Source organism: Neoarius graeffei, chromosome 5 (assembly GCF_027579695.1).
Source record: "Neoarius graeffei isolate fNeoGra1 chromosome 5, fNeoGra1.pri, whole genome shotgun sequence".
Lineage (NCBI taxonomy): Eukaryota > Metazoa > Chordata > Actinopteri > Siluriformes > Ariidae > Neoarius > Neoarius graeffei.
Genome location: NC_083573.1, coordinates 98,899,207 through 98,971,295, shown reverse-complemented (window position 1 = coordinate 98,971,295; position 72,089 = coordinate 98,899,207). Strand labels below are relative to the sequence as shown.

Genomic DNA, 72,089 nt, shown 5'->3' with positions numbered 1-72,089 from the left:
CTTTTCCACTACCCTTTTTCAGCTCACTTCAGCTCACTTCAGCCCGACACGGCTCGCGTTTCGACTACCTTAGAGCAGCACGACTCAGCTCACTTCAGCCCTGCTTAGCACCCAAAACTCGCACGGTTTTGGAGTGGGGCTGAAGCGAGCCAAACCGAGCCGAGTGAGGCTAGGGGCGTGAGGAGACACTCCCCTGTGCACTGATTGGTGAGGAGGAGTGTCCTCACACGCCCACACACGCCCTGCGAGCACGCTGGGATCTGTAAACACCGTAAACCCGGAAGAAGAAGAATTACGAATTACGAGAATTTCTGAAGCCTTATGCGCCTCGCCTCATCTATACACTCTTGCCAGTATCTGTTGGCGTTGTTGGTGACAACAAGCCACAGCACCAAGACCAGCAACACTAACGACTCCATGTTTATTGTTTACTATCCGGGTCGTGAGACTACCGCTTAAAAGATCACTGATGTCACCGTTTGCGCCGCCTAACGACATCACGTGACGTCCACCCACTTTCACTAACTCCACCCAATGTGTCCACCCACTTCCAGCCAGCACGGTTCAGTGCGGTTGTAGTCGAAATGCAACTCCAACAGCCCCGCTCAGCTCGACTCAGCCCAACTCAGCACCGCACGGCTCAGCCCAACTCAGCCGCGTTGGTAGTGGAAAAGCGGCAAAAGATTGCTGTCTCAGTAAAAGTAAAGCTCTATGGTACATCTGAGAATGAAGCAACACTGGATCTGAAAATATAATAGAGGGCATGACTGAATTTTAAATGACAACAAAACACAAAATATTCAGTCTCACACTGTTGTACACTTGTAGCTTCCTCTCTGTTCAACGAAACTTCGATTTGGCAGGAAAAGGCAATAAAACTGAAGCGTTTCTGCTCTCTGGAGTGATTTCTACAGCAACCATACATTAAGATCTGTGTTTGGCTTGAAGGTCAAATGCATCAAAGCATCGTAAAAACAAACAGCTGCTTTTATTTTCGGTAAGCTGTAACTGCTGCATATATTTCATCAGTGACAGCTGCTCAGGATGTTGAATGGGGGGCGGTAAAACTAATTTTACCTCCCATCAGTGACTGGCTATTACTATTCAGAAACCATTAGGCCTGAGACTAATAGCACATGGCATTACTCATATACACACACACACACACACTGGCAGACAGATTACTCAAAACTGCATATCATTTAATAAAGATTTCTCAATTAAAATTATGTCCTACAGAGATTTATCAGATGATGTCTTCATATAGCACATGTAGCTCAAGGTATCATCAGGTCACATGATCAGAAAGATCTGAGGCTCTCAGGAGCAGAAAGTGGCACGTGAATGAATGAATGAATGAATGAATGAATGTTCAGATTCAAAGCTGTCTTTAATGTGAAATATCAGTGAAAGATGAAAGGTGGAGGGTTTGATTTTCAGTACGCTGGTGTTGAAAGAACAGCAAAAAGAGCTCAGTGGGTCGATTTGAAGCTTTGAGCACATAGCTTCACGGAGTGACTACAACCATCTACAAACGTCCACCATATCAACATCCTGACCCAGAAATCCATCTATATACACAGCCTGTTCATACAGTAATTAAATTACACATTAATCCAGACGCACATGTTCTCAGTGTTAATAGTCCATCCATCCATCATCCGTAGTCACTTATCCTGTGCAGGGTCGCAGGCAAGCTGGAGCCTATCCCAGCTGACTATGGGCGAGAGGCGGGGTACACCCTGGACAAATCGACAGATCATCGCAGGGCTGACACACAGAGACACACAACCATTCACACTCACACCTACGGTCAATTTAGAGCCACTAATTATCCTAACCTGCATGTCTTTGGACTGTGGGAGAAACCAGAGCACCCGGAGGAAACCCACGCGGACACGGGGAGAACATGCAAACTCCACACAGAAAGACCCCTGTCAGCCACTGGGCTTGAACCCAGAACCTTCTTGCTGTGAGGAGACAGTCCTAACCACCATGCCGCCCAGTGTTAATAGTGTTTTTGATTTTTTTTCAGAATTATCCATATAGTCTCAGCGAAACCTTCTTTTCATTTGTCTACCAACTTTCAAGACAAACTAAAAGTACAAGACTGTAATTAATTTACTGTCTTGAGTGTCCAAGTGGGCGGCACGGTGGTGTAGTGGTTAGCGCTGTCGCCTCACAGCAAGAAGGTCCGGGTTTGAGCCCCGTGGCCGATGAAGGCCTTTCTGTGTGGAGTTTGCATGTTGTCCGCGCGGGTTTCCTCCGGGTGCTCTGGTTTCCCCTAAAGACATGCAGGTTAGGTTAACTGGTGACTCTAAATTGACTGTAGGTGTGAATGGTTGTCTATGTGTCAGCCCTGGCGACTTGTCCAGGGTGTACCCCGCCTTTCGCCCGTAGTCAGCTGGGATAGGCTCCAGCTTGCCTGCAACCCTGTAGAACAGGATAAAGCAGCTAGAGATAATGAGATGAGTGTCCAAGTCTAAAGATTGGATTTGGAAAAGAATGTTTACATACTGTTCATTTGTCTGGACTTATTTTATTATATTTATACTTTCTATACAGGCGGCACGGTGGTGTAGTGGTTAGCGCTGTCGCCTCACAGCAAGAAAGTCCGGGTTCGAGCCCCGTGGCCGGCGAGGGCCTTTCTGTGCAGAGTTTGCATGTTGTCTGCGTGGGTTTCCTCCGGGTGCTCCAGTTTCCCCCACAGTCCAAAGACGTGCAGGTTAGGTTAACTGGTGACTCTAAATTGACCGTAGGTGTGAATGTGAGTGTGAATGGTTGTCTGTGTCTATGTGTCAACCCTGTGATGACCTGGCGACTTGTCCAGGGTGTACCCCGCCTTTCGCCCGTAGTCAGCTGGGATAGGCTCCAGCTTGCCTGCGACCCTGTAGAAGGATAAAGCGGCTACAGATAATGAGGTGAGATGGGGATTGCACTGTCTCTAGACAGCACTGATGCTTTATGGATCCCAGTGTTGGAGTTAAGACCACCTTAACCATGACTAAGACCAGAGTGTATTGAGACTGAGAAAAAAACAAGACTTTGAGGGGTTGAGATCAAGTCAAGACCAAGGCAAAGTGGGACTGAGTCAAGACCAGAACCAGACCAGTGTGTGTGAAGGGGTGGGTTGGGGGAGGGGTGACGGCTGTTAACAGGAAGAAAATTTTCAAATTAGCAACAAGTCATGTTATTGGTCGCATTTAAAGCAGGAAATTTTACATCCAGTCACAGGAACAATGTTAACAAATAAATCAGACAATGCACAGGCAATTTAGTGAAATCCCAACAGTTGTGGTCTTGAACAGTCTTGAAATTAAATCCTGAGTCCTCTATGTCTGAGACCGAGAAAAGACCAGAGTAAAAATGCACTTGATGGTCTCCACGATGAGACCAAGACCTTCAAGAAGTGGTCGTCAGACCGGTCTCGAGTACTACAACACTAGTGGATCCTTATGAACTCTGACCTCTGATACTGCCCCTAACAATATCAGAGGTCAGAGGTATACTCCTAACAGAACCTGAATCACTATTGTAGATGAATAACATTTCTCTGAAATGCCAAGACACATTTTACATGTAATCCAATGGGAAATGGTTGTGAGGAAGGTTTAACTCAGTATAGCACATTTGTCTTGTTTATTTTCATCATAGTCCTGACTCTAGTCCCCACCCTGGTCCCATCATCAGTGCACTCTGAGTTAATGTTGCATTCCATTTAACGTGCGAAGTCAAAATTTCAAAGTTCCCAGTTGGAAATTTTAACTGGATTTCCAATTTGGAAAGTCAGAAGAAACTCACCAACCCCAACCCCAAAATCCAATATGGCTGCTAAATATACTATTTATTAGCACTTCTGTTTTATTTGTGTCTCATTAAATCAATCGTACACAGTACTGTCCAACTTCTACCTGTGGAAATGTTGTTACGGTGTTTGTATGCACAAAAATCACTGCATGACACATTGTTATCCAGAGCGACGTACAACAGGACCCTGACATACCCACAGCAGTGAGCAGCCTGGGGAGCAGTTGGGGATTAGGTGCCTTACTCAAGGGCACTTCAGCCATTCTTGCTGGTCCAGGGAATCAAATCAGTGACCTTTTGATCCCAAAGCTGCTTTTCTAAACTTTCCCATGGCTTAAAGGTTGACACAACACAGCTGTTTCAAATGACACAACAAAGTTTCCTGGAGGTGTCCATCTTGGTTTTCTGACTTCTTGTACTCAAACATGGTTGATTTCAGTGTGACATCATTCCCAACTCTGATTTCCAACATCTGAGGTAAATGGAACACACATTAGTTTCTAATGAATAGTTTTCCTATTTTCTTGTAGTGGGCGGCACGGTGGTGTAGTGGTTAGCGCTGTCGCCTCACAGCAAGAAGGTCCGGGTTTGAGCCCTGTGGCCAGTGAGGGCCTTTCTGTGTGGAGTTTGCATGTTCTCCCCGTGTCCGCGTGGGTTTCCTCCGGGTGCTCCGGTTTCCCCCACAGTCCAAAGACATGCAGGTTAGGTTAACTGGTGACTCTAAATTGACCGTAGGTGTGAATGTGAGTGTGAATGGTTGTCTGTGTCTATGTGTCAGCCCTGTGATGACCTGGCAACTTGTCCAGGGTGTACCCCGCCTTTCACCCGTAGTCAGCTGGGATAGGCTCCAGCTTGCCTGCGACCCTGTAGAATAGGATAAAGCGGCTACAGATAATGAGATGAGATGAGATTTTCTTGTAGCAAAGTTTTATCATCCACTCTTGTTGTCAAGTTTAAGTTGTGTTTTTAGTCATACTTTGTTTTCCAGTTCCCGTGCTCCAGGTGGTTCCTGGTTCTAACCCATGCCCTTGTTCCTGTCTGTGATTATAGATAGTCCCTGTTTAATGCTATTAAAGTTCATCATTTCAGAAAAGTGTTGAGTGATGTCAAATCTGTGTTGACCAATCAGATTGCAGTTTAGGTTGCAGAGTTACATTGGGAACAGACAAAAAAAAAAAATCCTGGATCTGCATACTTATCTGGATTTGCATTTGCATTAAAATCTAGTCAGTGGTTCCTTGGCCCATGGCTCACCTTTCCACCAAATTTAATCCAAATCCATTCAATACTTTTTGAGTTACATTGAGAAAAGTCAAACAAACAAATGGAGGTGAAAAAATAACCTCATCCAACAAAGTTGGCAGAGGTAAAAAAATATATATAATAATAATAATAATAATAATAATAATAATAATAATAATAATAATAAAGTCACACAAGCAGCTCAAATTCTTTTGGCTTTCTTCCTTCAAAGCTATGGTAAAGACAAATAACCCAACCCCCATCACTGAAGTTAATCTTTATTTCATTTGCATTACTGAGAATAAGAAATCTAATCTACTAATGCTGCTATCAATACTATCAACACACACACACACAGACAGAGAGAGAGAGAGAGAGAGAGAGAGCGCAGGATCTCGATTATTGAACCAAGAAGCTAAAAAATTAATATTATTCTGATTAGTACCCATTTATCTTACAGGTGTAGTGACCCCGAGTCTGCTTGAGCGGTCAGGATTGAACAAAATGAAGCAACATCACATACTCTATATGTCTTTTATAATCCTTCAGTTATAATCCTGATATCTGATCTCTCTAGTTCTCAGCGCACAAATCTGCTTTAATGTTTTTTTCCTGCACAAAATGTCCGATTTTGTCATTATGAATAGGATTATATGTAATTTGAGAGCTCATTATCAATCTCATAATGTTTACTCATCCCTCTGTTCCATCCTCACTGCCTTCTAAACATTTATATTGGACACAATTAAAAAATAATCTCCCAGTTTGATCAATGTAATCACTTTCTCTATCTGGGATCTCATCTCATCTCATTATCTCTAGCCGCTTTATCCTGTTCTACAGGGTTGCAGGCAGGCTGGAGCCTATCCCAGCTGACTACGGGCGAAAGGCGGGGTACACCCTGGACAAGTCGCCAGGTCATCACAGGGTTGACACATAGACACAGACAACCATTCACACTCACATTCACACCTACAGTCAATTTAGGTGACCAGTAAACCAGTTAACCTAACCTGCATGTCTTTGGACTGTGGGGGAAACCGGAGCACCCGGAGGAAACCCACGTGGACACGGGGAGAACATGCAAACTCCGCACAGAAAGGCCCTCGCCGGCCACGGGGCTCGAACCCGGACCTTCTTGCTGTGAGGCGACAGTGCTAACCGCTACACCACCGTGCCGCCCTCTATCTGGGATCATGTCCTTTAAATATTTGCAAGTCAAACAATGGCTTCATTACACTGGATCTTTTTCTTTGATATCCATCTCTAATTGGGAAAATATTAGCACAAAATTAGTTTGGTATGTTTCTAATATTTCAGCTGTAATTCACAGAACTTTAAGCAAAATGGAATATTTGTTTTATTCGTTCATCTCTAATGTTGGTCATTTGTGTGTTGCAGGCTGAACAAAGCTCTTGTTGATTAATCATAGGAGGAAAGATGCATTAGATTGAGCTGAACCAGGTTATCACACGGTGTGTGTGTGTGTGGGGGGGGGGGGGGATTTAATAAATCCTCAGCAGGCCAGGAGCGAGTGCTGTATTGTTGGGGTTAGATCATATATTATACTCAGGTATGGCTGAATGGACCAGATGATTGCTTTTTTTCCAGTTTGAAAATGAGCTCCATGTGACATTAGACATGCAACAATTCACCCAATTGACAATTCAATTTGGTTCTCGATACTGGGATCACAATTCGATTTTTCCATATGTTTGGAAAAAAATTAAATTATAAAAATGTTGTTACCAAACAAAATGCAACATTTATTTTCCTGTTCTTTATCAACATTAATATTCATTTTGTTAAATTAAAAAATAAAACTTGTTTCATTTTCTAATAACAATAATAATTATTTACCCACATTTGTAATGTTTGGAGTAAAATATAATAGCCTATTAACTAAACTCTCCCTTTCATTAAAAATGAAAAAAAGAATTACAAATAGACCTTTTCTTAATAAACTTTTTATAAACATTTATACTGCCTCCATTTTCTTCTTTTTATCTTTCAGCAGTCTGTAAAAAGAGAGGTCTGATTTCTTATTAAATCTATTTGTACAGTCAATCACACAACAGGTCTTTCCATTTTAGATCTTTTTTGTGTGTTTTCACAGCATTAGAGCTGAGTTACATCCGCCTACAGTGAAGTCATGTGCATTCCTGATATTGTACAGTACGTCATAGACATATAAACATAGACGCCGCATTGAGCTGGTGGCCCCGTTGCTGGGATATGTCGGAGTGTCCGCCATATCGGATGTGGCAAATCTTCCCCGTAAACCAATGCAAGTAAATGGACTGAACTTCATAAAGCCCCTTTCTACAATAATATTTAACTCGATGCCTTTTATTCACCCATTAAGACACACACGTATATATTTGGGAAACAAACAGGCATCAAAACAACATATATAACTTTTAATGTGATGGTTATAAATAGTGTGCGAAATACCCTGTACACTGCAAACTAGCGACAGATACGCGATAGATAGCTCAGGTAAGCTAATCAGTCAGCATACCGCAGCAAGCTACCAAAACCTGAGGCCACAATAACCAACCTACAAGACTGAATATGATAAATGATGGAAATAGTGGAAAAACTGGAAATAGTGAATGAAAATAAAAATGTACTGTTTTATTTATTGAGTCACCACACAGACCTACTCTCGTTGAATAAAGTGAGCTGAATGACCACCAAACTGAGTTCAGCCAGGTTCTAACGCCATACCAAAACAAAATACATCACTGATTCCTTCACATTCAGAAAGGTTAAAAACATTCATCATACGTTCAAAAACGTTCATCATAGTGTGGCACTGTATTATCTAATTCTCACTGCTTATAACTCTACACCTACCCAGTGGAGATGAGCTGGGAAACTGAAGACTGAAGGAACAGCTCCCTCTCTGATCCTGACTGTCTGACCTGTTCTGTCAAAATCCTCCGTTCTGAAGTGTTCACTGCAGAGCACGGATGACGGAGTAGCAGAAAACCCTTCCCATCGCACAGCTGTCTCCCACTGCTTTTTCATGGCTTTATTTTTGGGAAACCTACATAGTATGTGAAAAGTTAGCTAAGCAACTAACAACAATCAGCGTAGTTACGAAGGAAATACTTCGTTGTTTGGAGACAGGTTTCACCAAGCGGCTATTATGCGCGAGACTTCATATTAGCCACAAAGTCAGAAAAATCTGTTCGTAAAATTACGTTATAATGACCAAATACATTGAAAAGTATTTTTCCAGTCTCACCTGTGAAAGGTAATCCCATGTGATCTCGTTTGGACGGTAAACCTGTTGGTTCAGTTAAACGCAGCACATGAATGAGGCATCTTTATTCTCGGCTACTGTCTAGACGCTATACCAGAGACGGTTGAAGAATCTCCACTTTGCCACATCCAATATGGCGGCGAGGATGACGTATGATTCTACGCAGAAGGCGGCGTCTGTTTACATGTCTATGTTGTACGTTATATAGAGCTCCCTCTGCTGTCTATAGAACACAATTCCAGTGAGAAAAAAAAACAAGAGATTACGCAACCTGGTAAAAATCACAACTCATTTATTTCATCAATTCAAATCATCATAAATTTACATTGTGATGTATCATCACGTGCCTATGTGACATTTGTTCAGACATAAATTGCTCACATTTTTTTAGCACCACAAATGGACTGGAACTGGAACAAGTTTTCTTCTAAAAGCCTTATATTTGTTTCCATCCATCTTGTGTTCACACCTGACCAGTTTTCCCAGTCCTTTCTGATTAAAAAAAATAAATCTAATACATGATGCTACCTCTACCGTGCTTCAGAGTAAGCATGGTATTCTGTTATTCTGGGTTTACAGAACAACAAAGTAGCTCTTGTGTCAAATTCCATTTTGGTCTCATCAGACTAGCAGACCTTTTTCCACATGTTTGCTGAGCAGTGTCCTGGCTGCATTTGTCCTGTGAACAGTTTCTCCTAATCCCAGTTTTATCCGCTCACTGACTATTGGTGGACAGGCAGAGCCACAGTTGTGCCATATTCCTTCCTTTTGTTAATAATGGATTTAATATCACAGTTTCAATATTATGGATTATTATACATACAGGACACTTTTTCGACGGAATAAAAACGTTTGATTCCCTTCTAGCAGGTTCCATTCATTTGGTTTGACAGCATGCAATATTCTTCTCATATCGCTTATCCTATGTGTATTACATCACTCTGCCCAGTGGAGAATGAGCATCGGATATGGTTTACGATATTGCATGGTTGTCAAGACAATATGACGTCATACGTCGGAGCTGATGCAAGTACTCAATAAGAGTTTTCTGCTGTGCATGCACACAACCATTTCTTTGTTTGCCGGGAAAGAGAAAGATGCGCTGAACACCCAAAAGCCTTCCAAAACTTAATTAGATATTCTTCACACATATTTAAAAGAGAAAAACATACCAACAGACATCGAAAAACTGGAAAGAGACACATCAGAGACATAAAACTTCCATGCTAGTGAGTGACTGTGACAACTCGTAAACAAACATGGCCGCCATCTCTTCAAAACAGAAGATTTTGAGAGAATTTTGGCTGCCAGGTCGCTCCGTTGTGTGTAGTTATTGATGTTGATTTTAAAAGTAACTAAGTAAGGCTACGTTCACACTGCAGGCTGAAGTGACTCAAATCCGATCTTTTCGCCCATATGTGACCTGTATCCGATCTTTTATTGACAATATGAACGACACAGATCCGATTTTTTCAAATCCGACCCAGGCCGTTTGGATATGTGGTCCTAATTCCGATTCCTATCCGCTCTTTTCATATGCGACTTCAGTCTGAACCGCCAGGTCGCATTCATCCGACTTACACGTCATCAACAAGCCACAAACGTCACTATTCTGCGCTGAAGTAGGCGGCGGGTCTCTCAAAAAAAGTTACAACAACATGGCGCATAATCACGGGCGCAGATAGAGGGGGGGACGGGGGGGATTCGTCCCACCCAGATTTAAATTCACCTCGTTCGGTCCCCCCCACTTATAGGGAGGAAAAAACGTCTATGCTGTCTTTCTTTGCATAAGGCAAACCTCACGGAAAAATCAAAAGACTAATTACCATTCGGTTTATTGAGGTGCACAGCAGTGTATACATAGTTGCAACAATTCACATAAAACAAAGACTGATATTCGGTTGGTTGAGCTGCGCAGACTGCACAGGTTGCGAGCTCGAGCTTGGTTGCTATGGTAACCCACAACAAGTTTGACAGGCATATCGGGGTTGGGGTTGGTTTGCTGGCAGCTTTGTCCCCCCCAGTTTTTTGTCCCTCCCAGTTCAAAAAACGTATCTGCGCCCCTGCGCATGACATCAATGCGAGGGACGCTTCGGGCTGTGAAGGTTCTGAATCTTCTCAATGGAAGGAAGCAGAGGTTAGGGAGCTGATTTCCATTTGGGGGGATGCAGCTATTCAAGCTAGATTGGATGGGTCATACCGCAACCGGGCGGTTTTACTTCCATAAACACTGGCCATGCTCACTGCGTGTGACATCATCGTATCCTGCAATGCGCATGCGGAACACTTTTAGGTCGCTTTTCGTTCATACTGAGGATCACATACAAGTCGCATATATTTGTTAATGTGAACGACCTCACAAAAAAATCGGATTTCACAAAAAAATCGGAATTGAGCATTAAGCCTTGCAGTGTGAACGTAGCGTAAATTACACAGGGAAGTCCGAGTGAAAAATACTATAGTAAGCGTGCATGGAAGAAGAGCCTGGAGACAGAAATCTTAGTTTCTCGGTCGTTAGCCTGTGCTACTTGCTCTCAATAGCACTGGCTTGACTGCTTTATTAGCATTCACTAACACTACTGATGAACGCTACACCGGCTGGAAGGTGACTTCACTGCTGCGCTGATGGCACTGACTCGCGGTTAAGCTCGCGTTGGCCTTCAAGAATGCTGATATGCTGAGAGTGTGTATGTATAATAATAATAATAATAATAATAATAATAATGGCTTTTTTCATGGTCTATCAAATATATTCCATTCAGCGACTCGTCTTCGACTCATTCAGTATCATGCTAGCAGAATGGAATATATCTGATATACCACTCAATGCCAGCTAATATTATTTAAATATTTTTGTGTCAATTCATGACATATAATCCCAGTTAGGACAATTTCAGTTCTGGGTTTTAGCACTTCAAAAAAATGTAAGCATTCATAGGGGGTGAATACTTATACAAGACAATATGGTAAAGCCGAAACCGATGATATCATCAGTTCTACCGTATAAAGACCTTCAAGGTGAATTTTCTCAGGTCACCATAGTGGATCATCTTTGTGTTAGAAGACCTGCCATTATTCTGAAGCTGAGTATTTTTTTTCTTTTCAATAAAACGACCTCCAACATCTGAAAAGCTTCAAGATGGAAAAACACGATTGCAGCAATTTGTCATCATTACTCAACAACTGACTGAAATGAAATGTGTTTCTGTGGCACACTCCCATCATCCTCCAACTTTTCTTTGAAGGGGATTCATATTTTTGTGGACATAAAAGTATTTAAATCACTCTGTCCTCAAGGAGAAAGAGGAGACGCAGGAAACAAGGCTGCTGTTAATTCACTGCATTAATGAATGAATGAATAACAGATGCAGATTCATGAATAAAAAATGTGAAGGTATTTTTCACCTTGAGCCACACATACAGGGATCTGCACAGCGATCTGCTCCTCCAGGGACTCAGAGAGAGGAATTCACCTGAATGCTTCACGCAGAGATCCGAGTCAGCTTGTGTAAATCTCTCTGTTGTGTTTGTTCTCTTTATGGGAACAGAGTGTTAAGGAACGTCATGTGCTAATCAGATCCCAGGTATAAGCCGAGGGTGACATTAAACAACATGCTGTACTGAGTAATGAGTCTCTCTAGAGGAATAACATAAATCGCAGAATCACCAAGGAGACGTTAGAGGAGGACGTAATCAAGCTGAATAAGTGTGGAGGAGTAGAGACTGATTGAAGAACATGGTGGTAAAAAATAGTCATTGTACAGGGACTTGATCATACAGTGCCTTGCAAAAGTATTCATCCCCCTTGGTGTTTGTCCTGTTTTGTCGCATTACAAGCTGGAATTTAAATGGATTTTTGGAGGGTTAGCACCATTTGATTGACACACCATGCCTACAACTTTAAAGGTGAAAATTGTTGTTTTATTGTGACACAAGCAATAATTAACATAAAAAACAGAAATCTGGAGTGTGCAGAGGTATTCATCCTCCAAAATCAATACTTTGTAGAGCCTCCTTTTGCTACAATTACAGCTGCAAGTCTCTTGGGCTATGTATCTATTAGCTTAGCACATCTAGCCACTGGGATTTTTGCCCATTCCTCAAGGCAAAACTGCTCCAACTCCTTCAAGTTAGATGGGTTGCGTTGGTCTACAGCAATCTTCAAGTTATGCCACAGATTCTCAATTGGATTGAGGTCTGGGCTTTGATTAGGCCATTCCAAGACATTTAAATGTTTCCCTTTAAATCACTCCAGTGTAGCTTTAGCAGTATGTTTAGGGTCATTGTCCTGCTGGAACATGAACCTTCATCCCAGTCTGAAGCCTCTGGCTGACTCAAACAGGTTTTCCTCCAGAATTGCCCTGTATTTAGTGCCATCCATCTATCCTTCAGTCCTGACCAGCTTTCCTGTCCCTGCAGATGAAAAACATCCCCACAGCATGATGCTGCCACCACCATGCTTCACTGTAGAAATGGTGTTCTCAGGGTGTTGGGTTTGAGCCACATATGGTATTTCCTGTGATGGCAAAAAGGAGCAATTTTAGTCTCATTTGACCAGAGAATCTTCTTCCATGTGTTTGGGGAGTCTGCCACATGCTGTTGGACAATCTCTAAACGTGTTTTCTTCAGCAATGGCTTTTATTTTCTGGCCACTCTTCCATAAAGCCCCGCTCTGTGGAGCGTACGGCTTAAAGCAGTCCTATGGACAGATACTCCCATCTCCGCTGTGGATCTTTGCAGCTCCTTCAGTGTTATCTTTGGTGTCTTTGTTGCATCTCTGATTAATGCCCTCCTTGCCTGGTCTGTGAGTTTTGGTGGGCGGGGCCTTCTCTTGTCAGGTTTGTAGTGGTGCCATATTCTTTCCATTTTGCTATAATGGATTTAACGGTGCTCCATGGGATATTCAAAGTTTGGGATGTTTTTTATAACCCAACCCTGATCTATACTTCTCCACAACTTTGTCTCTGACCTGTTTGGAGGCTCCTTGGTTCTCATGTTGCTTGCTTAGTAGTGTTGCAGAGTCAGGGTTCTTCCAGAACAGGGTGATTCTGCTAAAGCTACACAGACATCATGTGACAGATCATGTGACACTTTGATTGCACACAGGTGGATTTTAATCAACTAATTATGTGACTTATGAAGTGAATTGGTTGGAGCAGCTCTATTTAGGGGTTTCATACAAAAGGGGGTGAATACTTATGCACAGTCCAGATTTCTGTTTTTTCATCTTAATTATTGTTTGTGTCACAATAAAACAACAATTTTCACCTTTAAAGTGGTGGGCATGTTGTGCTAACTCCCCAAAAATCTATTTTAATTCCAGCTTGTAATGCAACAAAACAGGACAAACACCAAGGGGGATGAATACTTTTGCAAAACACTGTATTTCAGACTATTCATCAGATCACAGTTCAGACTGCCTTTACAAATACACACTGCACTGTATCTATGCATCGATCTCTCCTGTGAAAGATTTATTATGCTGTGAAATGTAGGACTGGCTTTAATAAATATTAAATTATGAGTGACAGTGACTTCATTTCATTGTCTGTGAAGATTAAAATCAATGGCTCACTCAACATGCACCTGGGATAAGAAGATGGATGAAGGTGGCTCAAGACGCTTTCTCATTTTCACCCTTTTTCTGTGCGATGTACAGAATTAGGTCTACCATAATCCTTTCTGTATGTTAACCTCCACTGATAGTGAGCTTCAATTACACAAAAGCATGAAAGTTTAAATAATCCCCAGCTGACCCCCTCGAGCTGCCGAAGCACAAGTTCTCAGAGAGCGAGCTGTCAGAAAGCTGTCTCCTGGAGCTCCGGGAGAGAAAGTCGAGGAGTGTGAATAAAACTGACGGCCCACGGTGGTAATGAGGACGCGGGAGGAAGTGGGTTCAGAGCTTCAGCTGTGATTCAGGATGAGTTTGGAAGTTAGAGAGAAAAGTTAAAATGGGCTTTCTGTCAGGTTACGGATCACACAGAGTGAGTGTGTGTATAAGGTGCACACAGCTAATTCTGAAACACGTTAAAGCAGCTTATATAATGGAGATGATGTACAGTTGTGCTCATAAGTTTACATACCCTGGCAGAATTTTTGCTTTCTTGGCCTTTTTTCAGAGAATATGAATGATAACACAAAAACTTTTTTCCCCACTCATGGTTAGTGGTTGGGTGAAGCCATGTATTGATAAACAACTGTGTTTTCTATTTTTAAATCATAATGACAACAAAAAACATCCAAATGACCCTGATCAAAAGTTTACATACCCCAGTTCTTAATACCGTGTATTGCCCCCTCTAACATCAATGACGGCCTGAAGTCTTTTGTGGTAGTTGTGGATGAGGCTCTTTATTTTCTCAGATGGTAAAGCTGCCCATTCTTCCTGGCAAAAAGCCTCCAGTTCCTGTAAATTCCTGGGCTGTCTTGCATGAACTGCGCGCTTGAGATCTCCCCAGAGTGGCTCAATGATATTGAGGTCAGGAGACTGAGATGGCCACTCCAGAACCTTCACTTTGTTCTGCTGTAGCCAATGACAGGTCGACTTGGCCTTGTGTTTTGGATCGTTGTCATGTTGGAACGTCCAAGTACGTCCCATGCGCAGCTTCCGGGCTGATGAGTGCAAATTTGCCTCCTGTATTTGCTGATAACGTGCTGCATTCATCTTTCCTTCAACTTTGACCAAGTTTCCTGTGCCTTTGTAGCTAACACATCCCCAAAACATCAGCGATCCACCTCCATGCTTTACAGTAGGAATGGTGTTCCTTTCATCATAGGCCTTGTTGACACCTCTCCAAATGTAACGTTTATGGTTGTGGCCAAAAAGTTCAATTTTGGTCTCATCACTCCAAATTACCTTGTTCCAAAAGTTTTGAGGCTTGTCTCTGTGCTGTTTGGCGTAAATTTTTGTTGGTCTACCTGACCGTGGTTTGGTTTTAACAGAGCCCCTGATTTTCCATTTGTTAATCACAGTTTGAACACTGCTGACTGGCATCATCAATTCCTTGGATATCTTTTTGTATCCCTTTCCTGTTTTATACAGTTCAACTACCTTTTCCCATAGATCCATTGAGAATTCTTTTGCTTTCCCCATAACTCAGAATCCAGAAATGTCAGTGGTTGGATGAAAGATGCAAGAGTTTGTCTGGATCCCAGAAACTCACTCAGCTTTTATGCACACACACTGATTACAAGCAAACAGATCACAGGTGAGGATGCTACCTTTAGTAGCCATTCAAACCCATTTGTGTCAATTTCTGTGCATGTTATCAGGCCAAAATCACCAGGGTATGTGAACTTTTGATCAGGGTCATTTGGGTAGTTTCTGTTGTCATTATGATTTAAAAAGAGAAAACACAGTCGTTTGACAATAAATGGTTTCACCCAACCACTAAGCATGAGTGGAAAAGATGTTTTTGTGTTATCATTCATATTCTCTGAAAAATGGTCAAAGAATCATAGATTCTGCCAGGGTATGTAAACTTATGAGCACAACTGTACATTAAGGAGATTTTGTGATCTAATGAGGTGCAACTTCAAAGAATGATGCCTCGAGGTTACTGACATCATAATTTCTTTCCATGGAGCTCAGAAAGACTTCAGACGTAAAGATACAGAGCAGCGAGTTCGCACAAAAGCTGTTTGAATTGTTAAACACGTCTTTAGATGTTCTGTTTGGTTGAATTATTACTGTAGCCTATAAGCAGAAGAATGAAAACAAGCTCAAATCTCTCGTCTAAGACCGGACCGGACCGGACTGGACCAGACCTGGGAAACACTCTCTCTCTCTTTCACACACACACAATCACACACCACTCCCTCCTGCTAAGCTTACTGAAGGAGAAAGAACAATGATTTATGATTACTGAAATTCCAAAACCATGACCTTGTGACGAATCTGAAAAATAAATCTCCTCGTTCCCTAAGTGCAAATAAAAATACCTTTTTCATCCCAGTATTGGAGGACAGACTGTTAGCATGATATGTTGTTTTGTTTTTAAGGGCAGTAATGCTGTATCCATCCTTGAAAAGACACTTTATCCGTCAAGGCTATAGCTAATATATACACAAATCTATTGAAGAAGGCTATATCAAGCTACTCATGTTTCCTGTTTCTGCCAGTTTTATTATTTCTCGTAAATTAAGAATAAAACGTTCTCTTCATTTCAGATCCTGACTGTAGTCTCGTGATAAAATATAATCTATAAAACTGAAAGTCAGTATAATCCCTTTACATCAGCACAATGCATCAAATCACGCAGATACAAATCAAGAGCTTCAGTTAATGTTCACAATGTTCAAACATCTCATCCCATTATCTCTAGCCGCTTTATCCTGTTCTACAGGGTCGCAGGCAAGCTGGAGCCTATCCCAGCTGACTACGGGCGAAAGGCGGGGTACACCCTGGACAAGTCGCCAGGTCATCACAGGGCTGACACATAGACACAGACAACCATTCACACCTACGCTCAATTTAGAGTCACCAGTTAACCTAACCTGCATGTCTTTGGACTGTGGGGGAAACCGGAGCACCCGGAGGAAACCCATGCGGACACGGGGAGAACATGCAAACTCCACACAGAAAGGCCCTCGCCGGCCACGGGGCTCGAACCCGGACCTTCTTGCTGTGAGGTGACACCGCTAACCACTACACCACCGTGCCGCCCCTGTTCAAACATCCGAATGGAAAAAAAATTGTGATCTCACAGTGAAGTGTGACTTTCTTTCACTGTGGTATGGGTGTTGGTTTGAGCCACATGAGTATTTTTGGTTTAAGTATTTCAGAAACTGCTGATCTCCTGGGGTTTTCACACACAACAGTCTCCAGAGTTTACACAGACAGAATGGTGTGAAAAACAAAAAACATCGAGTGAGTGAGTGACAGTTCTGTGGATGGAAATAAATGCCTTGTTGATAAGAGAGATCAGAAAATGGACAGATTAGTTTGAGCGTTTTTGCCAGGAAGGATATAGTAACTCATATAATCACTCTATACAACCATGGTGAGCAGAAACACATCTCAGCATGCAACAGCAGAACAGAAGAACACACTGGGTTCCACTCCTGCAGCCAACAACAGGGATCTTAGAATCAACAAGAAGTTCCTATTAAAGTGGCCTGTGAGTGTATCTCATCTCATTATCTCTAGCCGCTTTATCCTGTTCTACAGGGTCACAGGCAAGCTGGAGCCTATCCCAGCTGACTACGGACGAAAGGCGGGGTACACCCTGGACAAGTCGCCAGGTCATCGCAGGGCTGACACAGACAACCATTCACACTCACATTCACACCTACGCTCAATTTAGAGTCACCAGTTAACCTAACCTGCATGTCTTTGGACTGTGGGGGAAACCGGAGCACCTGGAGGAAACCCACGCGGACACGGGGAGAACATGCAAACTCCGCACAGAAAGGCCCTCGCCGGCCACGGGGCTCAAACCCGGACCTTCTTGCTGTGAGGCGACAGCGCTAACCACTACACCACCGTGCCGCCCTGTCCTAGAACCTCTCAAACAAAACACCGCTGTTTGAAGTAAGTGAAATGATAGCCAGTGCATTGCTACACTATAATCCAGCTGTTTCTTCTATCACAATTTCGATGCAAGTTCTGCAATAAAGCACTCAGCCTCTCTGATAGTTCCTCCACATGGTGTGAAGATCAAAGGACTAACAGAACCATGCTCGACTTCTATCACACATTGATTGTACGGTCGCTTCTTCTCATTCTCGTTGCTTGTAAAGGTCATATCCAATTTCTGGTTTAGGTGGCTCTTTGAGAAAGGGTTCTTACTGTGGGAAGAACTTCTCCTGTCAAAGTCTAAAGATGTGGCTCAATCTGAACACTGTAACATACATCCTGAGAAGATTTGCAAACAAGTCTCGTACATTATCATGCCACCTGACTGCAATCACTCAAGTCTGTTCTGGCTAAATAATACCCTCAAAAAAGAAAAAGAAAAACAGAAAAAGCTCAGACAGTTTAGCAGAGGAAGAAAATTGGAGCCCATGAAGATCACCCATGATGATTCTGCTGACAATGTGACGAGAATATTAAAATATAACGAACCGTTCTTACCTTACCAGGAGGGAGTAAATTCTGTGAATAAGTTTAACTATGAGAGTGTCAGTAATAAAACTGTTCCTGTGAAGTCTTTCCAATCAGAAAACTAGTTATATAGTACATGGTTGATGTTTGTGTGCTGTCTGTGGAGGGTTTTGTCTGAGTTTGAATTACAGTGTTAACACATTCGCATTTCGGAATTTTAAAATACATTCATACAGTGCCTTCGGCAATGAGATGTGGATCTTAAATCATAAAATTCTCTTCTACAGTGCCTTGCAAAAGTATTCATCCCCCTTGGTGTTTGTCCTGTTTTGTTGCATTACAAGCTGGAATTAAAATGGATTTTGGGGGGGTTAGTACCATTTGATTTACACAACATGCCGACCACTTTAAAGGTGCAAATTGTTGTTTTATTGTGACACAAACAATAATTAAGATGAAAAAACAGAAATCTGGACTGTGCATAGGTATTCACCCCCTTTCGTATGAAACCCCTAAATAAGAGCTGGTCCAACCAATTCACTTCATAAGTCACATAATTAGTTGATTAAGATCCACCTGTGTGCAATCAAAGTGTCACATGATCTGTCACATGATGTCTGTATAAATCAACCTGTTCTGGAAGGACCTGGACTCTGCAACACTACTAAGCAATCAACATGAGAACCAAGGAGCCTTCAAACAGGTCAGAGACAAAGTTGTGGAGAAGTATAGATCAGGGCTGGGTTATAAAAAATATCCCAAAATTTGAATATCCCACAGAGCACCATTAAATCCATTATAGCAAAATGGAAAGAATATGGCACCACTACAAACCTGACAAGAGAAGGCCCCGCCCACCAAAACTCACAGACCGGGCAAGGAGGGCATTAATCAGAGATGCAACAAAGACACCAAAGATAACACTGAAGGAGCTGCAAAGATCCACAACGGAGATGGGAGTATCTGTCTATAGGACCACTTTAAGCTGTACACCTCACAGAGTGGGGCTTTATGGAAGAGTGGCCAGAAAAAAAGCCATTGCTTACTTTTTGGCCATCATGGGAAATGCCATGTGTGGTGCAAACCCAACACCCTGAGAACACCATTCCTACAGTGAAGCATGGTGGTGGCAGCATAATGCTGTGGGGATATTTTTCATCTGCAGGGACAGGAAAGCTGGTCAGGACTGAAGGAAAGATGGATGGCACTAAATACAGGGCAATTCTGGAGGAAATCCTGTTTGAGTCAGCCAGAGGTTTGAGACTGGGATGAAGGTTCACAGTCTAGCAGGACAATGACCCTAAAGGTACTGCTAAAGTTACACTGGAGTGGTTTAAAGGGAAACATTTAAATGTCTTGGAATGGCTTAATCAAAGCCCAGACCTCAATCCAATTGAGAATCTGTGGCATAACTTGAAGATTGCTGTACACCAACGCAACCCATCTAACTTGAAGGAGTTGGAGCAGTTTTGCCTTGAGGAATGGGCAAAAATCCCAGTGGCTAGATGTGCTAAGCTAATAGAGACATAGCCCAAGAGACTTGCAGCTGTAATTGTAGCAAAAGGAGGCTCTACAAAGTATTGACTTTTGGGGGGGTGAAGTCCGGAGTGCACACTCCAGATTTCTGTTTTTTCATCTTAATTATTGTTTGTGTCACAATAAAAAAAACAAAAACAATATGCACCTTTAAAGTTGTAGGCATGGTGTGTAAATCAAATGGTGCTAACCCTCCAAAAATCCATTTTAATTCCAGCTTGTAATTCAATAAAACAGGACAAACACCCAAGGGGGATGAATACTTTTGCAAGGCATTGTATACAGTTGCCAATGTAGAATTTTGGCATGCAGTCAATAGCTGAGTTTCCACTGAAGTTTTGCGCAAAACAGATGCGATATTTTAAAAATTTCAACAAAACACAACTGGTTTGTTTTCCATTAAATGATGCAATGCAATTAAAGCTGTGTTTTCTCCTCTCGTGCTCTTTTTTCAGAATGGTATCATGCTGGTGGCAGCTACAGTGAAGCATGGTGGTGGCAGCTGACTATGGGCGAGAGGCGGGGTACACCCTGGACAAGTCACCAGGTCATCGCAGGGCTTTCATTATAATTATTCTTTTCTAATTCTAATTTGGCCTCATTTTATATCAAATGTGCTTCAGAAATGAAAGGGTTACTGTCCTGAAAACATTAAAATCGAGTTATCCAATAAGATTGTTCTGTTTGTTGTCTCTACGTAGGCGGAGAAGAGTTTAGAGCTGCTCACTCACTGATTAGAACTTCATTGCCGAGACAGAAGGCCATGGCAGTGTATGTTTATGTAGGAAATGACAGATGAATTAACCAATCAGATTTAGATTTATAGTGGGAGGGACCAAAAATGTATCGCCCTCAGCCTTCTCGAAGGCCAATGCAAGCTTAACCGTGAGTCGGCGCCATCAGCGCAGCAGTGAAGTCACCTTCCAGCTGGTGTAGTGTTAGCGAATGCTTATAAAGCGGTCAAGCCAGTGCTATCGAGAGCAAGTAGCAAAGGCTAACAACCGAGAAACTAAGATTTCTGTCTCCAGACTCTTCTTCCACGCTACACACTCGCTACAGTATTTTTCACTCAGACTTAAGTATTATTTTCCCTGTGTAATTTACTCAGTTATTTTTAAAATCAACATCGACAGTTACACACAACGGAGCGACCTGGCAGCCTGACACTAATCCCTTACAAAATCGTTTGCCCTGTTACTTTTTTGGTGTTTGGCTAAGTTTTGGCTGAGCTCAAGTCCCAGCTCTAATAGTAACGGTTCACCACTGCTGTACAATGGCCACTTTCTGAAATGTTCCAATTTTTATTTAACAAATCCATTACAACAGATCTAATCAAATATATCACATCATGCTTGACTATGGTTTTGGCCATGACAAAAACAATTAATTAGGGAATAAATATACAGATTGTGAGTTTAAAGCAGAATTCACATGGATACTTTCATCTGACATGGTAATATGTTTCCATTATTACCGTACCTCTGCCAACTTTGTTGGGCGAGGTTATGTTTTCGCCTCTGTTTGTTTGTCTGTTCCCAAGGTAACTCAAAAAGTAGTGAACAGATTTGGATGAAATTTGGAGGAAAGGTGAGCCATGGGCCAAGGAACAACTGATTAGATTTTGATACAAATCTGGATAAGTATGTGCAGCCAGGATTTTTTGTTTGTTTGTTCCCAATGTAATTCAAAAAGTAGTGAACAGATTTGGACGAAATTTGGTGGACAGCTTTAGTATTATCCTAGGTTCAAGTGATTTAACTTTGATGTTGATAATATGTGGCTTGATGGATGTATGCACTCTACCATGTGCCCTTCTAGATAGATAGATAGTTTATTTATAATTTTAAAAAATCACAATATTGTATCGTATGCAAAAATAAAGTATGCCAGTTTATCCAGCCTTGGGGATTTGGTTCATTTGAATGACTTTATTCCTGTTTCCTTTCCAATAAGCCCCCAGTCTAGACAATATATATTTACTGACACGATGCTGTTGGTAATAGTGGGTTACTGTCCATTGTATAAGAAGGTTACGCCTCATCTTCTGAGATCATAATGACAGCAGTGCATGAGAATATCAATATCCTAAAATAACGTAGATATGTGTGTTTGAGGCTCTTCTGCTCTGGCGCCAAAGCCTTAACCACATGATCCACCATAACCACTGATGGTCAGGGTTCTGTACAGAAAATCATTACAGGAGAAGGTATCTGATGGGTGTGTGTGAGAGAGAGAGAGAGAGAGAGAGAGAGAGAAGCAATATTCAGAGACAGATCAATTTTGTAGTTTTAAAGATTGTCATTCTGGTTTGAATAGCAGAGTTCTCCTTCAGATCCATATTACTTCTATATAGGACACTGTTCAACTAAAAAAAAATTAAAAACAGGCTTAATTATATTGCTTATACATTTCTAAATGTACAGAAATAGTTAAATAAGCTCTGTTTAAATACCCTTTTTCCATCCAGACCCTCTTTTCTCCCCTTAAGAATATATTATTTCAAACCTATGCAATATTTAATGTGAATATTTATCCTGTCCCTGCCTCATAAACTATTATCTCTATTACAAATATAAACTCATTTTCAAATAGTCACATAATACAGAAGTGTCTATACGTGTGTATGTGCACTGTGTTCACAACAACCTTCAAGCCATGTGCAAAGTGTTTGCATAAAATCATCCTGAAAATTTCCGATCACACAAAAGTAACATTTATGTAAATAAAATAGTCAACCGTGTACAGCCTCTCTTGGATGGAGATGTGTGTTTCTGATGCTGATGCTGTTTTTGTGCTGTATAAGTACAAGACTCTGAAGAAGCCGTAGCTTCTTATCTTGAGCTTCAGTCATTAACATGAAATCTCTGTTTGTTCCATATTCCCTTTTTGAGCTCATGCTAAATAATTTTTGCTTTTGTAGTGGTAGAGTGATGATCATAACACTGAATCCAGGACTGCATCTATAGTAACCGTCCAACGTTAGGACATGATCCCGAACACTGGATTATGGCGACAGATACTGGGACCGTGCTCTTCGTAGTCTTTCTTTGTGTGACATACATGGAAGAACTCAGGCTGTAATGAAACAGAAATATGTGCAAGATATAATCAAAACTATACTTAAGACAACAATTTGGCATTAAGGTAGAGTGTACTGAAAAGTAATGATCAAATAACTGTTAGGGCAAGTCAAACTTACAGTCAAAAGGCACAATTTGAAATAAGATGCTTGTGTGTGTGGAGTATTACCGTTGAGGCCAACATGGACCCTCCAAACCAGACAGCGTATCTCTGCATATGATGTGTGATCACCTGTACCTCGATTGGTTTAGGCTGCAAGAAAGAAAAATAGTAAGGTAACAATAACAAGAAAAACTCCCTACAGTACCAGCACCACTGATACATGATAGAAACCAATCTCAAGGCTAGACATTCTGAAAACACAGTGAAGTGGTCAGGTATGACGCATATATGTTGCAGGTCAAAGTCCTTACAAGCAAGTCTTGCCACTTGGCAGCCATCTTGGTAACACCCCCAGGCAGTTATTCCCCTCTCTAAATGAACAGGGACTGCGAGCTGGCCTAGTGGTTAGCGTGTCCGCCTCTCGATCGCGAGTTCTACTCGCAATCGGGTCATACCAGAGACCATCATAAAAATGGTACCTACTACTGTCTGGCAAGGCACACTGCAATACAGATGCAAGTGGGGAGTCAAACTCTCATGGTTGCCCGAGGACTAGCCCCCTGCTGTAACCCTAGCTGTATAGGCGAAAGGCCAAGGGCTATACAAACACAGATCAGCGCCACCCAATGCACCTTAAGGGCCTGCTTAGTACTGGGACAGGAGATTGCCTGCAAAGACCAGGTCCTGGCATAGGAAGGACTTTGGCTTTTTTTTTTTTTTAAATGAATGGGGAGAGAACCATAACAGCATGTTCAATGGCCAACAGGTCATAAAAACTGCATGTGTAGAATCACCAGGCAAATCTGATTTTGAAAAAATGCTTAAAGTTTGGGGGAAGCCATGGCCTAATGGTTAGAGAAACAGCTTTGGGACCAAAAGGTTGCTGGTTTGGTTCCCTGGACCAGCAGGAATGGCTGAAGTTCCCTTGAGCAAGGCACTTAACCCCAGCTGACCACTGTCCTGGGTATGTCGGGGGTCCTGTTGTACATCACTCTGGATAAGAGCATCTGATAAATGCCTGTAATGTAATGTGACCTTGCCCCAAAATAAGGTTTAAAATCTTCCCCACCACCATAGGTTATATGGTACCATACACGTGCAACTGTGTGCTAGCATCAGTGCAGCAACACAATTGGCTTAATATTTCCTTGTTCTGCAGATGACTGGCTTTTGGGGGTAGAGGCAGGAGATGTGCATACAACCGCCATATTTGGTGTTATGGACTTTCCCCATAGATTTCTATTCAGAATTCTTTAAGTGGTTGTTTCCTCCCTTATAACATCACTCTGCATGCCCAGATTCTCCACTTACCTGGTCCTCAACTACAACCAGTCCCTCTTTGCTCACATTATATCAATATTTATTTTGACTCTCTGTCTAATCACTCAACCCTCGTCCACCCACTTCTGCGTTACCCCCAACCCTAGTATTTTGTGTCAAAATGTGCTGTATTGTTCCAAGGGTTATATTTAAATCTTGTGCATTCCCAGAAATATTTTTTTTCACTGGCATGTATTTTTTTATTAACTGTCTAACAATACATCAAGAATATTGGACTAATGGTTGTTTATCTCTATGTGTCAGCCCTGCAATGATCTGGCGACTTGTCCAAGGTGTACCCCGCCTCTTGCCCATAGTCAGCTGGGATAGGCTCCAATTTGCCCACAACCTTGCACAGGATAAGCGGTTACAGATAATGGATGGATGAATGGATGGAGTATTAGACTTGCCATTACACTCCTGCAAACATTTACCTCAGAAAGGCAGTATTATCTCACCACTTATTCATATTCTACTAATTTGTGAGTAATCCCCCCCCATCATTTAAACCCTGTCTGAGATTTATACTATAGCAGGGTGGGCATGTGTTAACATGGGCTTGTACCTTGAGTAAGGGGTTGAGGCTGAGACATATCCAGATATGAATACAGGTGGACTATGTACAAACTTTATTGACTGATGAAAACCAGCTGGCCTGCAATCATGCTGAAAGTAAAGAGAGCCTAGAGCCATGCTGGACTGATGTTCTGTGCTCAGAGGCATGCTGAAAAAATTAAAGACCTTTGAATGAAACTCACACTGGGTCACTTATGACAGGAGAATCTTCTCCAGGTCCAGGAAAGGCAACAATCAGGACTCCCAACCAAGGCAATTTTCACTGGGAGATGATGTCCTTGTATTACTTCCAACATCCAGCTAAACATTTACTTTCTATGAAGTACAGACCTTTTAGGGTTGCAAGACAGGTTGGTTGATAACAATGAGTTGTGAGCAGACAGGTGAAACAGCGAATTTCCTATCTCAGTTTTTCTTAAACAGTGAAAAGAGAGGGTCCTTGTTGCTCTTGTGATGGTAATCGCAAAGAGATATGAGGTAGAACTAGAATGCCCAAAAACAGGTAATCCAGTTCTAGTACCACTTCCCAGAGAGCACTGGTTTCCGAGGTGTAGGCTGATTTTTCAGACCTGTTCTCCTCTTCCTGGTTGGTCACACAGACCTCACAGAACACCACCTTGAGACTCCTTCTGCATTCATTTTGCAGAGCCAGACATACCCATTACCCAACACGAGAGAACAATTGGGAAAATCCTGGACATAGAGTAATAGAGGAATTGCGTAGTGATTGGAATTTTAATTATGCAGAAGCGGGATGGGGAAGTTTGGTTCTGCATGGATTACCAAAAGCTGAACCAAGGGCTATTTGCAGATTTTCTTGTCCTCAAGTCCAGTTTAGTTTACAGAAATTCATTGCACATATGTTTGGGCTCCCTGAAACCACTTAGGCTCACAACAAACCTAGTGGCGTGTGCAATTGGATGGTATGGTATCTGGGTTTTCACTTGAATCTTGAGCAGATGTGCTTGACCAAATTAATAAGTTGGCAGCAATCACAGCCTCCCTATGGTCCAAGACCACAAAATTAGGGGAGATATTTCCTGGTGCTTGCAGGATATCATTTTGCATCGTGCCTAAGTATTCATTCCTCAGACTGATCTCACCAAAAAAGAATGACCAGATCCAGCACAATGATAAAAGTAGTGCAGGCTTGCCTTAATAAGTATTAAATCAGTTCTCTCTTGCTTTGCTTCTTTCACTTCTCTGTGCTCTGCATGCCGCAGACCAACATGTTTTTGTCCCAGGTGCTGTAAATCAACTGGAAGCTCTTTGTATGGTAGTCCAAATACAGCATTAATTGAAATTCCATTCATTTCTGATCATCCTTGCTAGGGCACCTTTTCACTCTGTTTGGCTAATGCCCCATTGCAGTGGCTCCCTTGTATGAAGGATACCAACCCACAGATAACTGGTTGGTGTCTGGCATTTTAAGTTCACCATGGTTCACAGGATGCAAATGGTTCTTTGCCTTGTTGCCTGGGCTATACCCATGGAGGTATACCCAAAGAGAGGGATTTAGAGAGCCTGGAGACAAGCCAAAAGTGTAATGGTTGATGCGTGATGCCTGAACCCTGTTTCTCTCACTTGGTTTGTACAGGAAATATAGTGCGAGATGAAAACCTGAGGCTGGATTTGGCATTTAGTGAACAAAAAGCTCAAGCTTGAAACTTCCCCTGGGTCTGCTCTGTTCTCTGGGTAGGATACTGTTGAATTTAGTACGCAAATGTATGTATGTATGTATGTATGTATGCATCTCATTTGTAGCTGTCATGGTGCACAGTCGGAACTAAATGCAGTAGCCAGTGGGTGGTAGACCATGGTTGAGCATGATAAAGTTCATCCAGGGGTGTTAACAAATAGCAAAACCTTATCTAGTTAGTATGTTAAAATGGTTGAAATTAAATGAAAGCTACCATGGCTTCACCAAGCAGCAAACTGGATTTCATGCATAGCTTCTTCCTTTGTTTGTCAATACTGTTAATGTGCAGGATTTAAATGTCCATTTAACTGACCTGCCCTTTTAGTTTTGATGTATTACATGCTGAAATGCTAACCTTTATCCTGCCTCCACTCAGCTCCTCACTGAGACGGAGTCTGGCATCAACTGCACGCTTCAGATCCCTTTGTAGCCGTCGACCAAAGTCCCTGAACATAGTGGATCCTCCAGAGAGCACTATATTCTAACACAGACACACACACAGTTACATTATTAAACTTACCCAGAAATTATTACTTGTAGCAAATAAAACTTGTTGTTGGTATTCTACAAATCGCATCATATCTCGCATCAAGTTCATGTTTCATGTTTGAACTTGATATCGCATCAAGTTCATGTTTCTCACTGCAGAAGTGCATCAATCTTTTAAACCAGAAATACACTTTTCCTAATGAGCATTTGAAGGGCAGTTGCTCAAGACCATGCTGCCTACGCATCATCTTTAATTATAGCAACAAGGACTGCGTCGGCGGCACGGTGGTGTAGTGGTTAGCGCTGTCGCCTCACAGCAAGAAGGTCCTGGGTTCGAGCCCCATGGCCGGCGAGGGCCTTTCTGTGTGGAGTTTGCATGTTCTCCCCGTGTCCGCGTGGGTTTCCTCCGGGTGCTCCGGTTTCCCCCACAGTCCAAAGACATGCAGGTTAGGTTAACTGGTGACTCTAAATTGACTGTAGGTGTGAATGTGAGTGTGAATGGTTGTCTGTGTCTATGTGTCAGCCCTGTGATGACCTGGCGACTTGTCCAGGGTGTACCCCGCCTTTCGCCCGTAGTCAGCTGGGATAGGCTCCAGCTTGCCTGTAGAACAGGATAAAGCGGCTACAGATAATGAGATGAGAAGGACTGCGTCTCAAAATGAAATGGACATCAAGATTTTCATCTTTCAAGAAATGGACATCAAGTTTGTGCAATTGTAAGCTGCTGAAAGTCCCTGACAAGCAGTGAGGGAGATGTGTGCAACTTATATGAGGTGGATATGTTTTATCCTGGCAGCAGAAAACACCAACTATAAAGAAAAATACTATGGCAGATTTGTACAAGAAAGTATTGTCATCGATCATAGCAAATGAGCTGTCGATAGAAAGAAACAACAATATTTGTACCCATCATTTAATTGCAGTGACTTTTTTAGGCTTAAATTCAAGCCCTATTAAATGTTATAGAAATACTCAATTGGGAGAAATACTGTCTGAGGCTTCCATTCTGTACAGTCTTGTACAATAGCCTCTTTGTCATCTTCTTTCAGCTGTTCCCGTTAGGGGTCTCCACAGCGGATAATGTCCCTCCATCTCCTCCTGTCCTCTGTATCTTTTTCTGTCCTCATGTCCTCCTTCACCATATCCATAAATCTCATCTTAGCTGTTCCTCTTTTCCTTCTACCTGCCAACTCCATCTCCAGCATTGTTTTCCCAATGTACCCTCAATCTCTCCTCTGTATGTGTCCAAACCATCTCAATCTCACTTTGTCTCCAAGCCGTCCTACATGTCCTGTCCCTCTGATATACTCATTTCTAACTCTGTCCAACTTTGTCTGTCCCAATGAAAATCTCAACATCTTCAACTGTGCTACCTCCAGTTCAGCTTTCTGTCTGATAGTAGTCATAATAGTATACAAGGGTATTTCAAAAAGTTCTTGGCCTCACCCTGAAACAAGGGGCGTAAACCCCAGTTTTGTGACTTAACTGTGTACTATAAAGCCTTATAACACTGTCCACAAAAACTCAAATGAAAGAAGAGATCAAGGAAAAAAGGAGAGGAAAGAAAACTTCAAGCTAGCATGCTATTGCTCCAGGACAATGCACCCGTCCACACAGCACGGGGTCAGGGGCAGAAGCAGCCAAGTTTGGCTTTGAACTGTTGCCCCATACAACTTACTCACCCGACCTGGACCCATTTGACTTCTGTCTGTTTCCCAAACTGAAATCCCACTCACGTGGTCACCATTTTCAGAGTGATGAAGAAGTCATCCATGTTGTTGAGGAGGATCTGGAGGCTCAAGATGTGACCTTCTGTGAATGGATAGCCAAGCTTGAACATCGGTGGACCAAGTGCACTGAAGTTAAAGGAAACTATGTTGAAAAATAATGTCTTTCTCCTGTGACATTTTTTGGGTGAGGGAGGCCAACAACTTTTTGAAGTACCCTCATAAGCCTATTACTAGCATATTCCTGAGCATTTTATTTCTTATTAAAACCGATTGAGACACATTTTTGCACCCAATCACGAAGATGATGGGTGACAACTTGGATGAAAACTAACACACAGAGTCTCTGTAAGGTGTTGGGCCACCAAAACAGCTTCCATGCACCTTAGCACAGATTCTACACCTCTCTGGAACAATACTGGAGCGATGAACACCGTTCTTCCAAATGATCTTCCGTCAACTGGAGTAATGATGATGGTGTTAGACAGCTTTATCTAGCACGGCACTCCAAAATCCCCCACAGGTGTTCAATTGGGTTAAATTTAATAGAGTTGGCCACAGCAGGGGTTCACGTCTGCTTTACTGTTCTGAATCACAATTACACAACTTAATGTTGTTGAACTCCTCTGAGAGCTCATTGAGCATATTTGCATAAGTATTAGGTTTGGAAAATGTTATTTGAAAATGAGAATCGAGTTAATACTGAGATATTCAGATGCTTTCAGATCAGCCAGACTCTTTCGTTGCTCTCTATTCACAGTCCAAATGTTTTCATATTCACTTCACATGCAAATCAAATGAGCTCTTTTAATCACTGGCGCTTCTAATTACCAGGTTCTCGAATTAGAATTTGTCAAAGCTTTGTTTGGCCAGACAGACAACATGCACACAATGCATATGAAACAAAATGAACTCAGTATCTGCTGCATTAATATTTAGGCTATTTCAAGTGAATGTCACACTGGTGTTGTCCCAACAGGTGCAATGATTTGGTGCGCTTCTTGGGTTTGTTGCTGAGCGTCTAGAGAGTTTGGTGGATGAACAGTGACCTCTAGCTGACGAACCAGACACGTGAGAATTGTCTTCAGTAACAATGATTTCCTCATACAGTATAAGGGAAGAAAATATGATTTTAAAACAACTTACAGTTAAACTTTCACTAACAAAGATACTGTAGTTAGAAAAGGCTGATAATGTAATATACTTACATCTCAGCATGATGAATTCTCAAATCTGATTGGTCAGAAAGTGTTGATTAATTGTCCAACAGCAGCTCTGAATGCACTCACTCTAGTAGTTTTATATTATAGTAACAACTCATTCACAGGCGGCACGGTGGTGTAGTGGTTAGCGCTGTCGCCTCACAGCAAGAAGGTCCGGGTTCGAGCCCTGTGGCCGGCGAGGGCCTTTCTGTGTGGAGTTTGCATGTTCTCCCCGTGTCCGCGTGGGTTTCCTCCGGGTGCTCCGGTTTCCCCCACAGTCCAAAGACATGCAGGTTAGGTTAACTGGTGACTCTAAGTTGACCGTGAATGTGAGTGTGAATGGTTGTCTGTGTCTATGTGTCAGCCCTGTGATGACCTGGCAACTTGTCCAGGGTGTACCCCGCCTTTCGCCCGTAGTCAGCTGGGATAGGCTCCAGCTTGCCTGCGACCCTGTAGAACAGGATAAAGCGGCTACAGATAATGAGATGAGATGAGAACTCATTCACAGTGACTCGGACTCGTGAACACGCCACATAAACAGATTAAAAACAACTCAAGTTGATATAAGTTTTCTGTAAGAGATGTTTATTTAACATCTATGGAAGGAGTCTCCAGTGTCAGCACTTTGCAACAGTCAAATGTACACTCACCGGCCACTTTAATAGGAACGTGTTCTTGATTCTCAGATCCCTGTTCTTGGCTGCAGGAGTGGAACCCAATGTGTTCTTCTGTTCTGCTGTTGCATGCTGAGATGCTTTTCTGCTCACCACGATTATAAAGAGTTGCTATGAGTTACTATATCCTTCCTGACCAAAAAGCTTGAACCAATTTGTCCATTTTCCTCTGACCTGTCTTACCAATAAAGTGTTTGTTTCCACCCACAGAACTGTCGCTCACTCACTCACTCACTCGATGTTTTTTATTTTTCGCACCATTCTGCGTAATCTCTAGAGACTGTTGTGTGTGAAAACCCCAGGAGATCAGCAGTTTCTGAAATACTCTAAAAATCCCAGTCCATCTGGCTCAAACCAACACCCATGCCACAGTGAAAGAAAGTCACACTTCACTGCAAGATCACAATTTTTCCCATTCGGATGTTTGAACATTGTGAACATTAACTGAAGCTCTTGATTTGTACCTGCGTGATTTGACGAATCAAGGGATCGGCTGATTAGAGAACTGCATCAAACAGCAAGTGGATGGACGGGTGTTACTAATAAAGTGGCTGATGAGTATATTGCTGTAACTTTAGATTTTAAGGTTTGTCTGGAACATGGCAAGCTGAGTTTTTTATCTTTTAGTTAACTTTACAAGGAAAAAAAAGAAAATATGATGACTGTATATACACATGCTATAATGTATGTGAGAACATTTATACAGTGGTGCTTGAAAGTTTGTGAACTCTTCAGAATTTTCTATATTTCTGCATAAATATGACCTAAAACATCATCAGATTTTCACACAAGTCCTAAAAGTAGATAAAGAGAACCCAGTTAAACAAATGAGACAAAAATATTATACTTGGTCATTTATTTATTGAGGAAAATGATCCAATATTACATATCTGTGAGTAGTAAAAGTATGTGAACCTTTGCTTTCAGTATCTGGTGTGACCCCCTTGTGCAGCAATAACTGCAACTAAATGTTTCCAGTAACTGTTGATCAGTCCTGCACACCGGCTTGGAGGAATTTTAGCCCATTCCTCCATACAGAACAGCTTCAACTCTGGGATGTTGGTGGGTTTCCTCACATGAACTGCTCGCTTCAGGTCCTTCCACAACATTTCCATTGGATTAAGGTCAGGACTTTGAGTTGGCCATTCCAAAACATTAACTTTATTCTTCTTTAACCATTCTTTGGTAGAACGACTTGTGTGCTTAGGGTCACTGTCTTGCTGCATGACCCACCTTCTCTTTAGATTCAGTTCATGGACAGATGTCCTGACATTTTCCTTTAGAATTCACTGGTATAATTCAGAATTCATTGTTCCATCGATGATGGCAAGCCGTCCTGGCCCAGATGCAGCAAAACAGACCCAAACCATAATACTGCCAGCACCATGTTTCACAGATGGGATGAGGTTCTTATGCTGAAATGCAGTGTTTTCCTTTCTCCAAACATAATGCTACTCATTTAGACCAAAAAGTTCTATTTTGGTCTCATCCGTCCACAAAACATATTTCCAATAACCTTCTGGCTTGTCCACGTGATCTTCAGCAAACTGCAGATGAGCAGCAATGTTCCATTTGGAGAGCAGTGGCTTTCTCCTTGCAACCCTGCCATGCACACCATTGTTGTTCAGTGTTCTCCTGATGGTGGCCTCATGAACATTAGCCAATGTGAGAGAGGCCTTCAGTTGCTTAGAAGTTACCCTGGGGTCCTTTGTGACCTCGACAACTATTACACGTCTTGCTCTTGGAGTGATCTTTGTTGGTTGACCACTCCTGGAGAGGGTAACAATGGTCTTGAATTTCCTCCATTTGTACACAATCTGTCTGACTGTGGATTGGTGGAGTCCAAACTCTTTAGAGATGGTTTGGTAACCTTTTCCAGCCTGATGAGCATCAACAACGCTTTTTCTGAGGTCCTCAGAAATCTCCTTTGTTTGTGCCATGATACACTTCCACAAACATGTGTTATGAAGATCAGACTTTGATAGATCCCTGTTCTTTAAATAAAACAGGGTGCCCACTCACACCTGATTGTCATCCCATTGATTGAAAACACCTGACTCTAATTTCACCTTCAAATTAACTGCTAATCCTAGAGGTTCACATACTTTTGCCACTCACAGATATGTAATATTGGATCATTTTCCTCAATAAATAAATGACCAAGTATAATATTTTTGTCTCATTTGTTTAACTGGGTTCTCTTTATCTACTTTTAGGACTTGTGTGAAAATCTGATGATGTTTTAGGTCATATTTATGCAGAAATATAGAAAATTTTAAAGGGTTCACAAACTTTCAAGCACCCCTGTAAATGTAAATATAAATAGACGAAAATTACAACACGTACTTGTAATCCGGCAAACTGCTGTGGTACAAGTGCAATAAAACACAACAGGACGTGCTGTTATAAGATAATTAGAGAAGTAGCTTTGAGACCAAAAGGTTACTGGTTCGAGTCCCTGGACCAGCAGGAATGGCTGAAGCACCCTTGAGCAAGGCACTGAACCCCCAACTGCTCCCCAGGCTGCTCTGGGTATGTTGTACGTCACTCTGAATTAGAGCGTCTGCTAAATGCCATTACTTTGAGGTGGTAACAGTAACTCCGCTTCATCACACTAACTCAACTTTGCTTATTTCTCTATAACAGCATGGCACCGAGTGTTTTGTTCCTTCTATGATGTACATGTGATGCTGATGTACTGTACCTTGTAAAGAGGTCGTCTCACGTCTATCGGACAGCTTTGAATGACCTCATCTACAACATCTGAAATGGGCTCCATGAAGTCCGGGTTGGCAAACTGGAAACATTTTATTTCACAAATCAGAAACTAAGAAGTAAGGTCATGAGCTATCTTTTTTTTGGGTCATCTATGATGAAAATGAAATGACAAAAAGAACTCAACATTTTTTAAATAAACAACAATGAAGATGAAATGAAGCTAGATAATAATCACGCCTGTACCGACAATCTGCTGAAAAATAATGACATTTGACTCAAAACAAAATGTACAAATATAAAACATGAACGCTTCCACATTTCCTAGCATTACAACCCAGAACTGTAATGAACCAAATAGGGATTATAACTCTAATGCGATACGAATATTTATCCAAATCACAACTCTTTTTTAAATTCATAAATCATTTTGAAAGCTGGGCGGCACGGTGGTGTAGTGGTTAGCACTGTCGCCTCACAGCAAGAAGGTCTGGGTTCGAGCCCCGTGGCCGGCGAGGGCCTTTCTGTGTGGAGTTTGCATGTTCTCCCCGTGTCCGCGTGGGTTTCCTCCGGGTGCTCCGGTTTCCCCCACAGTCCAAAGACATGCAGGTTAGGTTAACTGGTGACTCTAAATTGACCGTAGGTGTGAATGTGAGTGTGAATGGTTGTCTGTGTCTATGTGTCAGCCCTGTGATGACCTGGCGACTTGTCCAGGGTGTACCCCGCCTTTCGCCCGTAGTCAGCTGGGATAGGCTCCAGCTTGCCTGCGACCCTGTAGAAGGATAAAGCGGCTAGAGATAATGAGATGAGATGAGATTTTGTGTAGCTTTATCACATATTCCCATTTAAGTCCATGTCAATTTGCAACAATACAAAATATTCATGGGCAGGGGTGCAAATACTTTCTCAAGGCGCTGTAGTACACTTTAAAAAAAAAAAACACCAAAGTGCTGTCTGTTACCTCTGGATGGAAGAAAATCTCTGGTCCAAGGAAGCGTTCATATCCCACATCTATATGAAACTCATTTTTGCTGATGGCGTTGATGCCTTTGTATTTCTTTATCCATTTTCCTGGGTCGGTGTCGTACTTCGTGAACTCTTTTACGATATCTGGGCAGATGTAGCAGTAGCGCTCCTGAGGGCAAGCACAAGAATTTACTTCCCTTTAACACAGTCATCTCAGTCATAAAGGCTTGTGATTGGCTGTAATAGTGGGAGTGAACATATTTAAAGACATATTTCAAAATAATTACAACCCCGATCCCAAAAAAGTTGGGACAGAGTACAAATTGTAAATAAAAATGGAATGTAATAATTTACAAATCTCAAAAACTGACTGTATTCACAATAGAACATAGACAACAAATCAAATGTCGAAAGTGAGACATTTTGAAATTTCATGCCAAATATTGGCTCATTTGAAATTTCATGACAGCAACACATCTCAAAAAAGTTGGGACAGGGGCAATAAGAGGCTGGAAAAGTTAAAGGTACAAAAAAGGAACAGCTGGAGGACCAAATTGCAACTCATTAGGTCAATTGGCAATAGGTCATTAACATGACTGGGTATAAAAAGAGCATCTTGGAGTGGCAGCGGCTCTCAGAAGTAAAGATGGGAAGAGGATCACCAATCCCCCTAATTCTGCACCGACAAATAGTGGAGCAATATCAGAAAGGAGTTCGACAGTGTAAAATTGCAAAGAGTTTGAACATATCATCATCTACAGTGCATAATATCATCAAAAGATTCAGAGAATCTGGAAGAATCTCTGTGCGTAAGGGTCAAGGACGGAAAACCATACTGGGTGCCCGTGATCTTCGGGCCCTTAGACGGCACTGCATCACATACAGGCATGCTTCTGTATTGGAAATCACAAAATGGGCTCAGGAATATTTCCAGAGAACATTATCTGTGAACACAATTCACCGTGCCATCCGCCGTTGCCAGCTAAAACTCTATAGTTCAAAGAAGAAGCCGCATCTAAACATGATCCAGAAGCGCAGACGTCTTCTCTGGGCCAAGGCTCATTTAAAATGGACTGTGGCAAAGTGGAAAACTGTTCTGTGGTCAGACGAATCAAAATTTGAAGTTCTTTATGGAAATCAGGGACGCCGTGTCGTTCGGACTAAAGAGGAGAAGGACGACCCAAGTTGTTATCAGCGCTCGGTTCAGAAGCCTGCATCTCTGATGGTATGGGGTTGCATTAGTGCGTGTGGCATGGGCAGCTTACACATCTGGAAAGACACCATCAATACTAAAAGGTATATCCAGGTTCTAGAGCAACGTATGCTCCCATCCAGACGACGTCTCTTTCAGGGAAGACCTTGCATTTTCCAACACGACAATGCCAAACCACATACTGCATCAATTACAGCATCATGGCTGCGTAGAAGAAGGGTCCGGGTACTGAACTGGCCAGCCTGCAGTCCAGATCTTTCACCCATAGAAAACATTTGGCGCATCATAACACGGAAGATATGACAAAAAAGATCTAAGACAGTTGAGCAACTAGAATCCTACATTAGACAAGAATGGGTTAACATTCCTATCCCTAAACTTGAGCAACTTGTCTCCTCAGTCCCCAGACGTTTACAGACTGTTGTAAAGAGAAAAGGGGATGTCTCACAGTGGCAAACATGGCCTTGTCCCAACTTTTTTGAGATGTGTTGTTGTCATGAAATTTAAAATCACCTAATTTTTCTCTTTAAATGATAAATTTTCTGAGTTTAAACATTTGATATGTCATCTATGTTCTATTCTGAATAAAATATGAAATTTTGAAACTTCCACATCATTGCATTCTGTTTTTATTTACAATTTGTACTTTGTCCCAACTTTTTTGGAATCGGGGTTGTATTATTATTATTAGTAGTAGTAGTATTATCCCAAAGTTTTTTAAGGTGCTATTTCTCCCTCAGTTTTCAATCATCCATCAACAAATTTCACATGAAGAAGAATACCTCTGGGCTGAATTACGTTGCTATGACTTTTGGTGCTGATCTGGATCACTGAACCGGAATGATCCATGAAAAACAAGCTTTTTTCCCCTCATCAAGCATCATTCTCTATCTCTTACCATTCTGGATCTATAAGGTATGGTGACCAGACATCCCGGTTTGTAAGAGCTAGCGCAAATCACTGTGACTTTAGTCACAGTCTCTATGTAGTTTTTATTTCAGTTAACAAAATTATTTTCACTTCTAGTTTTAGTTTTTATTAACTATATTAACCCTGAATGGGATGTACTTTAATCAAGAAGAAATTTTAAGCATTAGGGAAATATTTGTTGTGTAAAAGGAATAAAACACTTTAGAATTTTGGGAAAATAGTCCCAAAGAACTCTTCAACATTTCATCACACCACTCTGTTGTTGATTATAACAGCATGACATGACTCTTTTATTCCTTAAAAACACAGTTTTTGGCACAGTTTTGTTCATCCTTGTTCTTTCCCTGTATATGGCAGGTTTAACTGATTGTATTTTTATTTCTGTGACAAATACCAAGCCAGGCTTGAATCAAAACTCATTACCATCAGTGATGGATTCTCACTTGGTCTGCCACTGGACTAGTTTTTACATACAGCCTCGACAGACCACTGGAAGATTTACATTCATCGGTCCTTTTTCAACACACATCTATCTCTCTTACATAAATATTTATTCTTATTATTATGTCCAAAGCAGATGATATTTATAGAGCTGATATTATTAAGACAGTACAATGCTATCTGATGCCCATCTTCTCATCCTGAAGCCAACATCTGGATGCAGCACATCTGATGCCTGTAATCTAATTTCATTGATACAATCACAGTCACTGCGGCATGCAAATATTTTATAAGAATGTCGGGAGAATTGGTATGCATGAGGTCGTGGATAAGAGAGACAAATGATAAAAGTCAGATTGTATATTCACCTTGACTGCCTTTGCGGTCTCCAGCGACTGTTCAGGAGGAATCCCGACCTCTCTCTCTCTGAGGAGCTGCTGGATGAAGTAGGTGATGTCTCGGCCCGCTATAGGGATGTGCTTTATACAGCTCCCAATCACGTAGCCCTCTGCCTGGAGGCCAGGGTGGGAAAAAACTCATGCATGACTGAATACCAGTTAACATCAGCTGCACATACAAACTCAAAGTTACAGTACATCATGAAATAGACACGCTTTAGCAGTCTGCTGCAGTCGAATACATGTATTGAAGAAGGTTCTTACACTACAGGTGAGATTACATTCAGGACGTGACCATATATGAATATGAATGGATTAACTAGATAACGTGTTCTGAAAAGAACAAAAAGAACATAGCCTTCATCCTTAGTAACTGCCTGGTCAGAGACGCTGTGGTTTAAATGACACTCCTAGTTTGATTATATTTTGAAAATTATAACCAACAATGACAGGCCAGTTTTTAAACTAGTTGTAATAGTGTTGTGTAATGTATGAAATTAAAGAGTGTGAAGATCTGAATTGAAAACTTGTTTCATTTTGTAAATACGTCTAAAGAACCAAAGTTATGAACATTTCAAATTCCAGTGTTTTATAAAATTTCTATTTCTGTCCGTTGCCCTGGTCACAAATCAGCAACCTTTGTGTTTAAAGCTAAACTGCCTTTCAGATTTTTCAAGTGTAGGTCATAAAAAGAGTTTTCCCGACACCCAATTATTTTTGTTTAGTGACCGAAAGCTACTGAATTCGAATCACAGACTTCCAATTTTATTATCATCTCATCTCATCATCTCTAGCTGCTTTATCCTTCTACAGGGTCGCAGGCAAGCTGGAGCCTATCCCAGCTGACTACGGGTGAAAGGCGGGGTACACCCTGGACAAGTCGCCAGGTCATCACAGGGCTGACACATAGACACAGACAACCATTCACACTCACACCTACGGTCAATTTAGAGTCACCAGTTAACCTAACCTGCATGTCTTTGGACTGTGGGGGAAACCGGAGCACCCGGAGGAAACCCACACGGACAACATGCAAACTCCACAAGGAAAGGCCCTTGCCGGCCCCGGGGCTCGAACCCAGGACCTTCTTACTGTGAGGCGACAGCGCTAACCACTACACCACCGTGCCGCCTCCAATTTTATTAGTTTTTTTTAAATAGAACAATTAATGAATTTAAGGCCACATGGCCCTAAATTCTCATCTATTTTTTCCTGCTTCACCATGACCCAATTCAAGATACTACATCATGCAAAACATGGTGGGCTTTCCCTGTTCACGCAAGGCATTGTGGGATACAAATTTGCCTTGTTGATAAATGCCTTGTTGATAAGAGAGGTCAGAGGAAAATGGACAGATTGGTTCGAGATTTTTTGCCAGGAAGGATATAGTAACTCATATAATCACTCTTTACAACCGTGGTGAACACAAAAGCATCTCAGCATGCAACAGCAGAACAGAAGACCACATTGGGTTCCACTCCTGCAGCCAAGAACAGGGATCTTAGAATCAACAACAAGTTCCTATTAAAGTGGCCGGTGAGTGTATATAATGTTATTGGGTTATATCCCTCGAGATTTGTGTCCTAAACAAAACAAAAGGTGCTAAAAGCCAATTAAATATGGATAAATAGTAAACAATCTCTCAGGACCTAATGGGAGTCAGAATGAGTTTCTTGGTTAAGCATTCTAGAGCCCTGCACTCCCGCGGGAGTCCCGTGGGACTCGCGGGACCCGCCGCAAAGCAGTGCGGCGCGGGACAAATTTTGAAAGCTCATTGCGGGTGCGGGCGGGACCGGAACTGCACATATGCGCGTGCGGGCGGGAGCGGGAGTGCACATATGCGGCGCGGGTGGGAGCGGTGATAAGCTGCAGTCCCGCTAACTAAAAACGTGCTTGAAATAAAATTTATAAATTATTAATTTATGTTTATCATATATAATTTGTGCTGGATATTTTATTTGGCATTAATAAAAACATTTTAAGATGCCTAAATTTGCAGAGAAAGTCAGATTGCCAGATTGAGTGAGGAACAGCATCTTAAACTTGCCATTGATCACCTTAAGAGGAAATTCTTTGATCACTCTAATGACTCGCAGTTCACACCCAGCTAGCAAGAGAACCATGAGTGAATTGATTTACTTGTTGCATTAGTCTATAACTTTAATCAGAGAGACAGGTTACACAGTGACGGTAGGCTTGACTCAATGCTATCCCAGAAATCCTTCCTGTAATATGCAAATTTGGCTGTCCAATCAGAGGCGGCCAAATTTGCATATTACAGGAAGGATTTCTGGGATAGCATTGAGTCAAGCCTACCGTCACTGTGTAACATGTCTCTCTGATTAAAGTTGTAGACTAACGCAAGCAGTAAATCAGTTCACTTCTTTTACTAGCTCTGCTTTGCAATAAAAAATAAAAAAAATTTAAAAAAACAACATTGGTACAAAGCAAGCCCATTCACTTTTTTATGCTGATCAGAGATTTACAATGGTTTCTCATGTAATAAAAATGTGCGATTTGTGATTAAATATTTTAATCGTTTGACAGCACTAATTATTATTATTAGAGATACTACATGCTGAATTCAGAAACAAGGTAAACAATAACAAACGTGAACTGTAGATATTTATGCTCAGATCCACTCAAAGTAGGGGGCGGGGCACCATCACGCTGTGTCAAGACAAGAACTTTCCTGAGAAATAACGCGAACGTCTGCATCATGTGGGATTTGCGGGCGGGAGCGGGACAAAATATGGCAGGCGCGGGCGGGAGCGGGACTGAAAATCATAATTTTTTTGTGGGCGCTGGCGGGAGCGGGACTGAAAATCATAATTCTTTGCGGGCGCGGGCGGGAGTGGGACTGCACAATGCGGGAGCGGGACTGAAAAATCCGACCCGCGCAGACCTCTAAAGCATTCGTCCTGCTATTAATTACAAGGCAATTATCTGTTGTATGCCTCAGTAGAAAGAGTGTCATCAACGTTAAAGGCTCTTTCCTTTTACATCTCAATGTTTTACAGTGAAACACATTAAAATACTAGAAAAGCACTCGGAGAGCGCAGACCTCCGCCAAGAATCCTTTAAAAAATTCCGGGATCCAGAAGGTGATCCGGATCACCGCTAAAATTTAATGGATTGTTACTTGTGCCCAGTCACAACTCTGGAAAAAATTTCAGAGCAATCCGTTCATAACTTTTTCCGTAATGTTGCTAACAGACAAACCAACAACGCTACTGAAAACATAACCTCCTTGGCGGAGGTAAAAAAGTTATAAGAGATCTCAATTCACTTATTACCTCTTCCTTAGGACTATTTGTTGGAGAGATTAAATTATTCCAATCCTCGCACATAATGACGGATGTATAGCTCCACAGAGACATTTGTGTTTTAAAGCTTTTTTGGCCGTCGTTGTATAAAATGACTCAAAATTAAAAACTGTATTATTAATGACAGTCATGCTAACCAGCCCCTGTTAGCCTTCATTCACTGTTGGTGCAGGTGAAGTGTTACTGTATTTATAAGACTTGGGTTTAAGTAGCGTGTTCTCTACATGAAAGAGTTTTATTTCATCACACTGATCTATTCAAACTAAAATAAGGTTACTTTACCACAGGTATCGCATGCGTGACTCCATCTCCACTGTCAATGACGATTCCTGTTAGCGTTCGTTCTCCAACCTGCCTCGACGTCCAGGAGGCTGCCAGAGCCAGAACGGCCTGCGGGTCACACCACACACACACAATAACTATTACACAGTGACACATTGTCATGGTTATGAGCTCTGTCACTTGTGATTACTGAAGTAATGGTGATTATCAGTTATAAATATACTGTGCATGTTGAAAAATCATTTCACAAACATGCTTGTGTGTCGCAATCAGTTTAACCCTTTTTAAATTGGAAAAAGCAATATATTTCATTCTATCCACATTCACTGGATATGAGCAATAGCATGTTCTGATTGGCTACTCTACTACGAGGATATTTATTTATTTATTTATTTATTTCATTTATAAAGTTCATTTATATGTAGTACTCTAAAGTGCTTCACAAAATACTATAAAGTACTATCAAATATCAGAACACTATATAAAATACTACAGGATATCAGCTCATATACCACGAGTAGAGAAAAACAAAATGGCAGAGCTTGTTGCTGAACCAACTGAGGATGAAATAAAAACTCACTCAAAAACAAAACCCCAAAAATCGTCATTAAGTACTTAAAAGAAACAGAAATGGTGAAAAGAATATAGTTTTTTTTGTCCTCTCCCCCCCCAATATCTCCTGTTCCACACTCCAGCCCAGTTGGTGGCAGTAATGCACCTTTAAGTTGGTTTGCCAACCGCCGAAAAACCCTGAAAAAGAAGAAGAAAGCCAATCCAAAAAAGCAACAAAATATGGTATAAAAGTATTTGATGGTAAGAAAGTATCTTTTTTTTATTTTTCAAGAATTATTATTATCGCATTTTTCACAAATTGCTCCTGTCATTTCGCTGGTTTGTTTACACTCTAAGCGGAAATGATTTTGTCGGACATTTTGTATAAAGTTTTTATTTTTTAAATTGGAAAAAAATAAAAATGCTCCGTTTTTCAAAATCCACTGAATGTGGTTAGAATAAAACAGTTATTCCACTCAATCTCATCGTACATGGCTAAAAGACAGCTCATGTATGACTAGATTTCGTGGAATAATTTAATTATTAATGTGCTTTTATCATGAGTACTTTCATACAGAACATGAATAGTACACAGCGAAAAAGTGACTTTTTCCACAACAAGGTTCATTTTTCCTGAGCTTTCGCACCACAAATAAATTTATCAACCAATCACGCTGTGTGGAACAAACGTCACGTGATGTCAGAGACAGCCAGCAAGACAGCCTCGAATGTCTGCTATGCACCGGCGTTACTTACATTCGAGAGCCAAGAGGCTACAGAATAGATGAACACACAACACACAATTTCTTTCTTGCTGCCCAACATGGACTGCAAGTTGGTCTTGTGGTTAGCATGTCTGCCTCTTGACCAGGAGAGTGTGGGTTCTACTCACAGTTGGGTCATACCAAAGACCATCATAAAAATGGTACCTACTGCGGTGAGGTACCACAATACAGATGTAAATAGCGAGTCAAACTCTTGTGGTTACCAGAGGACCAGTCCACCACTGTAACCCTAGCTGTATAGGCAAGAGGCCAAGGGTTATTGTAGCGAAGCGTGAGAACAGTCACCTTATCCTGCCTTGAATCCAGGTCTACAGGGTGCCAAACCACAACACCAAAGAGCTAGGCTTGTTGGCATGGCAGTCAGAGCACATACTCAACTGTAGTGACGGGCACTCCGTCACACTGCCCTCCCCTTCGGGAGGCGCACCCATGCGCCTCACACACACAGGTGTCCCTCACGCATCCCCCAGCCGTACTTCTCCCATACCAGGGTACCCCACACACTCATGCTTCACCCATCTCTGGGGTCCCTCACACAGGAGCCACCTATCCTGGGGGTCCCTCGTACAGCTCACCTCTGATGGCCTCACGGCAAGCCATCCCACTTCTGACACCATCTGTAGCTAAGCAAGACAACGGTCACCTTATCCTGCCTTGAACCCAGGTCAACAGGGTGCCAAACCACAACACCTAAGAGCCAGGCTCGTTGGTATGGCAGTCAGAGCACATACTCAACTGTAGTGGTGGGCACTCCGTCACAGTTATAGAAATGGAGATTGGTGCATGCAGTCCAATGCACCTTAAGTGCCTGGTTAGTACAGGGATGGGAGACTGCCTGGGAAGACCAGGTCCTGGCATGGGAAGGACTTTAACTTTTTGTCCAACATCATGTGTTTCAGCTTCAACTCTTTAACGAGGTTATGAAATTCGCCCTGTTGTCATTTGTAGCCAAAACGTTCTCTTTCTTGAGAACATGTCAATAATTACTGTCTTCATCTCTATTAGACGATTCAGTCATTCATGAAGGACAGTACTGATAGTCACGGCATGAAACAAGCAGAAAATCTCTCTCATCTCATCTCATCACCTCTAGCCGCTTTATCCTGTTCTACAGGGTCGCAGGCAAGCTGGAGCCTATCCCAGCTGACTACGGGCGAAAGGCGGGGTACACCCTGGACAAGTCGCCAGGTCATCACAGGGCTGACACAGACACAGACAACCATTCACACTCACATTCACACCTACGGTCAATTTAGAGTCACCAGTTAACCTAACCTGCATGTCTTTGGACTGTGGGGGAAACCGGAGCACCCGGAGGAAACCCACGCGGACACGGGGAGAACATGCAAACTCCGCACAGAAAGGCCCTCGCCGGCCACGAGGCCCGAACCCGGACCTTCTTGCTGTGAGGCGACAGCGCTAACCACTACACCACCGTGCCGCCCCAGCAGAAAATATAACATGAAATATTTTTAAAATCTGCATCGGACTCGGTGTGTATACTCGGTGTGCAAAAATTTCACATATGAATTTTTCGCATCACAATGTCTTGTTGTATCTTAAATAGTTTATCAGTATACAATTACTTATTTACATTTTATTTACATTTCCTCATTTACATTCATGCTCAATTATTCATCTATTCTCCAAGAAATCATGTTCATCAGTGATGTGATCTGAACTTTTTACCTGGACAGCGATGTAAAGGCCTGGAATGTTGAATGTTTCGAACATGATCTCAGCTAAACATTCTCTATTCTCTGGTGTGTTCAGCGGAGGCTCGGTCTGAATGTCAATTAAAAAAGAAATACAGATACAGTAACACAATGACGTAACAATCCAAAATTATTTAATTATCCAATTATCTAATCAGCCAATCATGTGGCAGCAACGAAACACATAAACCCATGCAGATAAAGTTTTCAGTAATGTTCCCATCAAAAATCTGATTGTGGAAAAACCTCAGTGATGTTGGCTGTGGCATGGTTGTTAGTGGCAGTTTGAAGATTTCAGAAACCATTGATCTTCGGGGATTTTTCACACACAGCAGTCTGTCACAAGAGTTTACACTTGTAGAATGGTGCCAAAAACAAAAAAACATCCAGTGATTGGTACCGTAGTTCTGCAGGTGGAAACATCTTGTTGATGAGAGGTCAGAGAGGCATGGACTGTAACTCTAATAATCACTCTTTACAAACGTGGTGAGCAGAAAAGCATTTCAGAATGCACAACACCTCAGACGTACAACAGCAGAAAAACGCGTCAGGTTCTGATCCTGCCAGCCAAGAACAGGCAGTTCTTGCGGCTACACTGGACTGCTCAGACTGTCCAGTTTGATTCCTCCAGGAAAGCAGATGAAGTCTTCTTTTTTAGGGTGTAGAAATTAATGCCAATATTGCAATGATTATCTAGTGAAGCACTGTTACACACCTTATTAAAAATGGAAAGAATAAAGCGCAATCATGGCTCTGCCAAGAGAATTCCATCGACCAATGTCAGCAACCAAGCGGAACACTCGGCATGATGCTTCCACCACCATGCTTCATATTTTACATGGTGCTCTCAGGGTAATGATGAGTATTGGGTTTCCACCAAGACCAAACTCTTCCATTTTGTTCTAATCATAATCAGTCTTTCGAGCATCTACTTGCTGTCCCATGCACTAGATTTTCCACAGAGGGAGGCAGGTTCTTTAGTGCCATGACCCCCAGACTCTGGAATTCTCTTCCTCAATCTTTCAGTCTCTCAACTTTCAACCTTTCTATGGACTTTTGTCTTCTTCCTGTACTGATTAGTCTGCTAAAGTTATTTTGTAAAGTGACCTTGGGATTGTGAAAGGTGCTATATAAATGTAACTACTTATTATTATTATCATTAGACCAGAGAACCTCTTTCCACATCTCTAGATAGATAGATAGATAGATAGATAGATAGATAGATAGATAGATAGATAGATAGATAGATAGATAACTTTACATTCAGAATGCACATTTGAACGAAATTTCGTTCCACTGGCTTACGTCAATATACACTACCGTTCAAAAGTTTGGGGTCACTTTGAAATGTCCTTATTTTTGAAAGAAAAGCACTGTTCTTTTCAATGAAGATCACTTTAAACTAATCAGAAATCCACTCTATACATTGCTAATGTGGTAAATGACTATTGAGCAATTCCAGCGTTATGGACGTGACACTTGAACTCAAAATGGCAACAAATGACCCAGTGCATGTTTTATTGTCTCCCAGTATTTAAACAGGTGTTGCATATTTTAAGGCTGTGCCATACTGGAGAAGTGATAGAACAAGAACAATTCCCATAGTACATCTAGGGCATGCCAGAAAATGCCAATAAAAGATGCGTTATGGATGTGACAGAAAAAGTATCACTTTTCTTGGGTGACTGTACATTTTTATCAAACTCTGTGAAATTGTAAACCTAATGTCGAAATGGAGATATCCATTTGATAGAGGGGTCCAAGGTGAATATTAAAAAATCTTTGTTTAAAATATTTTGTATTTCATGCAGAGTTTCGGAAGGAAAAGTCAGCGTTATGGATGTGACGAAATTCCGTTATGGATGTGACGCGTCTGAAATAGACATGGCATATGTTTAGAAAATCAGCAATTTAACCACCATAACCCTTTGAAAAACTCTCTAAATATCAGCTAAAACTATCAAAGTTCTTCAATAATATTTAGGATGGCTATTGTTTTGCTGTTTTGTGGATTTTAGCATACATTTCTGTGGCTTGTGGCAATAATATAGAATTGTACATGATCAAAGTTGATTTTAGCTTGGGGTTTACATTATAAGAAAGAAAGACTGACAGTGACATATTAGGTTGGTTACAAATTGGTTCAACTTATTCACATCTGTAAAATACAGGCCTAGGTGATATCTCTGGGAGTGGTTTTGATGTATTACCTGTTGCTTTATTTTTGCATGGTGAGGTTGACATTTACATGGAATTGCCCTATTCTAGCTGCAAATGTCTGGTTTTTGGTGCAATATCTCCATAGGTGTATAGAGGCCCATTTCCAGCAACTCTCACTCCAGTGTTCTAATGGTACAATGTGTTTGCTCATTGCCTCAGAAGGCTAATGGATGATTAGAAAACCCTTGTACAATCATGTTAGCACAGCTGAAAACAGTTGAGCTCTTTAGAGAAGCTATAAAACTGACCTTCCTTTGAGCAGATTGAGTTTCTGGAGCATCACATTTGTGGGGTCGATTAAATGCTCAAAATGGCCAGAAAAAGGTCTCGACTATATTTTCTATTCATTTTACAACTTATGGTGGGAAATAAAAGTGTGACTTTTCATGGAAAACACAAAATTGTCTGGGTGACCCCAAACTTTTGAATGGTAGTGTAACTGCTGCGTAACTATTGCACAGAATCTGGTAACCAAAAATATCAAATTTTACAATTAGATACTTTAAATAAAAAAAACTTGAATAAAATATACTAACTATGCTACATATATTAAATAAATATAAAATATGAAATATATTGCACAATAAAGGATTTATAGCATTGCACATATTCCGGATAGTGAGATCTTGTCCAGATATATATGATTGGGGATTATTTAGAGTTCAGGAGTCTGATGGCTTGGGGGAAGAAGCTGTTACAGAACCTAGTTATTCTGCTCCGGATAGTGCGGAACCTCTTGCCAGAGGGCAGCAGGGAGAACAGTCCGTGATGCGAATGGGCGGGGTCTTTTATCATGTTCTGAGCCCTGGTCAGACAGCGTTCGACTGCAATGTCTTGGATGGAAGGCAGAGACGTCCCGATGATCTGTTCCACTGTCCTCACCACTCTTCACATGATCTTCCAGTCTGAGGTTTTGCAGTCCCCAAACCAGACAGAGATGCAGTTGGTCAGTACACTCTCTATGGTGCTCCTATAGAAAGTGGTGAGGATGGGGTGGAGGTATGTTCTTCTCATCCGGCACAGAAACTGCAGGCACTTTGAGTCTCCAACATGCCTTATAAAGCCCTGATGTGTGGAGTGTTCAGGTTATGGTGCTCCTGTGATCAGCTTCTCCCATCCTGCTCCATATTATTTCCATTTTTGTCATTTTAAAGAAAAAGATCAATAGCATTCATCTTGTCACCACTATTAAGAGAGTGTCCAGGACCTTCATGGTCAGTTTGACCTTGATTATATTACAGGTATTTAGCAGATGCTTTACTCCAGAGCAACCTACAACGTACCCAGAGCAGCCTGGGAAGCAGTCAGGGGTTAGATGCCTTGCTCAAGGGCACTTCAGCCATTCCGGCTGGTCCAGGGAACTGAACCAGCAACCTTTTGGTCCCAAAGCTGCTTCTCTAACCTTTAGGCTTCCATGATGTCAGACAATGCATCCTACTGACTCCAGCTCATTCTCTTATCATGTGTACAGTATCAAATTCACTGTGCCTTAATTTCCTGAACTATACACTCTGTACACTTTAAAGGTCCCATGGCATGAAATTTTCACTTTCTGAGGTTTTTTAACGTTAAAATGCGTTCCTCTGACCTTCTTAAGTCACCCCAGTGGCTAGAAATTTCATAATGTGTAAACCAAACTATGCCCAACATTTGAGAATGGCGCGTCAAAACGGCGCGTTGATAAACTCTTCCCTTTACTACGTCAGCAAGGGAGATGATCCCCACGCCCCCCCTCTGGATTCCCACCCACTGTATGGATTGCCCCGCACAGTTGTAGTGAGGAGACCATAGAGGACACAACAACATGGCATCACCTAAGCGAGCGAAACATGGAAATTGCGCTGTACATGGATGTGACAACACAGAAAAGAGTCTGTTTTTACTGCCGACGGGAGAGCCCCTGAAGACGCAGTGGCTTAATTTTATTTACTCCAATAATACGCCGTCGAGTCTACCTAAGACGGTGTATGTTTGTCAGAAGCATTTTCCTGATGAATGTTTCCACAACTTGGGACAGTACAGGGCAGGTTTTGCACATCAACTGTCACTGAAGCCTGGGTCCGTACCAAGCATCCCTGCCGCATCAGCAACAAACACCAAACAAGTAAGTGTATAACTGGTCGTTTTGCCATGTTTTAAAATTGGTGTGTTAGCCTAGCAATGGCTACATTAGCTGTGCAGCTAACCGCTTCCTGCAGTTAGCCAGGTATTCTGCGCTACAAAACTAAAGAGCATGCAGCATGCTCTGTTAAACTGAGTTTAGTCTGGAAATTGACTGTAACTTATGAGCTCATGTTTGACTATTGCTCCGCAATGCATGTCTTCTGTTGGATAAGCGCTATGTTGCTGTAGTTGCTGCTTCTATCCTCTTTGGTTATGGAGTGCATGTTCAAGCCTAGGGTATTATACGTTCGTAAACTACCACTCCGAACACTCTCACTCTCTGTTCTCTGTGTCACGTTGAGTTTACGAAAGGAGTCCGAGGGAGAACGGGGTTTTGTCTTAGCAGCGTGGCTACAGGCGCTGATAGCAGCGAGTATGTGTGTGCGCAGCTTGGTCAAGCCCCTCCCCCCATGGCCCGCCCCCACCCTCTACCCTTCCCCGCCTCCTGCTTCTCATTAGCAAAACGACGCACTGGGAAAATGGGGCTTTCTCCCAGGAGGCTATATTTACATGCCGAGGGTTCATTTCGAGAAAGTCTGCGGATATAACATCCGGAAGCCTCCACGAGCCCGTTTAAAGCATCAACAAACCACCATGCCATGGGACCTTTAACACACACTTTTAACAGGAGTGTGTGGGAGAAAGTGTCCAAGGTCTCACCACCAGGAAGTTGTGATCTTCTGGCTCAGCTCGGAGGTATTTAAAAATGACCTGCTCCATAAACTTCTCCATCAGATCCCAGTCCTCAATGATACCATGCCTGATGGGCCACTACAACACACACACACACACACCCCATTACATTCTGTGTGGAAATGCATTGACTATTATTTCTAAATTACACTGCATAAACAATTAATCTTGTGTGTGTGTGTGTGTGTGTGTGTGTGTGTGTGTGTGTGTGTGTGTGTGTGTTCTATTCTCAGTTATTATGCACACGTCTCTTACTTCGACAAATTGAGAAATGCTTCAATGTGGTTTAATGTGGTTTAACCAGGAAATTAGAATTAAATTTATTGTTAATATATTTAATTTATTTAAAATGTTATTTTTCATGCTGTAATAAACTCGGAGTTGTTCTGACGAGAGAGATGACTGCTGTATGTCAGTGAGGGAATTATTTTATTATCATTTACATTATTGACATGAAACTCTTCAAGTTCCTTGTATTTAATAAATGATGTTTCTGAGTGGGATTGTAAACACAAACAACAACTGATTTTATTCTTTCTGTTCTCATTTTGTTATTATTGGTTTTGTTGTTATTGGTTTTGTCCTTACTCCTGTTGTTGTTGTTTTGTTATTTCCTATTGTTGTTGTGCTTATAGTTGTTATTGTTATTATGATTGTTGGTGGTGGCCTTGTTATTGTTCTTGTTGATATTATTGTTATTATTTTTGTTCTTGTTGATTTTGCTGTTGTTGTTGTTTTTTCTTTTTGTCGTTATTGTTGAAATTGTTATTTTTTTTATTTTGCTGTTTCTTCTTGTCATTGTTTATTTTTTTATTGTTGATTTTGTGATTGTTTTTGTTTTCAATATTGTTGATTTTGCAATTGTTTTTATTTTCAGTATTTTTTATTTTCTTACTGGCCATTTTGCAATTGTTTTTATTTTCAATATTGTTGTTTATTTTGTTTTTGTTGTTTTGTCATTTTTGTTTTCAATATTGTTTGTTTTCTTATTGCTTTGCAATAGTTTTTATTTTCAATATTGTTGCTTATTTCATTGTTGATTTTGCAGTTGTTTTTATTATTGTTGTAGATTTTATTATTTTGTCTTTGTTTTTGTTCTTGGTGTTGTCAATCATGTTACTGTTGATTTTGCTATTATTATTATTATTGATTTTGTTGTTGTGGTTGTTAATTTGTGCTAGCAGTGCTGGCGCAAATTGTTACTCTCACTCAGGATCTTTATTATTATTATTATTCTCCTAAAGTTTTTAGGACGCTATTTCTCCCTCAGTTTTCAACCAATCACTTCCAAATTTGACATGAAGAATACCTCTGGGCTGAATTACGTTGCTATGACTTTTGGTGCTGATCTGGATCACTGATCCAAAATAATCCATGAAAAATAGGATTTTTTTTTTCAATCACTTATAACTCTGTCAATTTTCATGATTTTTTCAATCAGTTTTTTTTTCCATTTTGTTCAGGGCAGCAGGGCGCAACTTTCCCTCACTAAGCGTCATTCTTTATCTCTTACTGTTCCGGATCTATAGGGTACGGTTGCTGCTGAAGGTGTTCTCATTGCTATTCTTGGGTAGGTTTCCCAAAAGCATCATAGCACAAAGATCATCGTTAAATGGTAGAGCGAGCATCACAATGAACACTCTCTCTCTCTGAGTTAAGATGCTTTTGGGAAAGTCACCGCTTATTAGTCATATTGCTCCAAGCTTTAAGAGCATTTGAATAAAATCTGTATTAAATACAGATGTAAAACATTGAGAACCCTGAAGTGTTTTTCACTCGGTCCTCTGGAGGTCGACATGAAAACTTACAAGAGGGCAGAAAGGGGTCGAAGTGGAACACGTAGGAGGCTCAGAACATTTAATTATCCAACAAATATCCCTTAAGAACACCTGAAGAGCCTTTTTATTTCTTATAGTACAGCGTTTTAAATCCTTTACAGGTTCTAGATATTTAGAAGAAAATAATTAGCAATGATTTTTGTCATTTGTAATCACACACGTACCCAGATAATTACACTCTTAGACAAAAAAGCATCTTGTACAGTATAATTAAGGGTTTTTAGTGTCCATAAAGAGCTCAACCTGAACCCTTTCTGAGAGGAAAGCACTGATGTAATTAGGGCTATTATTTTCGAGTCATTCTCACCTCTCTGTATCCGTCATGCTGCTCGACTCGTCCTGTCATTGTTGTCATAGCAACCCGAATGCGGTCATGTTTATGTTTATTTTATTACCTTCTCAGTACATGCTGCTGTAACACTTTCAGTTCCCTTTGAGGGATGAGTGAAAATGGATCTTATTGTTTTCTGATTGTTGCTTATCAGATCCATGAGACAGGGTTTGAGAACAATTCTTGGAAAATCATGAATATAAATAGTCTCCTGTTGGATGAGTTACGTGTGATACAGAAGCATCACCTTGGTTGCGTAGTTGGGTTTGTCGATCGCTTCATCACCAATGAAGAAATCCAGATCATCCACTCCCTTCATGAGGCGTCTCTGAGCCTGGTCTCCAACTCCAGCTGTCTCTCTGATCGCAATGCCTGTGTATAGTGGGGCAAAAAAGTATTTAGTCAGCCACCAATTGCGCAAGTTCTCCCACTTAAAAAGATGAGAGAGGCCTGTAATTTTCATCATAGGTATACCTCAACTATGAGAGACAGAATGGGGGGAAAGAATCCAGGAAATCACATTGTAGGATTTTTAATGAATTAATTGGTAAATTCCTCGGTAAAATAAGTATTTGGTCACCTACAAACAAGCAAGATTTCTGGCTCTCACAGACCTGTAACAACTTCTTTAAGAGGCTCCTCTGTCCTCCACTCGTTACCTGTATTAATGGCACCTGTTTGAACTCGTTATCAGTATAAAAGACACCTGTCCACAACCTCAGACAGTCACACTCCAAACTCCACTATGGCCAAGACCAAAGAGCTGTCAAAGGACACCAGAAACAAAATTGTAGACCTGCACCAGGCTGGGAAGACTGAATCTGCAATAGGTAAGCAGCTTGGTGTGAAGAAATCAACTGCGGGAGCAATTATTAGAAAATGGAAGACATACAAGACCACTGATAATCTCCCTTGATCTGGGGCTCCACGCAAGATCTCACCCCGTGGGGTCAAAATGATCACAAGAACGGTGAGCAAAGATCCCAGAACCACACGGGGGGACCTAGTGAATGACCTGCAGAGAGCTGGGACCAAAGTAACAAAGGCCAATCAGTAACACACTATGCCGCCAGGGGCTCAAATCCTGCAGTGCCAGACGTGCCCCCCTGCTTAAGCCAGTACATGTCCAGGCCCATCTGAAGTTTGCTAGAGAGCATTTGGATGATCCAGAAGAGGACTGGGAGAATGTCATATGGTCAGATGAAACCAAAATAGAACTTTTTGGTAAAAATTCAACTTGTCGTGTTTGGAGGAGAAAGAATGCTGAGTTGCATCCAAAGAACACCATACCTACTGTGAAGCATGGGGATGGAAACATCATGCTTTGGGGCTGTTTTTCTGCAAAGGGACCAGGACGACTGATCCGTGTAAAGGAAAGAATGAATGGGGCCATGTATCGTGAGATTTTGAGTGAAAACCTCCTTCCATCAGCAAGGGCATTGAAGATGAAACATGGCTGGGTCTTTCAGCATGACAATGATCCCAAACACACTGCCCGGGCAGCGAAGGAGTGGCTTCGTAAGAAGCATTTCAAGGTCCTGGAGTGGCCTAGCCAGTCTCCAGATCTCAACCCCATAGAAAATCTTTGGAGGGAGTTGAAAGTCTGTGTTGCCCAGCGACAGACCCAAAACATCACTGCTCTAGAGGAGATCTGCATGGAGGAATGGGCCAAAATACCAGCAACAGTGTGTGAAAACCTTGTGAAGACTTACAGAAAACGTTTGACCTCTGTCATTGCCAACAAAGGGTATATAACAAAGTATTGAGATGAACTTTTTTTATTGACCAAATACTTATTCATTCTCATCTCATTATCTCTAGCCGCTTTATCCTGTTCTACAGGGTCGCAGGCAAGCTGGAGCCTATCCCAGCTGACTACGGGCGAAAGGCGGGGTACACCCTGGACAAGTCGCCAGGTCATCACAAGGCTGACACATAGACACAGACAACCATTCACACTCCCATTCACACCTATGGTCAATTTAGAGTCACCAGTTAACCTAACCTGCATGTCTTTGGACTGTGGGGGAAACCGGAGCACCCGGAGGAAACCCACGTGGACACAGGGAGAACATGCAAACTCCACACAGAAAGGCCCTCGCCGGCCATGGGGCTCAGCTGGGATAGGCTCCAGCTTGCCTGCAACCCTGTACAGGATAAGTGGTTACAGATAATGGATGGATGGATGGATGGATGGATGGATGGATGGATGGATGGACAACCATGTTATAACAATTAAAAAGAGCTCCGGAGTAGCTTTCAAACAAAACCAAATGCCATTTTAGCTGACTTTGGAACTCTAGTTCCGCTACAGAGCTCATCATGTTTGAGTCTTAAGGTCAGAGACCTTATTTTTTATTCCAGCAAAGTTTTTCGAGATAATTTTTTGATTAGCTCATCCAGACGACAGGTGAGGATTTTATCCCATCATGTGTTGTCCATTGTCCATCCATTGGGCGTCATCCTTATTTCACGAAAATTGCTTCTTCTCTCTCAATTCTTCACCGATTTGTATTCTTTTTGGCAGGAAGGTCGGTCTGCCTGGAGTGCATATAGCTTCTACCCAAATTTGCATAATTGTAATTAATAATGAAGATATGGAGTAATTAATCAATCCCTAACGAGCAGTTTCCACACAAATCGCTTCTTCTCCCTCAATTCTTCACTGATTTTGATTCTTTCTGGCATGAAGGTAGGGGTACCTAGGGTGCATAAAACTTCTACCCAGATTTGCTTCATTACAGTTATTAATGAAGTTATGGACTAATTAAGCCTTAATTCAACAGCAGTTCAACAAAAATCACTTCTCAGTCAATTCCTCGCCGTTTTGGATTCTTTCTGGTAAATAGGTCGGTATTCCTAGGGTGGATATCACTTCTATATATAGCTTGTATATAGTGTATATAGCTTGCAATATTTATTGTGCCCATAATGCCACTTTAGATCATTTCTTCTGGACTAGACGGGGCCGCAGTGAGCTACACCATCACTGACGGTCTCGTTTATAAGATATGGTGAGTCTATAGTCCAGTTTGTTTACAATACGAAAGCTGTCTTTGCAGGAATTTTTCATTTATTTAACTGTATATTTATACAACCAGAAATGCAAGGCGTTTTTTTTTCATTGTACTTTATATTTTACAGAAATAAAAAAGGAGTCTTTTCGGTCATCATTTTTCGTCATTTAAATGTCCCGAGAACCAAATCCTGGACACAGTATCGCCAACTGAATTAAATCGTCAATCGTTACTGGAGTGTATCATTACACTTCTAACTTTGAGCGAATTATTTCAACACATGGGTCAAAGTGAAAAGTGTTTTTTGCTCCCTTGGAAGAAGTCATCGCTGCTCACGGATGCATGATGTACGCAGATGACACTCAGCTATGCATTTCCATCGACACCAAGCATGATCATCCTACAACACCTTCAACAACTGAGTTGTGCATGAAGGATATTGTCATCTGGTTCTACTGTAAATGCTCTCATGTGTAACCAGTGTTGTAGACAAGTCACTAAACCTCGAGTCCGAGTCCAGTCTCGAGTCCCCAATGTTCAAGTCCAAGAACAAGACTCCATCCTCACCATGTGACGGTGTCTGTTGCTGCCTTTATGTGAAAGCATCTCTGCTACTGTGTTGGACTAACGTTCCTGCTCGACTGCCCCGTTTTAGTTAACAGGCTACAGATAAAAAGGTTGTTCATCGCTCAGCAAGCCCCACCCACTATCAACAGGGCAAATAACATGAGAGAGGGTTAACACTAGCTAGTTCATCGCTCAGCAAGCCCTGCCCACTATCAACAGAGCAATGAACATAGCGTGTCACTTCCTTCTCTGGGTGGAGTCTCGCCAAATGACGATTGAAGTTCGAGGTTGTCCCTATCCTCTCCTCGATAGTTCTTCGACATATGGAACACATAGCAGTGCATTTTTTCCCACTGTATGAGAAGTCTGTATAAGCAAAACTTCAGACAATCCTAGGGGCGTCTCTCCAGCCATTTTAGCGCCATTAATGTTAGTTTGTTCCTGAACATGACATATGAACAGGTGAATGTGCATTCTCTTGCACAAAATTAGTATAAAAATTAATGTAGATATAAATATCTTATGCCAAATTATTTTGGCATGTTACAAAAAATAAAGAAAAAAATCAGAGTCCTCATCTCCAATTTACGAGTCCGAATGCAGTTAATGCACGAGTCCAAGTCCGAGTCATCAGTGCTCAAGTCAAATCAAGCCACGAGTCTTTAAAATTAGTCAGACTCGAGTTAGGGCTGTGCGATATGGGAAAAAATGAATATCCCGATACATTTTCTCCATTTCACGATATACGATATATATCTCGATATATTTAAATCTCCTCTAAAGGACCCCATGAAATCTAACTTTTACTCTTTACTGTTTTCACTACAATCCCTGCAGATTAAATAACATTCTTGGTTAACTTTACAGGTGCTTTTCAACAACACATTTTAAATTTTCATGTTCGTGATTAATCACAATTGAATTGAAATAAGACTATTTTTATTCAACAAAGTTGTGGCACAAACTGCAAAAACAATCTTGAAAATTGCAACAAAGGGGCAACACAATACAGAGCTGCTCAGAGCTCAAATCAATAAAGTGCAAGCTCAACACTGAGAAAGACATTTAGCCTAAATAAGAAAAGTGCTCTTTCATTAAATTATTTTTAAAAAATAGATCTCCAAGCTATTAACCTGACTACTGAGAACCACTGGAACATCCACAATAGAGAGAGAGATTGAGGGAGAGAAGAGAGAGATCTGTAAAACATCATTTTTCTCTTCGCACACTTTTGAACTGAATGTTTTCGGGCTCTGCCTCTCAGATGTGTGTAATTCCGGAATTGCCTTCTCTGTAAAATGTCTGCGACCAGGCAACTCATATTTGGGATCGAGTGTGTTTAGTAATTTTTGGAAGCCTGGTTTTTCCACTATACTAACTGGGATCATGTCTTCGGCAATGACGTTAGTGATTGCATCCGTTATAGCTCTCCATTTCTGACTCGTTTTCTCATATGGGGTGGCTTTGGAGAACGAGGCCGCTATGGTTGTTTGTTTAGCTTGGGGGGGGGGGTTTAGCTCGTGGGCAAGTAGTTCGGCGTTTAAGAGACTCTTCATACTGTACCGGGTGAGTTTCAGGTGATGGAACATATTTGTTGTGCTGCTGCCTTTCGTGATGACAGGGTTTTTTTTTTGCACACTTTACAAACTGGCATTTGCTGTTCCACGTCCTCCTCGCGATATCCAAAAAATGTCAGTTGACTGACCCCTTACTAGTTCTTTTAGGAAGTAATGTGTCGCTGAAATTGACAGAGCTTACACGGTAGCCTATGCAACACCAGCAATTGCACGAACTGAGTCAGCGCTGTAAACCGGAACCAGGAAATCTTCCCACGCAGTGTTGCCAGATACTGCTAAAGTTTTCCAGCTCAAAATATGTTCAAAACCCTCCAAAATGCACTTAAAACTGCCCAATCTGGCAACACAACCGAAACTAGAAAATCTTCCCGGAAGTTCCTTTCAGCACCAAGATGTCGCCTGGGATTGGTTGGCGAGTGCGTGACGTTATTGTTTTCTTTACCCTTAGGCAGCCTCTCACGTTACTGCCTGAGGGACAGGGAGAAAACCACCGGAAAAGGTTTTAAACAAACACGAAACAAACGCAGGTCGGAAGATGACCATAAAATACTCGATAGTTACGATATAATAATTTTATGTATCGCACACAGAATTTTCATGATATATCGAGTATATTCGATATATCACACAGCCCTAACTCGAGTACTACAAGCCTGGTCCTTACACCATCTGTGAAACATGGTGGTGGTAGTAGCATGGTTTGGGTCTGTTTGCTGCATCTGGACCAGAATGACTTGATGGAACAACAACTTCTGTATTATTCTGGTGAATTCTAAAGGAAAATATCAGGATATTAGGGTACAAATCGGATTTGAGTCCGAGTCCTGGACTCGGGTACAATAAGCCTGTGTGTAACCCTGAAAAAACAGAGGTTCTCCATCTTATGGCCAGGTACAAGCAACATGACAAGATCAGTCTCAATATGGACGGCATATCCATTGACCCTAAACTGGTTGTAGATCCTCATCTCCAAATGACCAAACACATCAAGAACACATGCAGATCAGCTTATCATGCACTAATATAGGCAGGATTAGGAAGTACCTTGATCAGGATGACTGTGAAAGGCTCATACATGCTTTCATCACATCAAAACTTGATTTTTGCAACGGCCTATTATTTGGACGACCACTGTCTGAAATCGACAAGCTCTAGCGCGTGTAAAATTCTGCCACAAGAATGGTGGTTCGAGCTAAGAAGAACGATCACATTTCTCCACCTTAAAATGTCTACACTGGTTACCCATCAGAGCGAGAACTGATTTCAAGATCCTTCTGTTAACATACAAATGTCTCAACGATCAAGCACCAGAACACATTAAAGAACTCTTGACAAGTTACAAGCCTCAACGTAACTTAAAGCTAGACTGCCTTTCAGATTTTTCTAGTGTAGGTCATAAAAAGAATTTTCCCCGACACCAAATTATTTTTGTTGAGTGACCGAAAGCTACTGAATTCGAATCGTAGACTTCCAATTTTATTATTTTTTTAAACAGAACAATTAATGAATTTCGAGCCACATGGCCCTAAATTCTCCGCTATTTTTTCCTGCTTCACCATGACCCAATACAAGATACTACGTCATGCATCACATCACGTGGTGGGCTTTCCTCATTCACGCAAGGCATTGTGGGATACAAATTTGAAACAGGAGAGAAAAATGGAGGGCGTGGGTGTGCGAATGAAACGTGAAAGACCGGCTACAGTAACGGAAAGCAAGCGAGAAGAAAAGACGTTGTGTTATATACGAAGGAAAGGAAACACAGGAAATATCAAACTAATAAATATCGGCGGTCAGCGAGCACGTCGGTGTGATCAGCTGTTCGTTTAGCGGCAGAATGCTGGAACTGTCAGTGCACGCTCAAAGGGAAACCTGCGCATGCGCACACACACGGACTTCCTCTGTCTGCTTGACTGCGCGAAGAAGCGAGCGATTTCATGCACATTATTTGTTTTAATCCCCTCAAATTAAATAACTTCCCAGCCACAGAATGGCCTGATATTTTGTGAGAGATTATAGAAATAAACATATATCACAATGACCACATTTCAGACGGAACTCAATTTCACCGATTTTATGAAATCGAAAAGCCGTCTAGCTTTAAATTGCGGACACACAATTAGAAGCTAGAGGATGTGGATTTGCATTCCTTACTCTGACTCTTGTATCTACACTCCCTTCCTTAAGCCAAGGTCACAACCGGACGTACGATTTTTTGGCCGTACGATTTTTGGCGTTTCCCAAATCGCTGCGTTTTTTTTGCTCATGGAGAAAGACGCACGTTGGACGTAAGTTTGTCTTGCAACCTGAAAAAAACGTAAGCGCCCGTAGAGTTTGTTTGACATGACAAAGAACCTCTGCGGCCGGTCTGCGGCCAGTCTACGGCTCGAAAATCAGCACGTCACACGCGCGCCCTCCATGCGTTTCTTGCGTTTTTTGCACGTAGACCGGCCGTAGGAGCACGTACGGCCAGTTGTGACCTAGGCTTTACTGAATATTAGCAGTAGAACACAATGACACTATTTGTATCTTTATTTCCCATTACAGCCCAAGACGAACACAGCGCCAAAATGAGGGTTGGAAAAAGACCGAAAGCAGTGTTCTACTGTAGAATGGCTTTAATTAGCACTTCCCTATGGCACCATTTAATTAAAGGCCTGACCCAAATATCTGAAATAACAGAAAAACTGTTATACATCACTCTACTAGGATTAAAAAAAGCCAAAAGACGAACATGGGTGAATAGAGCTATTAAGCAGACAGTACTTACAGGATGGCATGATAAACTGCGGCTCGGTGTTTCCAGCATAACCGATCTTCGTGTAGCTGAAACAGGAGATAATAATAATAATAATAATAATAATAATAATAGGGCGGCACAGTGGTGTAGTGGTTAGCGCTGTCGCCTCACAGCAAGAAGGTCCGGGTTCGAGCCCCGTGGCCGGCGAGGGCCTTTCTGTGTGGAGTTTGCATGTTCTCCCTGTGTCCGCGTGGGTTTCCTCTGGGTGCTCCGGTTTCCCCCACAGTCCAAAGACATGCAGGTTAGGTTAACTGGTGACTCTAAATTGAGCGTAGGTGTGAATGTGAGTGTGAATGGTTGTCTGTGTCTATGTGTCAGCCCTGTGATGACCTGGCGACTTGTCCAGGGTGTACCCCGCCTTTCGCCCGTAGTCAGCTGGGATAGGCTCCAGCTTGCCTGCGACCCTGTAGAACAGGATAAAGCGGCTACAGATAACGAGATGAGACGAGATAATAACAAATTGTCTTGTAGTAGTGAGTAGTGCGTAAAGGAGCCTGGACTTGAATTTTAGCTGCTCTGTTTTTGTTACTTCAGTGCTCGCCGCTCTAAAGAAAACATGCCATAGTTTGAAGGATAAGCTGACCCAGCGCCCGCCTGCTACGCTTACAGCTCATGTTAAGCATTGTTTATAATATTATCCATAAACAGTTCAATCCTCAAGTCGAGCACTGATTAAGATGTGTCTCCTCTGATGTCCTAGATTTCATGTTTATGCATGTAAGATTAAAGGAGACATACTGAATTTATTCTATCCACATTCACTGGATATGAGCAATAGCACGCTCTGATTGGCTACTCTACTACTAGGATATCAGCTCATATACCATGAGTAGAGAAAAACAAAATGGCAGCGTGTGTTGCTGAACCAACCGAGGATGAAATAAAAATTCTACTCAAAAACAAAATACAAAAAAAAGCAACAAAATATGGAGTGAAAGTATTTGATGGTAAGAACGTACCTTTAAAAAAAATTCAAGAATAATTATTATTGTCATTGCATTTTTCACAAATTGCTCCTGTCTATTCGCCAGTTTGTTTACATTCTTCATCTTTAAGCATTAAAATTTGTTGGATTTTCTTTTTTAGACTGGTTCAAAAACTCAAAGACATACATGTCAACCTATACGGAATGTCCGTATTTTATACGGATTTGATTCAATAAACGTACTATACGGGCGTACAAATAAAGTTATACGGATTCTTTTAAAAAACTTCAATATTTATTTAGAGCTATAATCAATTCCCACGATGATAAAAGAGCGCATAAGATTTACAAACATACTATACACCACAGACAGCCAGTAAAGAGTCTTATGAAATCGCGCGTTATCTTGTGGTAGCAAGACTTCGTTCCACTTTTGATCATGCGCACATCGCATTGCGAGAATCCCGCCAACCGTGAAGTAACATTTTGTTTGAAAAGCGTATTTCCACCTGAGCGATTTTCACTAGCGACTGAAAAGATTCTGAATGGGCACTCCGGCAAAGAAATTCAAAACACAATACAGGGGTAGGTTTGTACGGAAGCCGAGAGAGGCCCTTCATATAATCCTTTTTTTTATTCACCTTGTTATCCCGAGATAACGACATAATTAATTCAGGATCTCGAGAAAACAACACAACTAATTCGAGATCTCGAGAAAACAAAACCGTTATTTCAAGATCTCGAGAAAACAAAACAATTATTTCATGATCTCAGCTGGATCACTGTATCTCCGTCGGTAGAGACGAAGCCGGGCCAGTCTTCTGCGGAGGTGCCGCAGACTAATTTTGAAATTATCCCTTATTAAAAGACTTAATGCAATCTCTCCCTGTGTCAACCCCTGATCAAAATATTGCCTTATTAGGTGAGCGATTATTCCAGACACTCTAATGACCAAAGTTGCGTCTATACAGAATGAGAAATAGCCCCAAAGTCAGCATATCGGACCCATATTACAAGTCTCTTGGCGTACCTGAATGAACCATTTCTCAGCTATTTACTCGAGATCATAAAATAACGGTTTTGTTTTCTCAAGATCTCGAATTAGTTGTGTTGTTTTCTCAAGATCCTGAATTAATTATGTCGTTATCTCGGGATAACAAGGTGAATAAAAAAAGATTATATGAAGGGCCTCTCGCGGCTTCCGTAGGTTTCTCCCTGAATGGAAGGACCTTTTCAATGGCATAATCCAACCGGCAGCCTCCAAAAACGAAGAATATGCGCACTGCACACTGTGTGTGCGTGACATCAAAGTTGCAGCATCGGGAGTGTATGATGTGAAAGAACATTTCAAATCGAAACTACAACAGCGGAATGCAAGCCAAAGGCAAAATCAGCCACTGATGACAGTATTTGCGCGCTCAAAAACTGATATGCCAACAACTGGAAAAGACAGAAAACACAAGGTAGTGGGCGTTTTAGTTCAAGTTAGGCAGTGCTCTGTTTACCCCACAGTAATGCTGACTGTGAGAGAGTTTTCTCTCAAGTCAGGAAGATACACACAGAGAGCAGAAAGAACCTGAATGCAGACACACTGACCTGGCCTACTGCAGTGTAAGATCAGCACAGACACTTGCTGTGACATGCAGCCTTGTGAGGTATTGGTGCAGAGCGCTAAAAAAGCTGTCATGGAGTACAATTCAGAACATTAGAGTGACACTTTGTGTTTTTGTCAAACATTGGAGCTTTGTATTCATTCTGAAGGTTTATTGTTATTAATATTGAATAAAAAGTAACTGGGATATATCATTGTTAATTATCATTCAAATTTTAGGTAAATTATTTTAATTTGCATCTTATACGGATTTTATAAGGGAAATAAGGATTTTGGAGGTTGGTTATACAGGTTTGATTGACCAAAGGTTGACATGTATGCAAAGAAGTTTGAAAATCACAGAACTGATTGTCCAAGGAAGAATTAAATAAATGTCTAAAGCTATTCTGTACCTCGGCACGACAGCAAGATGGTTGTTTTTCTACCAAAGAAAACAAAACACAACACAACAATAAAGTCATTTCATGCGGAAATTATTTTGTCGGACGTTTCGTGTAAAGTTTTTATTTATCGGATTTGCAAAAAATAAAAATGCTGTGTTTCTCAAAATCCAGTGAATGTGGATAGAATAAAACAGTTATTCCGCTGAATCTCGTCGTACACGGATTATAACCGAGCTATCAGCTCATGTACGACTCGATTTCATGGAATAACTGTTAATTACACCCCTTTTCCACAAGCTGACCCCGTTCCCTGAGGTCTTCATGAAGGGTCTGTGGCATGCTTTGGTTAAAATACCACAAGGATAAAACACCACAGCTCACAGCTCCCTTCCCAGCTGGCCGCCATCTTACCACTCCCATCGCAGAGCGGAACCGTCGTGACTGTCACTACTGGAAGCTATACAAAACTGGACAACTTATTGATGTAATTGGTGAGAAAAATTAGAAGAAAAACGCCGGCATGTGCAGCAGTGAGTGAACTGTACAAATCGTCAGGTCAAAGGTTGTGGACGGACATTTCACCTGCAAGTATTGATAGCTAGCGTGTGATCATTTTTACATGTGTGTGCACAGCGCCATTTGTGTGGACCCTCTATAGCAGGGGTGTCCAAACTGATCCATAAAGGGCCATGTGGCTGCAGGTTTTCATTCCGGCCATGCAGCAGCACACCTGATTTGGCTTATTCAATCAACTGACACACCCACCCTTCAATCAAGGGTGGGTGTGGCTGCAAGTATTTGACTGTGTGAAGACAGTTCAGTTGATTGAATGAGCCAAGTCAGGTGTGCTGCTGCATGGCTGGAATGAAAACCTGCAGCCACACGGCCCTTTATGGATCAGTTTGGACACCCCTGGTCTATAGGAAGAGCAAAAAATAAATAAATCCGTCTTGTCTGATTTTGTTGAAAATCTGACATTGATCTCTGGGATGAACACTGTGACTGTGTCAGATTTTCGATGGAAACGTCCCCGACTAGATCAAAGCCAGTGCATACAGCATTCATAATTCTGACAAAAGTTGCATTTGTTTACCACATTAACCGTTCCCCCATTTACTAAACACTGCATGGTCTTAAAAAGAAAAAGCATCCAAATTGAATCGTTTGTGTGTAAAATAGCAGTGAATTATGTGACCAATAAATACTGTTCAGACACAACTGTGAGAATGAAGTGAAAATGGCAAATAACACGAGAATATAATCCTGTTTCAACAACTGTCTGAAAGAGGAAAGAAGTACTGTACAGCCTTTGTGTTGGTATAATAATGAAAGTAAGTAAGTAAATTATACCGTAGTGCTTGAAAGTTTGTGAACCCTTTTAGAATTTTCTTTATTTCTGCATAAATATGACCTAAAACAACATCAGATTTTCACACAAGTCCTAAAAGTAGCTAAAGAGAACCCAGTTAAACAAATGAGACAAAAATATTATACTTGGTCATTTATTTATTGAGGAAAATGATCCAATATTACATATCTGTGAGTGGCAAAAGTATGTGAACCTCTAGGATTAGCAGTTAATCTGAAGGTGAAATTAGAGTCAAGTGTTTTCAGTCAAAGGGATGACAATCAGGTCTGAGTGGGCACACTGTTTTATTTAAAGAACAGGGATCTATCAAAGTCTGATCTTCACAACACATGTTTGTGGAAGTGGATCATGGCACGAACAAGAAAAAGCATTGTTGATGCTCATCAGGCTGGAAAAGGTTACAAAACCATCTCTAAAGAGTTTGGACTCCACCAATCCACAGTCAGACAGATTGTGTACAAATGGAGGAAATTCAAGACCATTGTTACCCTCCCCAGGAGTGGTCAACCAACAAAGATCACTCCAAGAGCAAGGCATGTAATAGTCGGCGAGGTCACAAAGGACCCCAGGGTAACTTCTAAGCAACTGAAGGCCTCTCTCACATTGGCTAATGTTAATGTTCATGAGGCCACCATGAGGAGAACACTGAACAACAATGGTGTGCATGGCGGGGTTGCAAGGAGAAAGCCACTGCTCTCCAAAAAGAACATTGCTGCTCGTCTGCAGTTTGCTAAAGATCACGTGGACAAGCCAGAAGGCTATTGGAAAAATGTTTTGTGGATGGATGAGACCAAAATAGAACTTTTTGGTTTAAATGAGAAGCGTTATGTTTGGAGAAAGGAAAACACTGCATTCCAGCATAAGAACATTATCCCATCTGTGAAACATGGTGGTGGTAGTATCAAGGTTTGGGCCTGTTTTGCTGCATCTGGGCCAGGACAACATGCCATCATTGATGGAACAATGAATTCTGAATTATACCAGCGAATTCTAAAGGAAAATGTCAGGACATCTGTCCATGAACTGAATCTCAAGAGAAGGTGGGTCATGCAGCAAGACAACGAGTCTAAGCACACAAGTCGTTCTACCAAAGAATGGTTAAAGAAGAATAAAGTTAATGTTTTGGAATGGCCAAGTCAAAGTCCTGACCTTAATCCAATCGAAATGTTGTGGAAGGACCTGAAGTAGAGGTCTTCGCGGGACAGAATTTTCAGTCCCGCTCCCGCCCGCTCCCACATTGTGCAGTCCCGCTCCCGCCCGCTCCCGCAAAGAATTATGATTTTCAGTCCCGCTCCCACCTGCCATATTTTGTCCCGCTCCCACCCGCAAATCCCGCATGATGCAGACGTTCGCGTTATTTCTCACGAAAGTTCTTGTCATTGGCTTGGGGAATTAAACATGCTGAGCTTAGCTGAGCTCTCCACTGACCGATCCTTCACCTAGCGCACGTAGCGAGGGTGCGCGTTGCCAGGCGGCATGCGCAGCTGAGGCTTTACAGAGATACCCAACACACCTACCAACATCTACAGTGGATATTAAGAATATTGTACATTGCACATAGCTTATATGTCACTCCTCACATTTACATTCTAGGAAATACAAGTAGGCCTATAAGAAATTAATATAATTTAAAGACACAGCGTGATGGTGCCCCGCCCCCTACTTTGAGTGGATTTGAGTATAAATATCTACAGCTCACATTCAGGGGTGCGTTTCCCAAACAACCAATCACGAGTGAGAACGACTTCCAAATGTCTGATTCCAGGACTCTTGACTTTTTAACGGTAAATGTACCTCTTTTTAAAGCAGCACTTACTTCTGAAGCACTGTGAGCTTCACTAGAGGAGCTCTGCTCTTCTGCCATGATCGGAGATCTCAAACACGGAAGAGCAGAAAGGAATCGGAGACGTACGCGAGATTAGACCACATCCGCAAATTTAGGCATCTTAAAATGTTTTTATTAATGCCAAATAAAATATCCAGCACAAATTATATATGATAGACATAAATTAATAATTTATAAATTTTATTTTAAACACGTTTTTATTTAGCGGGACTGCAGCTTATCACCTCTCCCGCCTGCTCCCACCCGCGCCCGCAATGAGCTTTCAAAATTTGTCCCGCGCCACACTGCTTTGCGTCGGGTCCCACGGGACTCCCGCGGGAGTGCAGGGCTCTAACCTGAAGCGAGCAGTTCATGTGAGGAAACCCACCAACATCCCAGAGTTGAAGCTGTTCTGTACGGAGGAACGGGCTAAAATTCCTCCAAGCTGGTGTGCAGGACTGATCAACAGTTACCGCAAACGTTTAGTTGCAGTTATTGCTGCACAAGGGGGTCACACCAGATACTGAAAGCAAAGGTTCACATACTTTTGCCAATCACAGATATGTAATATTGGATCATTTTCCTCAATAAATAAATGACCAAGTATAATATTTTTGTCTCATTTGTTTAACTGGGTTCTCTTTATCTACTTTTAGGACTTGTGTGAAAATCTGATGATGTTTTAGGTCATATTTATGCAGAAATATAGAAAATTCTAAAGGGTTCACAAACTTTCAAGCACCACTGTATAAGGAAGAAGAAATATATGAAAGAGAAAGATAATCTCCGTAAAAATAATTGTAGTCGTAAAAAAGCCATTTCAAAAATGATCAGAGATTGAACTGGAAAAGGGAAAACTAGATAGAACTCGACGCCAACGGTGTCGATGGGGATGCCTCCGCCCGGTAGACTACACGCCTTATTAAGTTGTGATTTGGGGATGGACATTTGACCTCACAGTAATCTTGACCTGGTGAAATTACTTGTATTCGCCTTGGAGATATTGTGTCCACAAGGTTTTCAGACAGACATTTGACCTCACAGTGACCTTGACCTTAGACCTTTTGATCTCAAAATCTAATCAGTTCATGTTTGTCCCAAAGCGCACAAATGGTGAAAGTTTGGTGAAATTCCTTTCATTAGCCTTTGAGATATCGCGTTCACAAAGTTTCGGGACGGATGGGCGCACGGACAGACGGACAACCGGAAAACATAATGCCTCCTGCACCTTACGGTGGCGGAGGCATAAAAAACAATAACAGCGAAGCGGGGCATGATAAAGATATGTAAGGAATGTGGGTAAAAGTGAGAAAATAAGAGGAGGTAATGAAAGGGAAAAAAGTAAGGAGAGACTTTTCTTGAGGCAAATTTGATTGGATACAACGGTTTATCCAGAGGTGGACAGTAACGAAGTACGTTTACTTGAGTACTGTACTTAAGTACACTTTTTGAGTTTTTTTTTTTTTTGGAAACTTCTGACTTTAACTTCACTCCATTTGAAAGACAAATATTGTACTTTTCACTCCACTACATTTCTATCAAGCTCCTCGTTACTATGAAGCGGGTTTGAAAGTGGATGTCTTTTTCTTTTCTTTTCTAAAACGTGATTGGTTTTTCCGCAGGTGACACTGAGACAGCCGATCAGTAATCACTAGGGTCACGTCACGTCCACAGACTGTATAAAATCAAGTTCAGTGATTTCTCAGCAGCGTTATTTGAACACGATCAGTTGATGGCAGAATGGAAGGAGGCGGTTCTTCTGCGGAATGCACGCACACCCATGGCCCATGAACCCATGTTTCAGTTTTCTGAAAGGATTAAAGATTCATTTCGTTTTAAATGTTTGCTTTGATTGCCGAAAACGAACCACATCACAGCCTGCAAAAACTCGCCGTCTGACCTGTGGGAGCATATTGAGGGATATAAATGTCTTATTCCAAGAGAAAGCTTGCAGTGAAGTTGTCTGTGCTTTTAGAGCGAGCGATAATGTTGCAAACGTAGCTATGCAGTCTGGTTAGCCAAATGACTTTCTATGGATTTGCCTGCCAAGTTGCCGTTAACACGTTAACACATAGCTAGTTAACGTGGACACTGTTAGTTAGCATGTAAAAACAGAGTTACGCTAACATGAATAACGTTAACTTATCTGAAGTCCTTTCAGAAATATGTTTCAGCATAATCTTGCCAAATAAACAGAATGTAGCAATTTATTTTCCAGTAGCGTTAGCTACCCAATATGATTTTGAGTTTGAAAAGAGTTTGCTAGCATGTCAGGTGGAGCTTCACTGACTAGCTAGCTTAACGTTAAACCACCATGATGGCACGGCATGCGTTCATTTTGTGAATTCACATTTCTGTCTTTGGTAACGGCGTTAGGTTTTGTAAGCATCGTGGCAATAATACAACGATGCGTTGAGAGAAAATATACTTTTAATACTTAAGTATTTTTAAAAGCAAGTACTTCAGTACTTTAACTGAAGTAAAAATTTGACTGGACAACTTTCACTTGTATCGGAGTCACATTTGACCAGCAGGATCTGTACTTTGACGTAAGTAATGAAGTTGGGTACTTTGTCCACGTCTGGGTTTAACACAAACGAAATCCATGCAATGTGAGTGGTAAGATGGCGGCCAGATGTGTTGGCAAGATTGTGGCTTTGTGCTACCATGGCAACTGTTGAGCGTTAATGATATTGTGGATCCAGCAGCAAATAATCCCAATAACCTTCCACAAAATTAGCATACACCTACCACCTCAGCTCTAAGCATTAGCTCGAGCTAAACAGCCATAGGAACTCGCAGCATGATTCTTTTTTAGATACATACTCACATTTCCCTCGTCTGTAGTTTGGCTAAAGACAGTTGGTATTGATCCTTTTTTAGGAACATTGTCCTGACCCAGGTTAGGAATCCAGTCTGTACATTAAAGTGCACGTTTAAATATACAAGTATAGAACTGTAGGACTCGATCCCCCGAGACATACAGAACTCGGACTCAACGTCTATACGATATAAATTTAAAAGTTAATTATTTCCTTATAGCTACTATTACATATATATTTAACCTCCTAGGGCTTAGCGGTCACACGCGTGGACAGCACTTTATGGAAATTCGGAACAAGAATCCACATATGTGGACATACTTTTTCTCTAAAAGTACATCTTATCAAAAGATGATGCTTAGTTTTTATTCTAATCAGGTTCTAATAAGCCCAAATAGCAAAGAGAAATAAAAAATGCATGTAAAAAAAAAAAAACAGCTTGGGCCTTAGGAGGTTAATAGAGTCACTACTGAATCGTTTTGATCTCGTATCTCATGCTGTCAACAAGTGTAATTTATTTTATTCATTATGATTTTATTTTTTATCGAGGCGCCTGGGAGAACAACTGTGCCCAAGTGTGTCCCCTGTATAAATAAAGCTTATTATTATTTTTTTTCTTAAGAAATGGTTAGAACACATGAACAGGGTTTTTCCGACTGTAACTGGGACACTGGTATTAAAAATAAACTCGATCCACTCAGCTCTTCTGTCGCCTGAGGCTGAGGGTCGATGTAACGCTGTGTGCTGCTCTGTACAGCCAATAACAGGGCAGTTCGCATGCTTCAACTCACTTTGACATTATCCTAGCAGGTCTGGTGCACAAGTGGGTGGAGATACTCAAATGAGGGGGCGGGGTAATTCTAATGAGCTCCACTTGTGACATAGAAACAGGAGTCAGATCTGAACGGCTTGTTGATGGTCGTGTTTTCTGAAATAGAAGCCCAAAGCAAACTAACAGGGGGTCTTATTTCAGAGTGCGTGGCTGCAGATACTCACGTGTGTGCACAAGCACTGAAAAAGTGAGTTTTTTTTTTTTTTTAACTATGCTAGAAACACCTCATGGATGCACTGGGACGCATCCTCAGTGATGTATCCTGGGGTCCTCGGGTGTTTCGGGTCTTGCAACATCATACACCCTCACCCAGGCGACCCAGCCGGGGTTGATCAAGCCCCGACTTGCGTCCCAGTAGCAGTCCATGGATCACCCCTTTTAATCCAAAGCCACCGTGTGGCTTTCTCTGCGGCTTCGCTTGCGGATGCAATGGCCCTCTTCTTAGCTGCTCCTACAATGCCCAAGCGGCTCAGGACTTTGCAGAGGGAGCGCCCTGCAAAACCCCTACAGCCGACTTCTATGGGCTCGTAGAAGGTTCTCCAACCTCTCTCCCTGCACTCCTCCACCAGCTCCTGGTACTTGGCTCTTTTCCTCTCATTGGCCTCCTCAAGACGCTCTTCCCAGGGAACTGTTAGTTCCAGAATGATGAGGTGTTTTGAGGGTTTTTTTTTTAAATAATATTACATTAACGGTGTTTAGCAGACACTCTTATACAGAGTGACATACGACACATCCAGAGCAGCCTGGGGAGCAGTTAAGTGCTTTCCCTGCTGATCCAGGGAATTGAACTAGCAACTTTGTGGTCCCAAAGCTGCTTCTCTAACCTTTAGGCTTAATATACCCTCTTTAACGTTTAAATGGTATTTTGTGTTGTGTTGTGTTGTGTTGTGTTTTACAGCCACATGTGTGACACATTGTGGTGAAATCAAATGTTCAGAATCATGTTTACATGAGACACGCCCCTGTTTATGCAAACTCCGCCCACATATGCACAACTCTTACTCCATCCATCCATTATCTGTAGCTGTTTATCCTGTCCTACAGGCAAGCTGGAGCCTATCCCAGCTGACTACAGGATCCAGCCTATCCCAGCATCCAGCCAGAGCAGGTCATGATATATTTTTTACCATATTAACATGCCATTGTTGTGTGTTATGCCTGATGTAAAGACTCTCGTCTCTGCAAGCCTACTACACAGATTTAATACTTGTCATTTTTAGGGCATACCTAACAACATGTGTTTTCTTTCTCTCTCTCTTCCCCCCCAATCTGTCCCTCTGAGTTACATGTTGGTCCTGGGATTGAGATGCTGGCCTCTTCTGCCCCTCGGACCTGCTTGATCCATCCTGGTGCCCTGTGTCTGGTCGGAGTTTTATCGCATCGCTCCTGTGAAGGACGGCCCCATGAGGACAGTTGAAAGTCACACCTGGAGGACGCTCTGGACTCTTACAGTAATGCTTTTATGGCTGAGGACTACAGTTGTCTTGCTAACTTTAGGACTGCAGTTATCATGAACAGTTTTGCACTCAAGTTTCCATCAATGAAGAGTTATAACATCAACGAAACTGTCCTCATGTTAAAACTGTTAATATTATAGTCAGGCTGTCTGTTGTTGCCCAAATGAGGATGGGTTCCCTTTTGAGTCTGGTTCCTCTCGAGGTTTCTTCCTCATGTCGTCTGAGGGAGTTTTTCCTTGCCACCGTCGCCACAGGCTTGCTCATTGGGGATAGATTAGGGATAAAATTAGCTCATGTTTTAAGTCATTCAAATTCTGTAAAGCTGCTTTGCGACAATGTTTATTGTTAAAAGCGCTGTACAAATAAACTTGACTTGACTACGGGCGAAAGGCGGGGTACACCCTGGACAAGTCGCCAGGTCATCACAGGGCTGACACATAGACACAGACAACCATTCACACTCACATTCACACCTACGGTCAATTTAGAGTCGCCAGTTAACCTAACCTGCATGTCTTTGGACTGTGGGGGAAACCGGAGCACCCGGAGGAAACCCACGCGGACAACATACAAACTCCGCACAGAAAGGCCCTCGCCGGCCACGGGGCTCGAACCCGGACCTTCTTGCTGTGAGGCGACAGTGCTAACAACTCTTACTCAACTTCTGAGTCTGGAGTTCCATCTGAGGTCTGAGTAATATCTCAGATCAGCAGTGAATACGGCTCAGAATAGTGTGTGAGTGTGTGAGATATCCCAACTCACCCAGTCCCATAATCAATGACACAAGGAGGTAAAGGCACTGCCATGTCCTGACACTCTGAGGATGAAAACACACACACACACCTTTTCACACTGACGCACTTTTAAATAGTCTCTCTCTCTCTCTCTCTCTGTGTGTGTGTGTGTGTGTGTGTGTGTGTGTGTGTGTGTGTGTGTCAGTCAGTGTCTCTCTCTCTCTCTCTCTCTATAATAATAATAATAATAATAATAAATACCTTTTACTCAGATGACTCTCACACTGGTTTATGGCTCACACACTGTTTCTTTTCTCTTTCTCCCATCACACACTGACTGCTTCCTGAGTCAAAGGCAAAGAACAGAAATAGAAACCCTCCTCATCTGCCAAAAATAATCCCTGGTGCTCTTCTGCACACAGATATTCCTCTGCCTTCCTCCACTGCAGAGCATGAAACACACACACACACACACACTGATCTGTCCTGTGTCCTAAATCCTGCCTTTACCCCCTACCAGCCCCACTCCTCTGGACTGCATCACTGGGACACTCAGTAAGGCAAGCTGGAAAAACATCACAGACAGTCACCATTAGAGCCTATTAAAATGTTCTAATGGATAGATCACAAAAAGAGATTTCAAAATAATGTTCAAATCATCAAATAAAGCTAAAAAAACTAAAAATATCAAGGAATAATACAGTACTTGTGACATTTTGTGTGTTTTGGAGAATAAATGCATGCTTTTTTAACCTCATGTGGGATAATATTGGGGGTTTTTCATGTATTTACCGGTCATTAAAACACAAAGCTTTTATTTTAGTTGTTTA

The 72,089-nt window shown here is 41.7% G+C and overlaps 1 protein-coding gene across 2 annotated transcripts; it reads right to left on the bottom strand.

Moving 5' to 3' along the window:
• Nucleotides 1-21,809: 21,809 nt before the first annotated feature.
• actr3b (actin related protein 3B) lies at nt 21,810-71,778 on the bottom strand. Of its 2 annotated transcripts, XM_060920744.1 has the most exons (13): nt 71,521-71,778; nt 71,288-71,342; nt 59,271-59,326; nt 51,587-51,711; nt 49,138-49,248; nt 44,069-44,164; nt 41,043-41,150; nt 37,405-37,548; nt 34,448-34,621; nt 33,476-33,568; nt 27,035-27,160; nt 23,151-23,234; nt 21,810-22,976 (listed from the first exon to the last, which is right to left on the bottom strand). In XM_060920744.1, the coding sequence occupies exons 2-13, from the start codon at nt 71,329-71,331 to the stop codon at nt 22,881-22,883; spliced, it is 1,257 nt and encodes a 418-aa protein (XP_060776727.1). In that variant the 5' UTR covers nt 71,332-71,342; nt 71,521-71,778; the 3' UTR covers nt 21,810-22,880. The 2 variants fall into 2 exon arrangements, with proteins under 2 accessions (XP_060776727.1, XP_060776728.1); XM_060920745.1 differs by lacking the exons at nt 59,271-59,326; nt 71,521-71,778 and having other exon boundaries at nt 71,288-71,324.
• Nucleotides 71,779-72,089: the final 311 nt, after the last annotated feature.

Coding starts and splice junctions, on each gene's coding strand:
- actr3b (XM_060920744.1), bottom strand. CDS start 71,331: ATGGCAGTGCCTTTACCTCCTTGTGTCATTGATTATGGGACTGG. Junction 34,622..37,404: donor AGACCGCAAAGGCAGTCAAG/GTGAATATACAA, acceptor GCTTGCCCTCAG/GAGCGCTACTGCTACATCTG. Junction 23,235..27,034: donor TGAGTGGAGGCAGGATAAAG/GTTAGCATTTCA, acceptor TCTTTCTTGCAG/CCTAAACCAATCGAGGTACA.